The sequence below is a fragment of the Notamacropus eugenii genome, chromosome 1 (genome assembly GCF_028372415.1).
Source record: "Notamacropus eugenii isolate mMacEug1 chromosome 1, mMacEug1.pri_v2, whole genome shotgun sequence".
Taxonomy (NCBI): domain Eukaryota; kingdom Metazoa; phylum Chordata; class Mammalia; order Diprotodontia; family Macropodidae; genus Notamacropus; species Notamacropus eugenii.
The window spans coordinates 254,438,341-254,510,429 of NC_092872.1; the positions used below are offsets into that span (position 1 = coordinate 254,438,341).

General features: G+C 39.2%; 1 protein-coding gene across 1 annotated transcript; it reads right to left on the bottom strand.

Annotated features, from left to right (window-relative positions):
* Positions 1-23,942: 23,942 nt before the first annotated feature.
* LOC140517389 (cytochrome P450 2C23-like) lies at positions 23,943-40,627 on the bottom strand. The gene is made up of 9 exons (XM_072628578.1): positions 40,414-40,627; positions 38,963-39,125; positions 38,503-38,652; positions 38,007-38,167; positions 33,522-33,698; positions 28,142-28,283; positions 26,763-26,950; positions 25,265-25,406; positions 23,943-24,779 (listed from the first exon to the last, which is right to left on the bottom strand). The coding sequence occupies exons 1-9, from the start codon at positions 40,588-40,590 to the stop codon at positions 24,619-24,621; spliced, it is 1,461 nt and encodes a 486-aa protein (XP_072484679.1). The 5' UTR covers positions 40,591-40,627; the 3' UTR covers positions 23,943-24,618.
* Positions 40,628-72,089: the final 31,462 nt, after the last annotated feature.

The following is a 72,089-nucleotide window of genomic DNA, read 5'->3' on the forward strand; positions in this document are numbered from 1 at the left end:
TTTAGGATACGGGTTCTGGTTATTTACATTCAGGTTTCAAAGCTAGGCTAAAGGCCAGTGTTGAGGGCCAAGGTGGAGTGCAGGTAAAGTCCAGGCTGGTGTTTCTCTGAAGCCTGTTCTACAATCTGTGCTCACAAACATCTGTTATGGCTCTCCATGACCTCTTACTTTGTTATATCCATGGTAACACAGAGAATGTGCAGAGTACCAGGATCTTGAGTGAAGAGACAGAAGTTCCTCAAGATAACTACCCTGGGAAACAGGGACTAGATTAGGAAGTGTAAGAAGTAAACTAAAAATGTTCTCATGGGAATAACCTTGCTTGCTTGTCTGTAAAAATCCATATAAACCCCTGCCCTCAGATTAATAAATAGGAGTTGTCCTTTACACTCCTTGCCTGACCCGTTGTCTTTCTTCTTCATCACCACTTCTCTGAACCACAAGGGGGTGCCAGCTGCCATCTGCAAGTGGCACCCAAATCAGGGACTTGCCAGAGATCTAGGTATGGACTTGTCCTTCACTGACGGGGGCCCCCTGGGAGAGAAGAGCACTGTGCTGCCAAACAGCATAAGATAGGGGAAAAGTCAAAGAGCCTCTGTGGAGGCATTTCACTTTATCCCAGCATTCACTCAGGCACAGTAGGATCTCAGCAGTTTCAAGCTTGTATGGGGAGATTTCTCTGTGTTACAGAACTGAAAGAAAGTGGTTTCTGTTCAGGTTCAGGAAAAGTTAGGGCTGCCACACAAATACACAAGTAAGTCAATAATGGGAGAGACTCATTTCAAAGACAAGGCATTTTATGCCAGGGTATTGAAACAACTTATGAGAGAGAAAGGATTACACTGCACAACTAAACAAATCACAGAACTTTTGGAGACAGTCCATGTATGCTCTCCATGGTTCCTGGAAGAAGGGGCAATAGATATCAACAGGTAGTTGGAGAACAGATGAACACATATTACCAAGAGGTAGAGGAGGACCAATTCCCTATTACAGCATTTTGCATGTACAATATAATAAAAGTATGTCTACAGGAGCCTTGGAAGCTAGGGGAGGTGAGGGTTTTTGAGTAGGTTGCTCAGATAGGGATGGACATGGAAAAGGAGGTGGAGAGGGAAGAGGAGGAATCCTGGCCAGAGGAAGCCTCATTATCCTTGGCACCCCCGGAATCTTTGTCCTCCACTGAGCCACTGCCATCATATACTCTTCCAAACAGAAGATCAGCATGTTCCCCACCCTAGGCGTGCCCTCTACCTATGCCACCACAGCCCCATAAACATCAGTTATCGCCCCAGAAAAGTCTTTGTAGAAACTAGACTGCAGGGAGAGGATATGACAGAATTCATGGGAAAATTCTATCCTGTTATAGACAATCCTAATCCAGAAAATCCTAATGATCCCCTGCAGGAATATCAACTCCTAGATTTGAGAGTATTAAAGGAATTGAAAAGAGCTGCTACTGAATATGGGTCTGACGGGGGTCGGTCCTAGGCGCCTGGGCGGATAGGGGCCTCCCCAGGAGTGGCAGCCCACCAATCCGAGGGAGACACGGCTCCCATAGAGGAGTTGTGAGCCCACGGGATTGGTCGGGTGGGCTGGATCCAATCGGGTGGTAGGCCTCGCCCTCGGGGCGGGTTAGGATGGCAGCCCGGAAGAACCTCCCTATATAAGACAATGCCCTGAACTGCTCGGGGGACTCCTCCATGCAATAAAGCTATGAACCTCCTGCGCATTGCCTGATTATTGCCTGCCGCCGTGTCCCCCGGGGTAGGTCCGGAGACGTCCGAAGCGGTGCCCACCGAAGGGAGATTCTCACTCGAAGGTCCCGGGGACATACCCGGGACAGCTGGCGCCCGAACAGGGACTGCAGCCCCCGCCGAGTGAGGTGAGTATAACCCTACCCAGTTAAGGGTAGAAGAGTCAGGCAACCTAGATAGTCGGGGCTATCTAGAGGAAACATGGGCTCTCAGATTTCCAAGGGAATGGAACCGGAGGATGCAGGGGTTCTCGCCTGCCAAGTGTACAAGATATGTAAGCAGGTGGGAATAAAAATACACATAAAGGATTGTAGACAGTGGGTGCAGAAAATTCTAACAGTCTCCCCGTGGTTGGCTCACACAGGCTTGGATCATGATAAGTGGAGGGTAGTAGGACAGCAGATGGCTTCCTACCAAAAAGAGGATCCTCAATTCCTGAGCTCCAGAGATTTTGTTATATATGCCACGGTTAGCTCTGCACTCCAGCCTTCACCTCCTCCTTTAGAACAAGCTATAAGTACACAGATTGGCCCCTCTCTATGCGGGTCCGAGGCGGGGGAGAAGGAGCCCCCTTGGGGGGAGGAGGGTGCGCTACCGCTCCCGCTCTACCCCTGGGAGGACATAAGACATTGTAGCGCTGCCCCCCCAAAAGAGACAGATAAGGAGCAATTAGCACCCTGGAATGCTCCTGTGTTTGTTATAAAGAAAAAATCTGGAAAAGTCAGGTTCCTTACAGATGTTAATGAAGCATTTGTAAGCACCTGGCAACAGCTATACCTAAGTAAAGAGCCAGTATGCATTCTTATCAATCTTACCTTGAAGGCGATCCTCGCTAAACAAAGAAGGGGAAAAGGTCGCCTAATACAATCAGAGCTAAGATCAAGAGGCCTAATACAATCAGAGCTAAGATCAAGAGGCCTAATACAATCAGAGCTAAGATCAAGAGGCCTAATACAATCAGAGCTAAGATCAAGAGGCCTAATACAATCAGAGCTTAATACAGCTGTCTCAAAAAGCGCACATACTACTTCAGCTATGAGACATTTTGTGACTTTTCCAAGACAACCCCGCAAGGAAAGTAATACCCAGGCTGGATATAAAGACACATGGGCCATGGTAAAGGATATGGCCTCAGGGAAATGGAAAGGTCCTTATAAGATACTAATATGGGGTCCAGGGTATGTTTGTGTCTCCATAGGAAAAGGTCATGCGTGGATTCCCATTAGAAGGATCCGTAAGTGGGAACCGATGTTGGAGAGCCCGGAGACCCCGGAGAAGGATCATACACCACCTGAGCCTGCTGCTGACAGCTTTAACCTTGCTGCCCAGAGAGGAAGCAGCCCTCATCACAACCGCAGACACTGCTGCTGACAGCTTCAATCTAGCTTTCTACCCAGTGGAAAGATCCCCTACTCCCCTCTACCCCCCTGCGTGCCTACACCCAATATGTTCATTGGTATGCAAGTTTGTTCCACAGGGCATGCAGTAATGGGACAGCAGTGGAACGACACCCAGCAGATCTACTTCATGGATGGAGCGCCAGGACCGTATTATGCAGCTCCAGTGCCCCACGTCCTGGAGAGAAATGGGAGCGTAGTCATCCAAAGCCATCTCTGGAAAATGGCAGCGGCCTTTGGAAACATCACCCACATGACAGACAATAGTGGGCCGCTGACGGACAATGACACCATCCGCTCCCAATGGTGGGACCTCATCATGAAGAAAGGATTTACCTGCCACGAGGGTCAGGTCTCTGGACATTGCAATCGTTTCTCCCTTGCAGTCCAGACCCTGAAAAGGACTGATATGTTTCTAATCTGTAGGGAAGGGAACATTACTCAGACAGGGGGCAAATACAATGTATCTTGCTCCAATGGGACCCTCTCTAACACCTTGACGCCCAATGATGTACATTCCAATACCACCTTTGTCATACTTCTATCCATTCCCCCAGTTACCTTTCTCCCTGTTGGGTCCGATGAGGCATTTGCCGACTCTGATTTCCTTAGGGCTGTGATGGTCAGGGAGAAGAGGGGCTTGGAAATATCCGCCATAGATATGGTAGGGTTAGTGGCTAGCCTTTTAGAGCAGGTGGAAATCTCTGCCATGCAGCGGCAGGTCCACATGATGGCTGCCGACCTGTCAGATTTCATGGCAACGTCCGCTCAGGCATGGGCACTGCAACAACAAATTAACAGGCGGGTAGCCCTAGAGCTCAGTGCGCTGACTGATGCTGTACAGGCGATCTCGACACTCCTCCGAGTAAACGCCATATTGGAGGGACTCCCATGTCACGTCGGGCTGGCACGGCCCCTGTGCATGACGGCGCTCAGACTGAACGCCAGCCAGGAGCTGGACGATGCGATCCGGCGATTGCAGGACCACAGAAATCTAGAGGTCTATATAGAGCACCTAGATGACATTGTAAGACAGATTAGGAATGTAACTGAGATATATAAGAGGGACTTGGAGAAACAACATGGGACATTTCCTGACTGGATTTCCAGATTAGATTTTACCACATTTCTGCATACCATTGGGGTTGCTGCTGGAATGGTTGTGATAGTAATACTCTTGTGTGTGCTGCTTCCCTGCCTTATTTCTTGCACCATAAAACTTTGGAAGAGGGTCCTAGAGCAGGTAAAGGCGGATGTCCTTATAATAAAACAAAAAGGGGGAGTTGACGGGGGTCGGTCCTAGGCGCCTGGGCGGATAGGGGCCTCCCCGGGAGTGGCAGCCCACCAATCCGAGGGAGACACGGCTCCCATAGAGGAGTTGTGAGCCCACGGGATTGGTCGGGTGGGCTGGATCCAATCGGGTGGTAGGCCTCGCCCTCGGGGCGGGTTAGGATGGCAGCCCGGAAGAACCTCCCTATATAAGACAATGCCCTGAACTGCTCGGGGGACTCCTCCATGCAATAAAGCTATGAACCTCCTGCGCATTGCCTGATTATTGCCTGCCGCCGTGTCCCCCGGGGTAGGTCCGGAGACGTCCGAAGCGGTGCCCACCGAAGGGAGATTCTCACTCAAAGGTCCCGGGGACAGACCCGGGACAGCGGTCAACATCCCGATCGTTCAGACACTCTTAGGTGCCTGAGGTAGGATTGTTATGCCACCTTCCTATTGGAAGAATCTAGCAAAAATGTGTTTGGAACCAGGAGAGTTCATATTATGGCAATCTGAGTTTAATTTTCAATGAAGAGACATAGCCAGGAGAAATGAGCAGAGGCATCAATGGTACCTATGAGCAACTTTCAGGTACTGGGCAATATAACCTTTTGAATAACCAATTAAATTATAATATACAAATATACTATCAGGCCATGCAGTGTGCTAGGAAGGCTTGGAATAGCATTCCAGGGAAGGAAGATAAGAGACAGTCATTCACAAAAATTACCCAAGGAAATCAAGAGGCTTTTTCTGACTATCTCACTAGACTCACGTTAGCTGTGGTGAGAGCTATAGGAGATGGTGCAGCAGCAAAGTTATTCATTCAAAGATTAACTCCAGAAAATTGTAATTCAGATTGTAAAAGAGCATTGTCAGGAATCAGCAAGGACACAACCATAGAAGAGATGATTAGGAAATGTAGCGGGGTAGGATCACAAACATACTACATGGACATACTAGCAGACAAATTCACAGGAATGGCCACAGGAAGTCAGGCACACAGGAAAAGAAAAATATGTTTTAACTGTGGGAAAACAGGACATTTTAAAACAGAGTGCCCTTCCAAACAGGCAGCGCAGACAACACACTCTTCATGATATATCACACCCTGGACTCCATGTCCTAAATGCCACACTGGGTTCCACTGGGCATCTTAGCGTTGCCAGTCGGGAAACTTCTCACACGGCCCAAAACCCCAGCCGCAATAACAATAGGGGCAATGACATTTTACCATTCCCGTCCTCAGAACCAGTATCAATTGTAGGATCCCAAGCAGAATCACTCACAATAGTTTAAGTTCCCCTCTATGCAGCTACTTCCACGGTACTTACATTGTCTATGAGTCATACTATTGTACCTCTTGCTTACATCCCTTTGATACCCACACACACATTAGCAATTACTGTGCCAACACCTTCTACATCATTCACAAATTTTAATATATTACCACGTCTTTTTTTCTGGGACAAACAATTTCAGGTCTTATTGTGTTCCTCATGTGTCCACACACACATAGAATAACCAAAGGAAATAGGCTAGCAACAGCTCTGTTAACAGAAACAGGGAACTTACAGATTTTAGACCTTCAGAAGCCTGAATTACTAAGAGAGAAAAAGAAAGAAAAAGCACACATATATTGGGCACCGCAAATTAAGGCTAAATGACCAGCTATAACACTGATAATACAAGGGCTGGAAATACCAGGCATTGTAGATACAAGAGCAGATAAAACAGTGATTAGCAAAATATACTGGCCTCCAGAATGGCCTGTCCAAACCAGTGATTCTACTATGCAGGGTATAGGCTCAGTATCTTACCCAGAAATGAGTGCTAAGTGGCTAAACTGAAGACATGAATCTAAAACAGGCAGAATTAAACCATACATCCTGGAATCACTTTCTATAAGTTTACGGGGAAGAGATGTGCTAGAACAAATGGGTGCAGTCACACAGACAAATTTTTACTAGGGGCCTCTATTGAAATGCAGTCAAAGAAAATTGCCATCTGGCTTTCCTGGTTGCTGGGACCACCCACATGGGTTGAACAGTAGCCCCTCACTCAGGAGAAATTGATGGCCTTAAAAGAGAGAGTCAAATATCAGCTCAAGAAAGGACACATAGAACCCTTTAACAGCCCTTGGAATTGCCCAATTTTCACAATAAAAAAGAAATCAGGAAAATGAGGAATGTTAACTGATCTCAGGCAGATAAATTTAAGAATGGAGACTATGGGAAGCCTGCAACCAGGTCTTCCTTCACCTACCATGATCCCCCATGAATGGCCATTATGGATTATAGATCTCAAGGACTGTTTCTGTACTATACCTCTTCATCCTTCAGATTGCAAATATTTTTCCTTTTCAGTCCCCTCAATAAATTTACAAGAACCATATCAGAGGTATCAATGGAAGGTTTTGCCATAGGGAATGAAAAACAGTCCAACAATGTGTCAAGAGTTTGTGGTAAAAGCACTGGAATCAATTAGAAGTAAATATCCCAGGGTTTGTATTATACATTATATGGATGACATACTTTGTGCTCATCTAGATAAGGAAGTACTAAGAGAAATACTGGATAGGACAGAAAGGAATCTTAATGGGTAGGGATTGAAGGTCACACCTGCAAAAGTGCAGAAAAGGTCACCTTATTCATACTAGGGCCAGAAGCAATAAGGCCACAGAAGTTAGAGATTAGAAGAGATTCCTTAAAAACACTAAATGACTTTCAAAAACTGTTAGGAGACATAAATTGACTCAGGCCCTCCTTAAGGATTGTAACCCATGAGCTAATGCCCTTGTTTAACATATTAAAAGGGGATCCAGATCTTAGGTAGCCTCGACAGCTGATCCCTCTGGCTGAAAAACAATTACAAAGAATTGAACAAGCAATTAAAGACAATTACCCATGTTGATGGGACTCAAAGACAGGATATGAAATAACAATATTAGATACACCATTAGGAGTCATACACCAGAAAAAAGCAATTTTAGAATGGGCTTTTTTACCTGCCCAACCAAAAAGGTCTATCACATCTTACCCACAATTAGTAGCTCAAATGATAAGAAAAGCTTTAAGAAGAGGCATTCAATTAACAAGACAAGTTCCTCATGTAATACACATACCATATACCAGAGAGCAAATTGAGGAACTGCTTACTCATGACATGGAATGACAGATAATATTAACTATATGTCAGACCACATGACAATAATATCAAACATGACCTGTTTCAGTTTTCACAATCTTATCAATGGATAATTCAGACACAAGTAAAGAGGGAACATATCTTAGGAGCAACAACTATATTTACTGACACCACAAAAAACCATACAGCAGCTTACTACATACCTCCTTTTACACAAAGACTTATTTCCACACCTTTTGAGTCTACACAGAAAAATGAGCTTTTTGCCATAATTACAGCCATTCAAGAAATAACAGGTCCTTTAAACATTATCTCAGCTAGTAAATATGCAGTATATACAACTATTCACATTGAAACAGTTCAAATAAAAAATCAAGATAATGAAGTACAACAATTATTTTTGACTTTACAAAACACAATTAGGACACATCAGGAAAAAATTTTCATAATGCATGTTCCTTCTTATACACAGTTACCTGGCCCTATAGCAGAAGGAAACAAACAAACTGACATTCTCCTTACACTTACTTTTCTAGAAGCATAACACTCTCATGATCATTTTCATCAAACAGCAAACATGCTTAGAAGACAATTTCATGTAACTAGGGAGCAAGCTAGAACCATAGTGAAATCATGTCCAATGTATATTCCATTTTTACCAGCTCCACAAAACACAGCAGTTAATCCTCGGGGATGTTCACCTTTAGAAATTTGGCAAATGGATGTTACTTTTATTCTGGAATTGGGCAAGAGTAAATACCTACATGTTACTATAAACACCTATTCCAGTTACAGTATTGCCACCCCTCTTACTGGAGAATCTACAAAACTTGCTATTGATCATTTATACAGGTGCTTTTCTATATTGGGCATTCCATAAATTATTAAGAAAGATAATGGTCCTGCATATACCAGTTGAGCCTTCAGTGTATTTTGTCATTCTTACAGAATACATCATAAGACTGTAATTCGATATAACTCCACTGGTCAAGTTATTATACAACATCGCAACTGCGACATTAAGACTCTCCTGCAAAAACAAAAGAAAGGGGGAGAAGATGGGAACAGGATAAGATGAAGGACTGATATGGCTTTATACACTATGAATTTTTTGACACCAGACCGTGAAGGACTCACACTGGCCCAAAAGCAATTTCAACAAAAGAAAACATACTTTATAGACCTCAGAGTCATAAAAGTTCACTGAAAGGACCCAAAAACAGGGTTGTGGTTTGGGCCATCTGATTTACTAACCTGGGGGCAAGGTTACACTTGTGTTTCTCCAGGAAATGGCCAGGAGGCAGTCTGGATCCCGGAAAGGAACATCCCACCTACACCATTCATGGGAGAAACAAATGAGGAAGCTGCACATTCTGAAAGAAATTCTGTTTTTCCAGAGTTATAGTTCAAGAAATCAAAAATGAAAATGGCACAAGACAAAAATAAATTGTCCCAGAGTCTGAAAAAAAAATATGAAGAAGGAATGGAAGAAGGTTGTGTGAATGTGTATGTGTGGGGTGTGTATGTAAAAGCTCTTCCAGGGAAGGAAGGGACTGTTTTGTATTGCCTTTTGTATTTTCAGCACTTAGCGCAGACCCTGGCATATAGTAGGTGCTTAATAAACATTTATTGACTAATTTACCAAGTGTACAGAGGGGAGTGAAATGTGAAAAAAATGGAAATGTAGGAAGGGGCTAGGTAGTGATGGACCTTAAAAGTCAGAGCATTTTATATTTGATCCTGAGGATGTAAGGGGTCTGCAACCCTCAGGTTATCAGGGTCTTGATGCCCTCGGGAGAAATCTCTTGAAAACAACATGTCCTTGCACTACTCATGTGATGGACCACGCTTGTGCGATAATCAACCTTCACAATTGTCTTGAGCAAGAAAAACAGTCAAGCACATAAGCTCAGCACACAATGTTTACAAACTTCATGCATGTATGGAAGTAGAATGCCTATATATACTCTGAGCTAGCTGAGAATAAAAGGAATGCATACCATCTTTTCTCCTGCCTCATTCATTCATGCGTGGAAGAAAGATCTCATGCAGTCATGAGATCTTTGGGAACTTAACATTTTGGCACCCAACGTGGAAGTTTTATATGTGAAGTTTTAAAGGGGCTTTAATCAAACCCCACTAGAAGAACAACATGGGTATGAAGTTTTCGAAAAGTATAAAAGTTTTGGAAATTATTGGAAAGTTGTTGGTAACATTCTCTCCCTCTTTTTACCTTCTGACCCTGGCCAAGTTGTGAAGATGAAGAGAAAGACAAGAAGAAATCAGGGAAATTTTTCCCTGCATATCAGAAAGGCAGATTGACTAGCATTTTAAGTATCTCATGCCTCTCCTAAAAGAGAAAAGTTTTTGTATAATGGGATACAACTAAAAGGTAGTTATTCTGGTCATATTTTAAGGGAAACTTGTCACTCCTAAGTGGATGTTTAAAACAGGTCAGAATTTGTTGTATTAATTGACATTGAGGCAAATTGGGAAAATGCATAAATCTGAAAATGAAAAAAAAGACACCTTAGAGATAAAGCTTTGAACTCCCAAGTGGAAAGGACAAGACTAGGCGCCACTGGACTTTGTTTCAGAGTCTCTCTCACTTCTACTTCCAGTTTCACAACTTTTTCTTCCAAAAACATTAAGGAGTGGACAAGGACATGAAATTTTCTTGAGTAAAAGTTAGAACCATTAAGATTTTTATTTTACCCTGTAATCCAGAAATGATGTTAGAGAAAGCAATTTGTGATCTGAATTTTGTTGAAACTGAAAGATCTTAGAAAAATCATGTAAAGCCAGTTATGTTATTTAAAATTTTATCAGTCCTACTAACCTTATCTTGTAATGTTTTGTAATTGCCATTTAGAAAACCAGGTATTTTCACCTTTGCCTGTTAAAGAAGTTACAGCTAAAACAATTTGGCTATCATTTATAAAAGTTGTAAGTAAGAACATTAACTAAATTTTTGGAGTTACTGCTTTAATGCTAAAACCTAACATTGTCAATGGCTCATCATGTGTGGAAAGAAAGAAACTGAGTAAAAATTTTATTTAGACTGATTCTGCCCATTCACAACAGTCCTGTATGTTTTGGGGTTGACAGGCATGGGATCCATGCCAATTCCTTTCATTTTGTAAAACTGCCAAGGCCCCTTTCATGTGGACAAGGTCATCAGTCCTAAGAAAGAAATTTATTTGGCTTATATAATTCATAAAAAATGAATGGGACTTGCTTAAAAATTGTAATAGATAGAAAGGATTTTTAGCAATTGACTTTTATATCAGGATAAGTTTTAAATTTGAGAAGAAATGATGTTATATGGAATCCCTTCTGTATGTGAGTCCTGGTAAATCTTTATTACTTCTTGCAATTCCATGGGAATACAAATAACTGTATTTGGCTTTAAGTTGTGATTAATGAAATTTGCTGTTTAAGGTAAAAGCATTTGGGATCATAAATATTTTTGTTTAAGTTTGAATTTGGGTATTGTTTGCTTGCATTGAATCAGTGTCTGAGAGAATTACCACAAGTTATTCAGAGGGAATGTGATCCTTCACTGTTAACAGGTGGTTTGTACCTGGATAGGAAATACCGAGGGGACAGTTCTGGACTCAATTTAGGATGAGATCCTCCTGGTCAGTTTCCCCATTGTGTTCTTTTAAAAAGAAATGTTTCCCACCTGATTATTCCTGAGTCTGGCTATAAAACAGATACTGCCTGATTAGAAAATTTCACTCCTATCTGAACTCTAACAGAGTCATAGATGTTTTATCCTGTCATATTTGCTATATCACATGTCCCTACTTTTTTTTTCTATAACAAATTTCTATAATCAATAACAAGTGATCAACAAAATACGTGAGCCCTTTTGTGTAATCTTACTGGGAAAACTAATATTACTTTTATCTGAAATTAGAACATGTTCATAAATTTGTGTAAACTACTTAAGTCTTACCTTAAGATGCTCTCATTGTTTAAAAGGATTTTAAAAGCATTAGTGTTTTTCTGTAATCAGTCTCTTACTGTTACCTATGTGAGATTACATTGCATATTTTTGACTAAAGTATTTTGTAATATCTAGGAATTCTGTAATAATTAAGAACTTGGTTTGTTCTAATACTTTGGGAATTCATGTTACTTAAGGACATTTTTATACCAACTAAGTTTTAATGAACTTTAATTTTAAAAGACTTATTTTTCCTTCAAAGTAAAAAGAGAACTATCATTTTAAAAGGTTTCAACTAATTTTCTTTATAAAATTTTAGTGACTCTCTTAACATCAGGATAAATTTTCAACTGTTTTAAAAGAAAAAGAAATATTTTTAGACGAAATGCTTTTCAAAGAAAAGGAGGGTAAAGTCTACTAAATTTTCATTTTCAAGATAATGTATAGCTAAATTAATATGTAATGATGTATAAAGCAGAAAATATCTTGCTGTTTTAAAATGAATTTGTGGTCATTCCATGGCCTAAGCAAAAGTTAAAATTAGTGTTTGAACTTGTTGATAACTTAATTTCTAAAAGTTTTTCTTCCAGAATGAATATTATCCAGAATAAGATAAACAAGCTTGTGAAACACTGATGGAAATCTATTTACTTGTGAGATTCAAGTTAGAAATCTCTTTTGTTTATGACAATACAGCTATGCTGTATTTCACTAGCTATGCTAGTGAAAATTAATAATTTGTGAGTTATCTTTTTTATAATAGAAATATAAAGGAAAGTGAAGCAGTCTGAATAATGGGTTCAAGAGATTTGGAAAGATAAATAAAGGTTTGGTTGAAAATATGGAAAGGAGATAAGAAGGTTGGGGACAAATGGGAGTCATTGAAGCCCCTGCAATCCCCAGATAGCTGCTCTGGGTACTTTTGGACCAGTCTCAGAGTAAGTATGTAGAGAAAGTGTGGGGAAGTATTTTCAGAAAACAGAAAAATGATGTAACTACCGTGTTTAACCCTTCTGGTCATTTTTTGGCCTTTGTTTGCTTAATCTCCTTGCCAGATTTGTCTCCTTCAAGTTTAGAATCTTCCACTTTAAAGATGACCATTCTTGCTTTATATGATCCACTGTCCATGACCCATTACCTCTGGACCTGATGTGACACTAGCTACAGACCTCTCCAATGTTGGGACCCTGTGAGGCAAGGACAGCTCTACATCCACTCTCAGCAGGAAGCAATTGCAGAAACCGAGACCTTTATCCCTTACCCCAAAAGATTTGGGTTTCATCTATTTAAAAAGGAGGGAATGATGGGGTGTTTGGGTGCATATACTTGGGCCCTAATGCTAAAATCACATTTAAAAATCATATTTCTCTCTAGCCTCAAAATACTATCTCAGGCAGTTTCTTCCTCAAGGACACAGCCTGCCCTAGCAACAACTGTTATCTCCCTTCCTCCTGTAGTAGTCAGCTGTACCTAAAGAACTCAACTGCCAGCTATGTATTAAACTATGTACTGGGTCATGGTGACATTTACTATTCACTGATCAATTATGTGTATCCTAGATTCAGACATATCTATACTCTCAATATTTTGAATGTCACCCCATTACTGTAACCATCATACATGGACATCATTGGCCGAACTTCATTGACTGTGATACTAATGAGGGACAGACGTTGAATATTTCAGGTTATATATTACAATCCTGGCACAATATTACTATGAACAATAGGAATGATTCTGAGATGCAGGGATTTCCAACACAACACTGGACAACAATCAATGGAAAAACAACGCCAGGGGCATGGAAGATTTTTGCAACAATTGGAGGATCCATGTCCTACATTGAAAAGAACAGGACAAATGGGGTGTTAGCTAACCACATTTATACAGTTCAAGTATGTTTGGGAGGACAATATGTGTTTATGTGGGGATGCAAGGAAAATGTTACTATTGTAAAAAGTGTTAACGGTACGTTATAAGGAAGTAAGAAGGACATTTATAATATTACCTGCTTCAGTTGCAAGGTTTCAGAATGTATAGATTATAAAGCCTCTGGTGTAGTGTTCATTATAACATGACCAAAATATGTACTTATGCCAGTAAAAACTAAGGGTTGGTATAGATTCAGAGCAGATCATATTTTCTGGGAATAAGAGCAGAAGATAGAGATTGGGGTGGGACCAAGGGTTTAAAGATGTATTAGTTGTGTAACCTTAGGAATATCTTTGCTGATCTCATTGATTATGTCCTCATTATCATTGACTATGTCAGTATCCACAGTACAGTATGAAAAGGTACAAGCTAACTTCATGGAAGAGTTGGCACAAAAACGTGCCTTTAGGGTTCCAGGAACAAAGAAAAATTGATTTGGACTTTTATACAGCAATAAAGGAATTAAAAGCTGCTATTGTAGCAGTTGGTGATGAGGTGGATAGATTGGAATTTTGTCAGTGAATGGTATGTGATTATCGCTGGACCTTCCTATCTGTGTCTAACAACCTGCATAATGAGTCAGATTATGATTGGTAAAGGATCAAAAACCATTTGAATGGGGTTATTGATAATCAGAATTTGACCATGGAAATTGAGGATTTACATAAGCTTGCCCAAACTATGTATGAAGCAGCAGATCAAGATTTAACTCCTGATATAACTGCACAAAATATTATAAATTTCTTCAAACATTTATCCATTCCATCTATTTTCAGTAATATAGCTCATGCTGGAATTGCTTTTGTTATGTGCCTATTTGTTCTTTTATATATCCTACCACTTATTGTTAAGCTTGCATGCTTGGTCTTAAAAGGTATGATTAAGAGGCTAGATTTTAACACACAAGTTCTCTGGAAAGCTCATCATGAAAACAAAAAGGGGGAATTGTAAGGAGTCTGGAACTCTCAGGTTATCAGGGTCATGATGCCCTCAGGAGAAATCTCTTGAGATGACATGTCTTTGCATGACTTACATGATGAACTACCCTTGTGCAATAATCAACCTTTACAATTATCTTGAGCAAGAAAAACAGTCAAGCACATAAGCTCAGCACAAAATGTTTACAAACTTCTTGCATGTATGGAAGTAGAATGCCTATATATACTCTGAGCTAGCTGAGAATAAATGGAGTGCATACCATCTTTGCTCCCGCCTCATTCATTTGTGCCTGGAAGAAAGATCTCAGGCAGGCATGAGGGTAATAGGAAATGACTGGGATTTCTTATAAACATGATCAGACTTATGATTTAGAAAATCCATTTAGCAGCTGGGTTGAGCAACATGGATTGAAGTGGGAAGAAATGTAAGTCAGGGAGACCTATCAGAAGGCTATTGTGTAATGTCAGACATAAGCTATTTAGGCCTAAACCAGAATGGTAGCTGTGTGAGTGGAGAGGGGGAGATGTATATAATAGATGTCATGAAGGTAGAAACAATGTGACTCAGCAAAAGATTGGCTACTGGGGATAAGTAGGAGAGAGAAGTACAGGATGACACTGAGATGGCAAGCCTGGGTAATTAGATGGATAGTGGTGCCCTCCACATCAGTAGGGAATGGAGAAAGATACTCCACAAACTTTCCTTTCTTCTGACCTACCCTATTAATGTTTTGTTTTGTTTTGGACATGTTGAGTTTGAGATGTCTGTGGAACATCAAGGTTGAAATATGTCCAACAGGTAGTTGGTATTGTGAAATTGTCCACCAACAAGTCCACAGACACCCTGAAATCTATCCCTAGACCTTCATTGGTCATTGGATCTCAGGTTAAGAACCCCTAGTATAGAGAGAATAGAAGAGGGCATGGAACAGAGTTTAGGGGGCACCAGTGGCTGATAAAGATGACCTGGATGAAGATCCAGAAAAGAAAACTGAAAAGGAGTTAGGAAGGTAGAGGAGACAGGAGGCAACGTAATATAGTGAACACAGATGGACTCAAAGTCATGAGGGACCAGGATTGATGTCCTGTCTATGTGACCCTAGGCAATTCACTTATCCTCATAGCACCCCAAGCAACATGGTCAAAAACTGTAAGATACAGACCAGATGTCAATGTTTAGGAACATTTTAATAGCTTTTTTATTACTTTCCACACTTTTTAAAAGAGCTAACATTTCATTCTAATCTTTTATCATGTGACTTTGAATATTTAGATCATGGATCCTTTGGAACACGTAGTGTCTGAGGTAACATTCTGGACTGTTTGTGTGAGTGAAAGGAGGCATATTGCTATTCATTTTTCTTAGCAATTTGCTATCTGATTATGATAGCAGCTTTTCAAAAGGGGTGTGGGAGTTTGGGAATTAAACATTAGGCAAGTTCGATTTTGAAAAAGCATTTCCAGGAGGCAGAGCCAAGATGGCGGAATGAGAGCAACTACTTACCTAAGCTCTTAGACAAACTCCTTCAGATACCTCTAAAAAGAGAAGTTGGCCAAATTTTGGAGGTGCAGAATCTAATAGGAGACAGACTGTGGCAGATTCACAGTCCAGGACAGACTGGAAGATTGACAGGAAGGATCTGTTCCACAGGGCTGGAGGAGCATACAACACAGCACAAACGTGCTCAACAGGGATGAGCAGAAAAGGCCTGGGGTGGTCTGGGGCAAAGGCATCATGGGGGAATCTCAATCAAAACATCCCAGGATGTTCCAGTGGAACGGAGCAAGTGAGAGCTGCAGAGCCCCAGGTATCTGCAGCAGCTGCTCCTGAGAATATCAGCCCACAGATTAAACGTCTGTAAGTCACCTACTTGAACTTTCAGGAGCCAAAATGGTGGAGTGATCAGTAAATGCTCTCTTCCCCTCTCCTTGTTGACTTTGAAAGAACCATAAAATATTTCCCCAGAAAAATCCTGGAAGAGTGAGATCAGCAGAAGGGGCAAAAAGTCTAGTGGAATGTGAGGTTAGGAAAATCACTAAGGAATATTTCTTTTGTTGTGGTGGAGGACTGGAGCTGTCCCAGACAGCCCCACTTCAGCAAACTAGGAGGAGATCCCGAGCTCCAGGGGGGTGGAGCCTCACAACCACCAACACCAGGACCCCAGGTGTGTGTCAGCATTCCAGGGGAAACAGGAAGACACTAGGGCAGCTGGGATCACCAACCTCTGAAACTGCCTTTGCTCTAGCTCACCTGAGAACATCTCCCAAGACCAGACCACCCTCTCCCACACTTAACAAGCTAACTCCAGGGCTAATCTGGGGACACACAAAAAGAAAGAATTCACCTGGTCTCTGCTTTGTCACACCAGCCAGCTCAACATCAGGTTCTTTAGCCTCTAGCTGAAAGAAGCTGAGGCCACAATACACAAGGCGTCATCGTCATGAGTAAAAAGCGAAGCAGGAAGGAAAAAACCATAGAATCTTTCCATGGGGACAAGGACTAAAACTCGGATACCAAAGAGGTCAGTATTGAGACTGTAGTCCCATCTGAAACTTCAGAAGGAGTTATGAACTGGTCACATGCACAAACATCTCTCCTGGAACAGCTGAAGAAGGAAATAGAACAAAAACTGGCCAATGATTTCAAAAGTATGAAAAAAAGAATTTACTGATGAGAAAATCTCTTTAAAAAGGAAAACTGAACAAATGGAAAAGGAAACACAAAACTTAACCGGGAAAATTGGACAAATGGAAAAAGAAGTACAAAAACTAAATGGAGAAAATAAGTCCTTAAAGGGAACAATTGGACTGAAGGAAAGGAAGATGCAAAAGTTAACTGAAGAAAACAATTTGAAAAAAATTAGAATTGGGCAAGTAGAACCTAATGAGTCTATGAGACATCAAGAATCAGTTAAACAAAATCTAAAGAATTAAAAGATAGAAGAAAATGTAAAATATCTCATTGGAAAAACAACTGACCTGGAAAATAGATCCAGGAGAGAAAATTTAAGAATTATTGGTCTACCAGAAAGGCATGATGAAAAAAAAGAGCCTGGACAATATCTATCAAGAAATCATCAAGAAAAACTGCCCAAAAGTCCTAGATTCAGAGGGCAAAATAGTCATCCAAAGAATGCACCATTCACCTCCCAAAAGGGATCCCAAACTAAAAGGACCAAGGAATATTGCTGCCAAATCCCACAGCTATCAAGTGAAGGAGAAAATACTACAGACATCTGAAAAGAAACCATTCAAATATCGAGGAGCTACAGTCAGGATACAGTACCTTGCAGCTTCTACGTTAAAAGATGGAAGGAATTCGAATATGATATTCCATAAGGTAAAAGAGTTAGGATTACAACCAAGGATCAATTACCCAGAAAAGTTCAGCATAACATTTCAGGCAAGGAGATAAACACTCAATGAAATAAGGGATTTCCAGACTTTCCTGATGAAAAGGCAAGAACTAAACAGAAAATTCCATCTTCAAATGCAGGTCTCAAGAGAGGCATAAAAAGGTAAACAGGGGAAAAGAAAAATGTGTTACTCAATATGGGCAAACTCCTCACCTCCCTATAAGGGAAGATGATACTTTTTAATCTTGAGAATTGTCTATCTATTATGAAATATAAAGAGGATGTACATAGATAGAGGGAGTAGGTATAAAGTAAGTGGGGTGATGATAAAAATGTGATGTAAGGATGCAAAAGGATTGTAACAGGAGGTGTGAAAAGGAAGGAAAAGAAAATGGTAAACCATATCACAGGAAGAAGTACAATATTATATTAGAGTAGAGGGAAAGAGGGGAGGGAGATGAGCATTGTTTGAGAGGTACTCTCAACTGATTTGGTTCAAGGAGGGAAAAACAAACTTAATTGAGTATATAAATCTAACTAGCTCTATAGGCAGTAGGAGAGGAAGGGGGAAACAAAGGGGAGGGGAGGCTAAAAGGGAGGGAAGAAGTAGTACGGTAAAAGGGAATAAAAGGGAGGGAGCTGAAAGAAGGAAGGGAAGATTGAGGGAGAAGGTGGTCAAAAATTAAATCTCTATTGTGGAGGGGAAGGGAGAACTAAAAGCACAAATGGTGGGAAAGAGGATGGAGGGAATGACAGAGATAGTAATCATAACTGTGAATGTGAATGGGATGAACTCTCCCATAAAACAGAAATGAATAGAAGAATGTATTAAAAAACATAATCCAACAAAATGTTGGTTACAAGGAACACATTTGAAACAGGGGGATGCATACAAGGTAAAGGTAAAAGGTTGGAGCAGAATATATTGTGCTTCAGCTGATGTAAAAAAAGCAAGGTTAGTAGTCCTAATCAGACAAAGCAAAAGCAGAAATAGATCTAATCAAAATAGATAAGGAAAGAAACTATATCCTGCTAAAAGGCACCATAGACAATGAAGCAATATCATTACAAACATATATGTTCCAAGTGGTACAGCACTGAAATTCTTAGAGAAGAAGTTAAAGGAGTTACAGGAAGAAACAGACAACAAAACTATACTAGTGGGGGACTTCCACCTACTCCTCTCTGAACTTGTTAAATCTAACCTTAAAATAAACAAGAAAGAAGTTAAGGGGGTGAATAAACCTCTGGATAAGGTAGATATGATAGATCTCTGGAGAAAATTGAATGAGAATGAAAAGGAATATGTCTTTTTCTCAGGGGAACATGACAAATATGCAAAAATTGACCATGTACTAGGGCATAAAAATGTCACAATCTAGTGCAGAAAGGCAAGATAGTCAATGCACCCTTCTCAGACCATAAAGCAATAAAAATTATATGTAACAAAAGGCCATGGAAAGATAGACCAAAAATTAATTGGAAACTAAATAATCTAATCCTCAAGAAGGAGTGAGTTAAGCAATAAATCACAAAAACAATCAACAACTTCATTCAAGAGAATGACAATAATGAGACAATTCACCAAATCTTATGGGATACTGCGAAAGCAGTTCTTTAGGGAAGTTTTATATCTTTGAATGCCTACATGAATAAAATAGAGAAAGAGGAGAGCAATGAATTGGGCATGCAGCTGAAAAAGCTTTAAAAAGAACAAATTGAAAATCCCCAAGCAAATATCAAATTAGAAATATGGAAAACCAAAGAAGACATTTATAAAATTGAAAATTATTGAACTAATAAATAAAACTAAGAGTTGTTTTTATGAACAAACAAATAAAATTGATAGACCTTTGGTTAATTTGATTAAAATGAAGAAAGAAGAAAACCAAATTACCAGTATCAAAAATGAAAGGAGTGAACTCACCTCCAATGAGGAGGAAATTAAAACAATAATTAGAAATTATTTTGCCCAACTTTATGCCCATAAATTGGACAATCTAAATGAGATGGATGATTATCTTAAAAAATATAAATTGCCCAGATCAACAGAAGAGGAAGTTGAATACTTAAATAATCCTGTCTCAGAAAAAGAATTTGAACAAGACATCAATGTACTCCCTATGAAAAAATTCCAGGGCCAGATGGATTTACAAGTGAATTCTATCAAACATTTAAAGAACAATTAATTCCAATACTACATAGACTATTTGGGAAAATTGGAGAAGAAGGAGTCCTCCCAAATTCTTTTTATGATACAAATATAGTTTTGATACCTAAACCAGGAAGAACCAAAACAGAGAAAGAAAATTATAGACCAATTTCTCTAATGAATATAGATGCAAAAATTTTAAATAAAATTTTAGCAAAAAGAATACAGCAACTTATCAAGAAAATAATACATTATGATCAGGTAGAATTTATTCCAGGAACTCAGGGCTGGTTGAATATTAGGAAAACTATTAGCATTATTGATTGTATCAACAACAAAGCTAACAGAAACCACAGGAATATCTCAATAGATGCAGAAAAAGCTTTTGACAAAATATAACACCCATTCCCATTAAAAACATTGGAGAGCATAGGAATAAATGGAACTGTCCTTAAAACAATAAACAATATCTACCTAAAGCCTTCAGCTAGCACTATATGCAATGGAGATAAGCTACATGCATTTCCAGTAAGATCAGCGGTGAAACATGAATGTCCTTTATCACTACTATTACTCAATATGGTACTACAAATGTTAGCGGTAGCAATAAGAGAAGAAAAGGAAATTCAAGGAATTAGAATAGGCAAAGAAGAACCTAAGTTATCATGCTTTGCAGATGATATGATATTATACTTAGAGAATCCCAGAGATTCAAGTAAAAAACTACTTGAAATAATAAACAACTTTGGCAAAGTTGCAGGTTACAAAATCTTCCGCATTTCTATATATTACTAACAAAGCAAGCAATAGAAAGAGAAGTCCCATTTAAAGCTAGGGGAGACACTACAAAATATTTGGGAGTCTACCTGCCAAAACAAATCCAGGGACTATATGAACACAATTACAAAATGTTTTTCTCACAAATAAAGTCAGATCTAAGTAAGTGGAAAAACATTAGTTGCTCATGGGTAGGTCAAGTCAATATAATAAAAATGACAATTCTACCTAAATTAATTTCCTTATTTAGTGACATATCAATCATACTATCAGATAATTATTTCCTAAAGCTGGAAAAAATAATATCAAAATTCATCTGGAAGAACAAAAGGACCAGAATATCAAGGGAAGTAATGAAAAGAAATGCAAGGGAAGATGGCCTAGCTCTACCAGATCTCAAATTGTATTATAAAGTAGAAATTATCAAAACTACTTGGTATTGGCTAAGAAATAGAAGGGGAGACCAGTGGAATAGGCTACCTAGCTCAAGACACAGTAGTCAATGAATACAACAATCTACTGTTTGATAAACCCAAGAACCCCAGCTTCTGGGATAAGAACTCATTGTTAGATAAAAAATTGCTGGGAAAACTGGATAACAGTGTGGCGGAAATTGGGCATAGACCAAAGCCTGAATAAAGTCCAAATGGGTACATGTTCTAGGTATAAAGATTGATACTATAAACAAATTAGTGGAACAAAGAATAGTGTATTTATCAGATTTATAGAGAAGGGAAGAATTTTTGACTAAAAAGTGAAAGCATTATGAAGTTCAAAATGGATAATTTTGATTACATTAAACTGGAAAGTTTTGCACAACTAAACCCAATGTAACCAAGATTAGGAGGGAAGTAGAAAACTGAGAAAGAATTTTTGCAACTAATGTCTGTGATAAAGGCCTCATTTCTAAAATATATAGAGAATTGAGTCAAATGTACAAGAGTACAAGTCATTCCCCAATTGATAAATGATCAAAGGGTTTAAACAGGCAGTTTTCAGAGGAAAAAATTAAAGATATCTATAGTCTTGTGAAAAAATACTCTAAATCACTATTGATTAGAGAGATGCAGATCAAAACAACTCTGAGATACCACATCACACCTATCAAATTGGCTAACATGACAAAACAGGAAGACGATAAATGTTGGAGATGATGTGGGACAGTTGGAACACTAATTCATTGTTTGTGGAGCTCTGAGCTGATCCAACCATTCTGGAAAGCAATTTGGAAGTATGCCCAAAGGGCTACAAAAATGTGCATACCCTTTTACTCAGCAATATTGCTTCTAAGATTGTATCCCCAAGAGATCATAAAAATGAGAGAGTCTCACATATACAAAAATATTTATAGCCCTTTTGGTGGCCAAAATCTGGAAATCAAGGGGATGCCCATCAATTGAGGAATGGCTGAATAAACTGTGGTACATGAATGTAATGGAATACTATTGTGCTATAAGAAATGATGAACAGAAAGACTTCAGAGAGATCTGGAAAGAGTTATATGATCTAATGCTGAGCAAAAGGAGCAGAACCAGGAGATCTTTGTACGCAGCAACAATCACAGTGAGGATTTTTTCTGGTAGACTTAGAACTTCTTTGCAATGCAAGGACTTAAAAAATTCTCAATGGTCTTTTAAGGCAAAATGCCTTCCACATCCAGAGAAAGAACTATGGAATTCAATCACAGAATGTAGCAGATCATTTTCTTTTGTATTACGTTTTGGTTTGTTATATGATTTCTCCCATTCATTTTAATTCTTCTATGCAATATGATTATGGTGAAAATGTATTTAATAGGAATGTATGTGTAGAACCTATATAAAATTGTATGCCAACTCGGGGAGGGAAGAAGGAAGGAGGGGGGGAAATCTAAGTTATGTGGCAGTGATTGTAGAACTCTGAAAATAAATAAAAGAAAAAGAAGCAGCATTTCCAAACAGTCACTTGTCTCTTCCTGGACATCACATGGGGATGGTCACAGTTACAGAGAGAGATTGCTTCTTAGGAGTATTGGGAGAGAAGACCTCAGAATGACTGGAAAGTGATAACAGTCTTTCTGTTGAAACTTACTGGCTATAGTATCTTAAATGAGATAGAGCAGATAGAGTCACAAATAGGGCAAATGAGCTGTAGCCAACGTGAGCCAGGGAGGGCTTTGTCCCTTGGCTCCAATATTGAAAGGGTGAGGAAAACATTTATATTCTCTCAGCTAATGGAAGCAATGAAACTTAGAGTCTCATCCACAAAAATAAATGGCTAACTGGGTAATGAGCAGGTGGCATCTTCCTCTCTCTCCCCTGAAAAAAATGATTCCATTCCATTAGAGTTCCTTTCTGGGTTGGTCTTCATCTCTTACCTGTGTAGTGGTTTCCTTTGCAATTTCTCAGATTCTTTGTCCCCTCAATACAGTGCAATCTCCTGATCAATTCAAAATGCCTTTGAAGTCACTTGGTGCTTCTGTCCCTTATGTGAGAATTGTTAATTATGGGTCTAACTATTTCTATGATTCAACTGGCACAGAAAAAGGATTATTGGTCATGGCTACTGCTTACACTCAACCCCCCACCGTTACTGGCCATAAAGTCCATAGAGCAGAGTCTCCTCCAAGTGATCTTGGCCACAATGTGGTCAGACAGGGAGGAGGGAGAAAACTAGAAGGGAGGTACAGTGTCAAGAAAATCCAGGAAGGGGAAACTCTGGACCAGAAAGAGAAGGTGATCAGTAACATCAGAGGTTTCAGAGAATTCAAACGATGAAGACTGAGAAAAACCAACAGAATTTTGCGGTTAAAGGACACTTTAATTTCAGAGAGATGTTTCTTTTGTGTAATGAAAGTGGAAGCCAGACTATGGGAGAGAGGAGGAATTAAGAAGGAGGCAAGGAAGTAGAGGCCAATGGATAGGTCATTTGTCTAGGAGACTGACCCTGAAAGGGAGGACAGAGAGAGACAGAGACACAGAAACACAGAGAGGTAATATAGTCAACATAATGAGAGTTGAAAAGGACATATAGAAGGATTCCCAGGTGACTTTCCTGCTGGCCATGCTTGACTCAGCCCCCTTGTTCTCTAAGATGAAAAGCCAGTAATGCAGGACTAAGATATCCTGTACCTCCCAGGAGTCACAGGAAATCCTCCTACTCCACTAAGCCAGAAAGGCTGTTGTTCACTCAGAAAATATTCAAAAAAGGCAGATTGTGTAATTTTCAAGGTGCAAAGACGTTAAGTAACACAGACAATAATGACCAGCCTGGAAACCTCTGGGAATTTGATGCGGGTTTTTTACTTTTTTATTTTAAGAATGAGGGAGATGTGCACATGATTGCAAGTAGTAGAAACAGGTGAAATGGAGAGATGAAAAACTGGGAAAAGACAGGGCAGGATGGGAGGCACAAGTTATCAAAGGAGAAAGGAGGAACTGCAATTAAGGGATTGGTTACAGCTCCTCTGCGCCCAAAGTCGGGGCTCCTTCAGTATTACCATGCTGCTTCTGAAACCATGAATCTTGAATGTGTGGAAGTGCACATCAGAAATGAATAGCAATATAGACATGTTTATTATGCCCCAAATTCACAAACAAGAGCTATATAATAAAAAATAAAATTATCCTTGCAATATTTGAAAATTAGAAACTAATATGAATTTCGGAGGAAGATGTTTTAGAGCTCTTTCTGCACATTAAAACTAGAATTGAAGGGCTTAATTAGAGGATGGTTGGAGACATCAGTGAGAGGGTTGCATATGAACTTCTACAATGCAGCCCCTGTTACAAAATGACATGCAAGAAACTCTGCTAGCCTGGTTATCTCTGGAAATTAAGATTCATTTTAATCATTAAGTGGGAATTTTTCCCTCAAGGAAATTCCAGTCAAAAAAAGGAGAGTGTTGAATCCAAAAGATGAAAATAGCTAGCATATTTACTAAATCGACTTTGTCTTATTCCTTAACGAGGAATAAAACACAGTCGCTGATTTTCTGATTTATTCTTGAAGTTAATTTCATTCGGATCTCCAACTGGTTTGAGGGTGAAGTTCTGTAGAATGGTGGTAAAGAACAGAAACAACTCCATCCTCGCCAGGCCCTCTCCTAGACAAGAACGTTTTCCTGGAAAGAAACAAAATTTTGCTTAGAAATTTTCATGGAATATCACTGTATCAATCAAAGTGAAACAGACTCATTGGATCAGGACAATAATGGGGAAGAAGTAAAAGAGAAGGATGTACATGGGATGAAATGGTGAGAACTATTATTGTGACTTATATTCCAGTCATTAATGATCACTACATGCAAGAAAGAATTCCTTCATACCATTCTCATGGTGAGCACTTCAGCAGTGTATCTTGCAATGGAGTCAGACTTCCATAAAATAAGGGGGCAGTTGAGCAAGCCAAGAGGCTCAGCTAATCTGTTGGAAGCTCTGAGAAGAAGTAAGGCCATGGGAATACTAGAAAAGACATTAGGTCACATGTCACAGTGGGACAATGTGTCTTTAAAAGAACTACCAGGAGGAGGCTCAGCCAGAGGAGGTTGGGAGGGGGAACAGGATTCTTCTCATATGAGAAGTAGTGATGGGAATGGTTCCTTTTTACCAATGGAAAAAGGCATGAAGTGGTCACTTTTCTTGAATTTCCCATTCTGATCCAGGAAGTGCTGGGGATCAAACTTATCAGGATTGGAAAACTCCTTGCTGTCATTCAAGACTGGGGAGAGCAGGGGGAAGATTGTTGTGCCCTAGAAGGAAGAAATTCCAGGGAAAAGTCATTTATTATCATGAATATCCTTGGTATCCCAGTCCCAAGGATCTTCAGTGACTCCTATTGACTGTAGTACAAAATACACACTATTTTGTATATGGAATAGACTGAGATGTTTAACCATTGAGAATCTGTGTAGATTCCAGTCTAGCTTTCCAGGTTTATGTTCCCATTATTGTCCCCATCATGTCCTCCTTAGGGTTCCAGCTAAACTGGTCCAACTACTGTTTCCCATCCACAAGGCTCCCTCTCTGGTTTTCATGCCTTTATGATGGCCATGTCTGACGGCTCGAAGGCACTCTTGCTCATTTCAGCCTTTTAGAATTCCTAGCTTTCTTCAAGAATTGGCTTGGGTACACTCTCCTACAGGAAGCCCTGGCTAAGGCCCTGAACTCTATGTGCTCACACTCTCCTCAGTTCCTTGGTCTACACTTCATGTCTATACTTGTTGCCTGTATGACTCTGGGGAAGACATGGGAATTGTCAGTGACCCAGGCAATACTTAAAGCCTCTAGGGGCTTTCTCCTCAGGGAGTTTCTTCAGCAGGAAGCTATTCAGCTAATCAAATCACAGCTTGGATGTGAAAAAAAGAAATAATATTTTGGGTAGACTTTGAGAAGCCAAAGACTTCAGTGGTCAAAAATCCTTCTATTCTTGCCTTTTGGCAACAGTGCTTGGACCAGAAATTTTCACACAGTAGGTTTTTGTTGTAGTCTTGATGGTTTGAACTGAACAGTGCAACCAATGGGGTGTATTAACTGTGGGAATGCTCTCTTCTTTCTCTGAGGGAGAATAATTCTGCTGAACCATTCCTAGGAAACTTCAATCTAATTCAATTTAATTCAATCAATGTTTACTTAGTAACCTCCAGGAAAGCAGTATTTTGAAGTCTAAAGACAAAGGTTCAAGTCTCACCCCCAACATTTTTAAATGACCTTGGTCAAGTCATGACACGTGAGACTCAGTGTCTCCATCTGCAGAGTGGGACAGAAAACGGTATCTCAAGAATCTACTTTACTGTCTACTAAAAGGTAATACATAAACAAAATTTTCTAACGAGCAGTCTCACTTTGTTATTTTCCCTGCCCATTTTTCTTACAAATTATTGTTATAGTGAATGAAAAGCAGGGAAAACCAAGTATACACATTCCTCTCCCTCATTCAGAACCACATCCAATTTAGTTATATGTAACAAAAGATTGCCTTAAGGAGAACTTCCTGTGATATCATGACAATGGGATGCGACTTTCTCACATCTAAAATGAGATCACTGGACCAGATGACATTTAAGATCTCTTCCAACACTAGATTACATGGCACCATGTCTGCTGACCTTTGGGAGGACATATTGTTGGAAATGGATGTCCCGGGTCACTGCATGGGGCACGTTGAGAGGAACGAGGTCAATGAATCTTTGCATTTCATGTACCACAGCATCCATATAGGGCATATCATGTCTATCCATTATGGAAGGAACTCGATTACGTCCAATCACACGATCAATTTCCTCATGAACTTTTGCTGCAGGGACAAAAACGGGAATAAGAACTGAGCCTCTGAGTGTACTGGGAATGCTCAATAGAGCCTTGTAGAGTATCTTCCTCATGATAAGACCTAGGATGATTCTTAGATGGGCTTAATGTCCTCCTTCTACTCAGTCAAGAGGGCAAAGGCTTTTGCACCAGCAATAGGATGATTTTCTGTGCTTTGGCGGATAGGCATCAGGAAGAAATGCATTTATATTCCTCTTTTGACACTATTTATGTAAATTCAGGCAAGTCACTTAACCTATCTGGGCTTCTTTTTCTCATCTGAAAATGGGGATCATAAATTATCTGTCTTCTAAGGTTCCTGACACCTCTGAATCTTCTATCCTATGGTTTGCAAAATGGAAACAATAATGTTCCCTTACATATAGGGCATCAAATGAAAATATAGGTCAAATGATTTGAAAACCTTCCACCTTTTCTATAGATACCACCCACTATTGTCAAGGAGAGCAGATGTCTTAATTTGAATTTGACAGTGCCGGTGATGGTATTATCATGTTGATTGAAACCATTCACCAGGTATGTATCTGAGCTCCTGTCTCAATATCTGAAGTTGCAGAGGCATAGAATCTCAGCATTAGAAATGACCCATTTTCACCTAAGGCCATACATAGTTGAAAGGGAATCCTGGTTCTAATGGAATGAATAAATAGTCATCAAGCTTTTGCTTGAGAAACTCCAGTAAGTGAGAATTCATGACCAACTAGACACCTGGATGGGCTTTGGGAGAACTTTAATAGTTGGCAAGTCTTTCCTTACATGAAGTCTCCATTTGTCAGTTTGCAATGTCTATCCTTGGTTCCTAGTTCTTCCTCTTTGGATCCAGGAGAGGCAGCTCTGGGAGAATGTAAACCATCTCAGGAAAGGGAGGTTCATTTGAGTTTTTGCATCCTAATCATAGAACTTAGGGTACACAATATGAGCTTTATACATGTTTGCTAAAATAAATTGAATTCCCCATGACAGATCTTCACATATATAAATAACTATAAGGTCCCCTTCATGTCCTATTTTCTTAAGTATACTACTGTCTGACCTACTGCTGATCCATGTAGGAGTCATACAAATCAAAAAAATTGAGAAAGTGGGGCCAGCTCCTGAACAAGGTGCAGGGCTGGGAAAGTAAGCCTGGTCTATAAGCATTACAGTTCTTCTACCTCACCTTGGACTTCAGGATGTTTAATAATGAGCAGCAGGCCATATCTTAGAGTGCGGCTGGTTGTCTCAGTTCCTGCCCCAAATAAGTTAAATCCAGTCACTATTAGATTCTCTAAGTCAAATTCAGACTGGGGATTATCTTTTTCCTAAAGGAGAGGTACAAAATAATTGAAGTAATGAGAGACAGCAGGGATTGCCAGTAGTAACTATATGAACTGCATAAAGTTTGCCCTAGGAGCCCTCCCGCACCTTCATTTACCTACTGTAAAAGACAAGAACCTTCCCAATGCCCTCACTCCCCAACCATAGGCTTGCCCTTCCCAGGTAACCTTCTTTCCTTCAAACAAAATGGCACAGTGAGTGGAGACTTTGAATCAGAAAGACATAGATTTTTATTTAGCCTCAGCTAAAAGGTACTTATATATCCATGGAAAGTCACTTAATTCCTCTGGGCACCAGTTTCCTCATATGTAATAAGAAAGAGCTGAATCCCTTTCAGGTCTCTACCTATCAGTGATATGCTTGGTATGGAGAGGACCTGATCACGTGATTCGCTTAAAACTTTAATGACCTGGTAAGTGACACCATACTGACATTTTCATCACAAAACAGGACAGCAAATTGGTAAACCAATAACAACAAGAAAATACTTCACGTGAGCAGAATGGTGAAGTGAGAGCAATTTTTTGCGGTGGAGAATGCAGAATTTCAAAATTTGTAGGGCAAATGAAATTCATCCAGCCAACCTTTGACTGATCAGAAATCTTCCTTAAGTAGTCATCTGGCCTCTCCTTGAAGATTTTCACAGATGGGGAACTTACTACTTAATCAAGAATTCCTTGCCAATCTTGGCACCTTGCTCCCCTCATGTGGAAATGAAATGTGTCTGTAATTTCAAACCATTGTTATGTCTCTTGGGTGTATGGAAGGAAAAGCATCCTAATCCATTTGTGTGACAGCCCTTAAATTAAGTGTCTGTTGAGCTCCCTTTCAACTCACAAATTCTGCGAAATTCTGTGAAATATACAAGCTCATAGGATTTAGAAGTTGGAAGAACTTGGAGATCACTCATTTTATAGAAAAAGAAATTGTGCTCTTGAGAGGGGAAACTTTTTTTCAATTCCACAGAAGAAAAAATGGAAAATAGTGGATGGTGGATCCATATTACCTGGAATAAAATGAAGCTGTCTATGGTTTTAGAAGAAAAAAGTTTGGGTAGAAGTACATTTTCTGCTCAAATCAACTGGCAGTGAAACTCATTGACAAGAAAATGAGCAAATAATCTAGGACAGGATATGAAACAAATAATATAGACTATATAATTAAGAGCCTATATTCTAACATCTCTGATAAACAAGAAAATAATGAAATATGTATTATAGGACTCTCAGAAATAAAGGAACAACACCCTGAAGGCATCTAGGTGGCACAAATGGATGGAGTACTGGACTTGGAGTCAGGAAGACCTGAGCTCAAATTCGACTTCAAACCTTTTTAGCTTTATGAGCCTGAGCAAGTCATTTCACTTCTGTCTGCCTCCATCTCATCATCTCTAAAATGGGCATAATAATAGCATCTATCTCCTGACATTGTTGTGACAAACAAGTGAAATAATATTTGTAAAATGATTTGAAATTTTTGAAGCATGATATAAATGTTATAGCTGTGACTACTAAAGTGTTTCACAAAGAGAAAAGAATTAAAAAAGAAATAAGGATGAAGAGTGGGTTGAAATAATAGATTCCAAAAATTAAACATGAATAGGCAATTTGGAACATATGATGGACAATGTGTCAAAAGCCATATAGATCCTTTTAAGGTAAAACTAGCTGATTTGGTACCAGAAAATAGAGAACATTTAACACAAAAGGTAGAGACAAGAAGATTGGAAAACATTTACTCTCTACAAATCAAAATGATCTGGAAGATAGGATATAAAATAATTTAAGTATTTTGTATACCTTACAAATATATATCATAGAAATTTATATATCATAGAAATATAGAATTAATTTTAAATCCTGAATATAATACTTCAATAATGAAAATGCATAATTGTTAAAAATTGAGGAATATATATATATGTGTATATATTAAGAGAATTCAGAGGCTATCCAACAGAAAAAAGCATCAAGTTTAACACATCAAGAACTGTAGTGATTAAACTTTAGATTTTCAGTACAAGTATTTGGGTAATGAAAAGAAAGCCCTTCACCTAGCAAGGAAAATAAATTTTAATAGGGCAAGAACACTCCTTCTCTCTGAGAAATCAAGGAAGAGATTGGAAAACAACAATATTAAAATAAAAGGAGATTGGGCTATGGAACAAATAATTCATCCTGCAAATATGAGCTTAATCATACATGCAATAAGATTGACTTATAGCCATCAACATTGTAAAACTGAACAATTTTGGAAGATTAATCAATTCATATCAATTCAATTGTCAATTGTGAGTACACATTGCCAATATAAAGAATGCTAACTGCCTTCTAAGAGAGAGTTTATGGAATAGTATGCAGAATGAGACACATACTTGTCAACATGGACAATATAGAAATTTATTTTTTGTAATTGTGCTTATGTGATAACAAAAGCTTTGTTTATCTTTTCTTCACTGGGTGGGAGGAAATAAATATTTGGTAAAAGAAGATGGACATATAGGAAAAAAAAGGTTGGATATCAGGCATTTCCTAATACCAATCTCAAAATGAGTCAAGTAGATAACTTGGAAAAATTCAAACCAGAAAAGCAGAAGGTAAATAAATCAACGAGAAAAGATTAAGCAGTGTATTCAATCCCCTTATGCCTTTATGTCAATTCAATATTATTTTTTAAAAGTATTCCATTGATTCACAGCCACTGAAATAATGGCATGTAATGGCAATATTTTAAGGAAGGGGATTAAAATAGTCTTGGTATCAACTTGGAAGAAAGTTTCTAGTAAATATTTCAATCATCTATGTTTAGTTCTATGCTCTTTAATTTTTATCAGTATATGAAATCACTCAATCAGCAAATAGTTAAGAAATATTTATATGTGCCAGGCAGAAGGCTAGGTAGCTGGGATATGAACAAAGGAATAAAATAAGACAATCTTTACCCTCTAGGAGTTTACATTTTACTGAAGGAATACAACACACTTAAAGAGAAGTACACAGGGGATATGTACAAAATAAACTCACAGAGAACTTTGGGTGGGATACTAACATCAGGACAAATAATGGACAGCTGTTTGAAGGAGGTAGGAGCTACATGTAGAAGAATATTAAGACTTCTAAGAGTTGAGAAAAGTGAGTGAGAGTACTCCAGACATAAGGGCCAGACTGTGCAAAGGCAAAGAGACAAAAGGCAAGATATTATGTACAGAAAACAGCACCGAGGCTGGTTTGGCTGGAGTAAAGAGGGGTGGAAGGCCGGGAAGAGGATGTGAGGGAAAAAATGTTTAACTAGCCTAGAAAAGGAGGCTCAGCCCAGATTGTGAAGGGTTTTAAAAGCCAAATAGATGAATTTATGATAGTTCTTAGGAGCCCTGAAGTCTCCTGATCATGCGAATGACTCAGTGAGTCTTGCACATTATATATGTTATCTTTGCAGATTGAGGAAGAATGAATTGAGAGTCTGGATAAGAAAGAATTGTCATTGTCCTGATGAGAGATGATGTTGAACTGAACTAAGGTGGTTGTGGTGCAAATAGAGGATGGACCAAAGAATTAAGGATTACTGTCATGACAGGGTTGGGGGAGGAGGGGAAGAAGACATTTCCTTTCTACTCTTTGTTCCTACACCCTCCTCCCCCATTGATCAGAGTAATTTGGGCAGTTCAGATCCAATGGGGAAGAGGATTGCCTGTTCATCACTCCCAAAATAATTGTTCCTTGTACAGGAAATTTAATCTATTGGGTTACATTGTGAAGGAATGAAGGAAATCAGCATTTATCAAGCATCTATATGCTATGTACTACCCTGTGCTGAGTACTTTACAAATATTATCTCATTTGATCTTTTCAGTGTCCCTAGAAGGTAGATGCAAACATCATCTCCATTTTGCAGTTGAAGAATAAAGGTAGACAGATGTTACATGACTTTCCCAGAGTTGTACTGCTATAAAGAGTCTAAGTCCAGATCTGAATAAAAGACTTTCTGATTTCAGACTCAGTTCCATACCTACCACAACCTAACTTCCTCCAATCTCTCTGAGTGGAACTATGCAGGACTGGAAGACAGTTAAGGATTAGCTGGAACGTGGGACGGGTGTCTTGATGGCAACTCTGAGGAAATTTTCATTGTCAGGGAACAGTATGGGATACTAGAAGCGCTTTCTTTGTTTGCTGAATTGGGTTGTGGGTTTCTGGGAGGCTTTTGAATCTTTTTCATCTTTCTGTGGAGCAAAATAAAGTTGCCCTCTTCCTGGTATTAATTAATTTTGAGTGCTTTTATGGAAGCTAGTTATAGCTAGCATTTATAATAATAGCTGGCAATTTATATAAGACATTAAGGTTTGTTGGCTGTTGTTATTCAGTGATTTCGGTCACACTTGATCCTTCCTGAATCCATTGTTTTTTCTTGGCAAAGATACTGGGGGAGTTGGCCTTTCCTTCTACAGGAAATCAGATGTTAAGTGACTTGACTGTGGTCACATGGGTAGGAAGTGTCTGAGGCTGTTTGAACTCAGGTCCTCCTGACACCAGGCCTGACATTCAATTCAGTGAGATATTTGTTTTCTCTGCTTTAAAGTTAACAGCAAGCTTTACAAACATATCATTTTATCTTCACAATCAGCCTGAAAGATAAATGTTTTTATTCCCATTTTATAGATGAGGAACCTGAGGCAAACAGTGTTCATATGATGTGTTCTGGGTTACACAGTTGGAAATGTCTGAAGTAGGCTTTGAACTCAAGTTTTTCTCATTCCACGCCATGCTCTGCACCCCAGTTCTCCTGTTTAGAGCTTACTTTGTATGTATTAGTTTGAATATTATATCCCCCATTACACTGTAAATTCCTTGACAACAGGGACTCTCTGTTGTATCTTTAGTACTTAGTAAAGTACATGGCATGTAGTAGGCACTTAGGAAGTGTTTATTAATTGATTCCTATTATCATTCTCTAATGCAATATCCTCCTCCAAACAGTAAAGCCCAGATCAGCAGTTCATCACCCAGGAAAGCAGGACTCTTTCAATCTCATTTCCCTTACAGAGCTCAGAGAAGGGACAGGGTCAGATCAAAGTCTAGTTATTAAAAAGTAAATGGCACCCTCTCAGGACATGAATACCTTAAGACTCTCTGAGATCCTTTCCTGTGCTTTGAAGAGTGACCTGTAAGAATTCTTGGAATATCAGCCCTGCTCAATAAACAAGGTACTTCCCCCATGCATCCTACCTGCTGCATTTTGACCAGGTAGCAGTCAATGTAGTCTTGAGGGTTGTTAGGGTCCAGTACTTCTTGATGCTCCTTCACTCTTTCCAAAATGAAACTTTTTATATCCTTAACATTTCTAGATAAACTTCTGTGCTTTCCTGGGAGGTACACTCTGAAGGCTGGTAAAATATTGTAGAGCTACACACCCCCCAAACACAAACAAACACATGTGAATTTACTGTTATAGAGATCCTGATAAATACATATCTGATAAATTATTAAGTTTTGCTCAAAGGCATTGCATTTCTTTGTAACATTAGTTAAATTGTTTTATTAACGAAAGCTGTTTTTTCTCTCTAATCTTCAATATACATTGGAGAAACAAAACAAAAGGCTTGAAAAACATGGACATATTCAAGCAACACAAATCCCCACCTTGGCAATAGCCAGAAATGTGTGTCCCGATTTCCATCTTGAGTTCATCCCCTCTCTCTCAGGAGGGCAGCATGTTTCATTGTGATTCCTATGGAATCATGATGGGTCCTTACATTGATCAGAGAGCTTGAGCCTTGCATGGTGTTTGTCTTTCCATTGTTTTTGTTGTTGGTGTTATTGTACAAATTGGCTCTGCTCACTTTATTTGGCATCCATTCATAGTCTTCCCATGTATGAAGCTGTCCCTTTCATTATTTCTCAAAACATAGTAGAATTCAATTACATTCACACACCATAATTGGTTCAACTTTCTCCCAATTGATAAGCAGCCCCTTAGTTTCCAGTACTTTGTAGCTCCCATAAAAAAATCATTTCTTTTTTGCATATTACTTTCAATATTGTGTATTTTCTTTTTTATTGGGGGGGGAACTGGCCAAATAATGATATTATTGGTTCAAAGGATATACATGATATTCTCATTGGGACCAATAGATCCAAATTGATTTCTGAATGGCCTGGTCAATTCACAGCTACCCCAACAGTTTGTCAATAAGCTGCTTTTCCCATAGTCCTTCCAGTATATGATATGTATCTTTGTTTGAATATATTTTGAGACATTTGGAAGGAAAAATCAAGACTTGGCCACTTTTTTAAGTAAGTCATTTGGGGCCAATTTTTTGACAATCTTTAAATGCAGTAAAATGGCAAAAAAAAATTTAAGGCACCCATTCAGGAATTCTTGGTATTGATTATGGAAGAGGGGGGATTTCTAGTAGTCATCAGCAGACAAAACATCTTATCTTAATTGGACTGAGAAAGTTTCAGAGTTAGGCACAACAGAACTAGGGAAGTCAGAAGCCATTGGCCACCCTGAGGTTCAGAAAGCAGCAATCTCATTTCTCTGACTGAAATAGGCATGAAACAGAAAAAGAAAGCTATTATTATTTAGCTCAGTTATCATTTCCACAAAGGGAGCTTTGTAGCTGCTGTATTCAAACAGTTGCTATATGCAAGTTGGGAGATCAATTCCCAATTATTTCATGTGTTCTAGAGGTTTTTAATGGAATTTCTCTTTCTGACATTTAATGTTCACTGTTCTAGTAGCACACAGAAATACTGATGACACTGTTAAAGTTCTAACAGAAAGATCAGTTTGGAGTTTCTTCTACTACAGTCTTCCTATTGTGCCTAATCCCAATATGAACGTGATGATGTATTGTCAAAACATATGGAAATTCTTACCAACGTAAAAAGGCTTAAAGGAGAAGATAGGTCATGTCCTTAGCATTTTGTCGTGTTTCACGGCCAGTGAGTCACAAAGTATGCTATGAGCTTTCTTACTATGCATTCAGTTAAATGAGTCCATACTAATCAATTACTAATCAATTGAAATCAATTCAGTGAATAGTTATAAAGTACTTAATCAATGTAGAGCAAAATATTGGGTGTTCAGAGAGATACAAAGCTTTTAAAAGATACAATCCTTGCCCTTATGGAGTTCATATACTAGAAAGAGAATAAGATAAATATATATTGATAGTTCTTAAATCAATAATACATGATTGGTGAGTTGGAAAGAGGCATATAAAATTCTGTGGGAGACCCTGAAGCAAAGATCATTGCTGAGTGAGGGGAACAAGGTAGGCTTCATGAAGTAGGTGGCATTCAAATTTTACATGAGTTGGTAGAAATTCAGTAGATAAAAATGGGACCTGAAGGACACTCAAGGAACAGGGAACAGGGAAACCCAAGCCACAATGTCAAAGATCAGGATTTAATGAGAGACAGAGAATAGTCCAGTGTAGTTTAGTCATAAATTAAGTGAAGAGGAGTAGTAGATGGATCAAGCTGGAGAGTAAAGATGATGCCAGATTTGAAGGGTCTAGAATGCCACATAAACAGGTTACTGTTTTCTACTTCTGGAAAGCCTAGATTGTTTCTCTCTGTATCCCCAAACAAAGGTGTTTCCATTCTCTTGGTGGCATTGATGGTTGTCAGACAAAAAGGGATGCAGTAGTGAGTGAAGAACAGGTTAGTTTCTGGTTCCTATTAAATTGAAGGTGGAAACTTATGCCATCATTTCATGAATTTATCATCACTCACTCTCCTCACAAAGAGGGAGGAAGCTTGGGCTGACCATGGTGCTGAAATTCACAATATCACCCAAAGGACTTAGAGATGGTAAAGATTCATGTTTTTGTTAAATTGGTTCATGTCTGTTTTGTAAAGATGAAATCATCTGTTCTTCAGAAAAAAGAAAGATTAAATACAAAGATGATTGGATTTGGACTCAGAAGAATTTGGTCAGTATTCACGCCCTATGACATACATGGTGACCTCAGATAAATCGTATTACTTCTCAGAACCTCAGTTTCCTCCTCTCTGCAGTAATGATAATGACAATAATACCAATGATAGCTAGTATTTTTATATCACTGTATAAGTGCTTGTTGAGGGCCAGTGTGGAATGCGCTTGACAAGATCAGAATAGACCTTCAGGGAAACTGTTCTTTGAGACTGTACTCATTATCATCTGGAATGGCTCTCCATGACCCCCGGATGTTGCTGTCTCCATGAGACAAATGAGAGAACTACAGAAAACAAGGGTAAAATAGGTGCCCTCTAGGCTAACAGTCTTTAAGACAATAAGACTGATCAAATCAATAGGATAGGAGCAGAATGTCACGTAGACTTGCAGTTTCTGTCTATATATACCCTTACCCCCAGATCAATAAACAAAATTGGTCTTTCTACTCCTGCCTGCCCATGTATCTTTCTTCTTCACCACATCACCAAGCTGTGTGGGGATGTAGGCCATCCATTACAAGTGTTCAAAGTGTTATATATATATTAGCTCATTTGAGTCACACAACAACTGTGGTAAATAGATGCTTGTATTATTTATATTGTTATGCACAAGAAAAAGGAGGATGAGAGAAGTGAAGTAATATTTTAAAGGTCATACAACTGTTAAGTGTCTGAGGTAGGTTTTAGATTCATTCTTCCTCACTTCAGGTCTAGCCTTCTATTCATTAAATTCCTCCCTTTCCCTAAATTGTGTGCTTTTGTGATCTCTCAAAGAAGCAGTCAAAGGAAGAGTCTTTCTGGACAGGTAGGAGTAGTGAACTGCTCTGAACAGATCCCAAGAGTTTCTTAAGTCCTCTCAAATCTAAGTCTAAATTCGCAATTATCTCAGAACTAATTTGGCCAGTGCTGTGTTACTCACAGAGGGGACCAGAAATCAAAATATTATGTCCCTCTTTGGAGTTAAGGGAAATCCACGTATCTTGGAAAAGGCTACTTTTAAAAAAAAAAGAACATAAAGTGACACCAAGGCATTCAATCAACTCAATTCATATTAAGTTGATAAAATCCATTCAGCATTTATGCAGTACTCTATATGAACCAAGTCCTGTGCTAGATTGCCATGATATAGACAGCAATGAAGCAGTCCTCTTTCACAAAAATTGTACATTCTACAAGAGAAGGGTTTACCTAGAGTATGTATCCCACACAGTACGTAGAACATAGATAAAAGAAAAAAAAATTTGTTTTCAGTTGATGAGGATCCTTAGCTCTGCCTTCAGTGAATGAAGGCTTTGATCCTATATGTCCATCCACTGCAGAGGCTAGAACACAGCACTCCCAGAATCAGTGTAGTCTATTGGCCTAAGTGACTTGCTCACTTAGCTTTGATCAGCTGTCCTCCCTAATTCCTCCAGAATGACCTGGACCTATCTTTACTGATAACTATGTTAGTTAGTCACATCTATGAACACTATCCTACATGGAATATCACTAGCAGACCCTTATCCCTATAAATGAAACATGTGTATGACCTAGAAGTAGGTCATACAAATTCATAGGCCAGCTGGGGACAGACTACATACCTAAATCTTGAGAGCCAAATGTATTGCACGATGTTGTGATCCTTGAGTGCATGATAGGTGAATGTGTGTGTGTGTGCTCATTTTTGCTGGGGAACTTGCTAAGAGATGAGAGCCTATGGTACACTGATCATGTTGCTGAGACTCAGCAAATAACCATAGAATAAGAAAACTCCAGCCTTACCTGTGTCCATGGTGAGTTAATCAGTTGAAAGTTTTCATTTAACAACTTTAGGAGATAAAGAAATTTTTCATCATTGTACTTGAATCGATCACGGAAGAGGATAGAGCAGATCACATTGCATGGAGCACAGCCAAGAATGAAGGTGGGATCAGTGGATTGACCTAATGCAGAGAAAAGTTACTAAAGGAGGAAAAAATAGCTTTAAGTGAAATGCTTCCAATCTCATAGGACTGGACATCTCTTCTTCCCATACCTGGATATGATGTTTAATTACTATTTTCCTGGACAATTTCCTGTAGCTGTTATAAGGAAATTAGATACGCTTATAATACCTGAGGTATGAGAAGAGAGAAGAGACTTCTCTGTTCCAGGAGAGGGAGTCAGTGATTGTCTGGTCAGTACACCAAGTCAGAGACTTTTAGAATGACTTCCGAAGCAAGAAGCATGTGGCACACTTGGATGTCACAAGCCCAGGAGGAAAAAAATGAAAACCAACCATTTGTTTTCTTGAGCTCCTCCACCAGGCATTGGGCTTCTTCTTGAACTCTCTCTTCAATGCTTCTCTTCCCCATCCCAAAGTTCCTTAGGGTCATCAGGGAAAATCTGCGCAGTTGTTTCCACCTCTCTCCATAACTTGCAATAACTCCTAGACAAAGGAGAAGAACAGGATGTTGGTCGTTCTAACACTGGAGCTGGTGGAGGACACAGTCTGCATGGTGGACATAAGACTTTGGGCTTAATTCATTGAACAAGATTAATTTTATTCAATTCAAACCACAATGCAATGCAGCCTGGTAAGTATCAGATATTTACCACATGAAGGTCTTCTCCTAGGTGCTGAAAACAGAACAATAAAAATGAAACCAGTACTTACACTCTGTGGTGGGGTGGGATAGGAGTAGATTTTTACTGGATAAGGTCTGCCATACCCTTTGCTTGAATACACTTAAATTTACCTTTTCCTTTGATTATATCATCAATCATTGGAAGAACTGGTCTGTCTACAAATGCATCTCCTTGATCAATTAGAGCTTCCTTCATAATATTATATCCATACAGCACCACAACACGCCGGGTTCCAAGATAAAGAGTATAGATGGGTCCATATTTTTTAGCCAGCTTGAAAAGAATGCCAAGAAACAGGAAGAGGCTCAGTGTGAAACTACAGAAAGTTGCAATTTACCCCCACAACTACCTCATAAGTCCTGGGCACTATCAAATGGTTCAGTCCTCCCTCATTCAAAACAAAGTCAAGTGCAAGTTATGTCATTATTTCTTTGATGGCATGGTCTTCTTTGACAACGAAGGATGAACACATATGCACATCAGAAAAGATAAGACTTTTATCAGTGGAACTGAAATTGGATTGCTGCATTACCATCAGTTTTGTTACTTTGTCTTAAAAAGCACAAGCCATTTCCAACTGACATGCAGTTGAAATTTCATACTCTATATTATCTCCATAGTACTAATCACATAGCAGGTACTTAAGAAATGATATTTTTATTCATTCTTTCAATGACCTCCAAGTTCAATTCCTTGCTGCTAGCATTCCTCCTTTTCAGCAAATAATTCACATAACTAACAACTTGATATTCCTTTGGCACAGTTATGACCATGTCATTCCCCTACTGAAAAGTCTGCAGGGGATTCCTACTGCCTCCACAACTTGGTACTTAAATGCCTGCATAGCTGACTCTAACCTAATTTCCAGATTATTGCTGTATTACCTATTATCCCAAACTTTACATTCTTGCATGAGTCCCCTACTGGCTATGTAGTCTCCCAATGTCTGGACTTTGCCCAAACTGCCTCCCATGCCAGGAATTCATTTCTGCCCTCTCTTCCAGAATCTGTTATTTCTTTCAAGGTCCGTCTCATGGCTTCTCTTCTACAGAAACTTTTTTTGGTCTCCTAATTATTAGTTCTATCCTTTAACTACCTTTTATTTATCTATAAATAAGTTGTATCCCTCTAGTAGAACATAAGCTCCTGGAGGACAGGAACTACTTTCTTTCAAGAAGAAATGGTTTCATTCACCATATGTTTCTCTCCTGATTCTGGCACAGTGCCTGGCACATAATGGTAATAAAGAAGCTCTCATTAATTGAATGATTTATTTTTACCTTTGTATACCCAGGGCATAATATGATGCATTACAAAAGGCAAATATTTGGTTCTACTGTTGAATTTCTGCTTCTACCACCAAAGTTATGGCAAAATGACGAATGCATGCCTGACATCATTGCTAATGGAGATTTCACTCATAAAGCTAACGACTCATGGCATCCATGACCTAGGACTCTAAATAATCATGAGTCCTGATTCAATTACTCATTTGAAACTTTTGTGTCTCCCCCTACAACCCAAGCAGTTAAGATCCAAACCCCAAATCCAGCCTGCTTACCTGTGATAATGACGTAGCCATGTTCTTCAAATCCAATTGCAGGATGTTGCCAATAAAGGGAAAAGGAATAGGACCTGGTGGGAGCTTCCCCCTTTTGAGTCCTTGGATCCATAAAGACAAGATCAGGAAAAGAACAGAAACCAGGAGGGCAGTTGTGCTGAGTCCCAAAGGATCCATTGCCCTGACAGATGGTCCTATAACTCCCAGACGTAACAGATCACTGTATTTTTATAGTCATTGCCAGATAACAAGGGGTGGGAATGCCAAAGCAATAAACTGATAGTCTTTCTGAGTAAACAAGATAAGTTTTCCATTAACTAAGCTAAACTGTGCCTAACTGACTTCTTAAACATGTTTGTTCTTTCTCCACCATGAAAAATAATTTTCTTGAGAGAGAAGATGGCAATGAAATAGGCATTTACATATCCTGCATTCTTTCTGTCCTCTTTACATAGTGGACCACTTAACCAAGGGGCACTCCCCACTATTTATTACTTTTTACTTTTTGCTTCAACCTTTGGTGTCCCCAACATTTTTACATTCTTGAATGTCTTCTAAGCTTTAGTCTTCCTGACCCTGATCTTTCGGGTTGCCACCTTTTCTTATATCAGTCCTTAATGATACTCACCATCTAATCGTTCTTTGTACATGTCCTCATCTGCTAATGAACCCATCTCTCCACAAATCTCCATGAATTACCTGCCCCCAACCTAGTTTAGAGAGCAACCACAGATCTCAGATTGAGACTGTAGCCAAAGGTAGTTTGTTTTTTCTGGTCTTCCCCCTTGGATTGATGTGGGACATATTCCACTGTTCATACTGACCTCTGTTTTCATGTCAGGTGCAAGGTTCTGAGTATCACATCAGAATGTATTCCTTCTCCCATGTTTGACTTGCCCACAGGTCTTTAAAGTTTCAAAAATAACCTAATATACCATTAATAGTCAGCACATGGAGAGCACTTCACAATGAACTGTACATATAGGGGTAGGTCTCAGTGAGTCACCATTCACTTATTGCCCTCTCTCCCATTCACAGAAAGTACATCACCTGCAAAGTTTGTCTAAAGGAGCTAGTCCACCAAAGCTTCTTGCTCTGTTGTAACAAAGTTGATTCTGAGAGTTTCAGAAAGAAGATAAAAAGATAAAGAAATTCTTGACCAAGGGTGTACTAGAGCCAGCTCAGGCCATCACAAGAGGGCTGGTTGTTGAATTCTGAGTATAATCATTTACTCCTTGGACATCTGACAAATACCACAAATTAGGCCTTGATTTATTGTTTTACTTCTAGATTTCAAGAAGTGATGAAGAAAATGTTGATGTGGAGATTCAACTTAAAAGTGTGCCAGGTATAATTTTTGGGAAGAAGCCAGCTGTTACACATTTACCAGCCAACCCCTGCACCCTGCCCCTGGGGAGGATTCTTAGGAGTACTTATAGGAGAGCTCTCTATCCTTCAAAAGTATGACTGACTTACCTTTTGCATTGTTAGGGGGAGTTCCTTCTTTGATACAACCACAGAACCCTTGCTATATGCAATAATAGTAATAATATTTATGTAACACTTCCATTTTATGTGATACAGTCCCAGGCACTGTGCTAAAAGCTTTATAAATATTATTTCATTTAATGCTCACAATAATATGAGTAAGTAGATGCTATTAACATCCCCATTTTACATATGAGGAAATCGAGCCAAATGGTTAAATGACTAGAGAATAATAGCAGAAATACCATCCTGGCTCTACCCCTGTTAACATTCTGACCTTGGTCAAGTCACTTTCTATCCCTAGACTTCTGTTTCCTTCCCTGGCTACTGAGACTATTAGAAGAGAAGATCTAGCTCTTAAATACTGAACTCTTGTGATCCTGTGATTCCAAGCACCCCCACCAATCAAATCTTCCCTACCTAGTTTAAAGATTAGGAAACTTGAGCACAGAGATATGAAGGGGTTTCACAAGGCCACACACTCAGTGAGTGAAAGGCAGAGCTGGGATGCTGCCTGAACTTTGGACTCTCAAACTGAGATGATCTTCTTTCTTTGTTTATAGAAGATATGAAGCCTGGTGAACTCATGAACTCTTTGAACTTAGCATGAACTTCTAAGCAGTTTTATGTTTCTTTTTTTTCAACTTCTACTGTTTTTATAAATTTACTGTTAGTTTTCATCATTCACTTCCATAAGATTTTGAGTTCCAAATTTTCTTTCTCTCCCTTCCTCCTCCTTCCCAAAGACAGCATGCAATCTGATATAGACTATTCATATGCATTCATATTATACATATTTTCACATTAGTCATGTTACAGAGAAGAATTAGAACCAATGAGAGGTAGAAAGAAGGAACAAAAAAGAGAGACAGAGAGCAAATAGTATGCTCAGATCTGCATTCAAATTCCCTAGCTCTTTTTCTGGATATGTATAGCATTTTCCATCATGTGTCTTTTGAAATTGTCATAGATCCTTGCATTGTTAAAAAGAGCTAAGTCTATCAAACTTAGTCATCACACAGTTTTGCTGTTTCTGTGTATAATGTTCTCCTGGTTCTGCTCATTTCACTCAGCATCAGTTCATGAAAGTCTTTCCAGGTTTTTCTGAAGTCTGCCTTCTCATCATTTCTTATGGAATGTATTCCATTACATTCATACACCACAACTTGTTCAGCCATTCCCTCATTGATGGGTGTCCCCTCAATTTCCAATTCTTGGCCAGCACAAAAATAACTGTCATAAATATTTTTGTAAATGTGGGTCCTTTTCCCTTTTTATGGTCTCTGGAATACGGACTTAGAAGTGGCATTACTGGATCAAAGAGTATGCATAGTTTTATAGCCCTTTGGGCATAGTTCCAAATTGCTCTCCAGAGTCATTGGATCAGTTCACAACTCCATCAACAACGCATTAATGTTCAAATTTTCCCACATCTCCAACATTTTCATTTTTCTGTTTTGTCATGTTAGCCAATTTGATATTTGTGTTAGGTAGTACCTCAAAGTTGTTTTGAGTTACATTTCTCTCATCAATAGTGATTTAGAGCCTTCTTTTCATCTGACTAGGTGTAAGTATTAGCAAGGTGGGATTTTTTTATTTTTTTTCTAGAGTCCAATTTCCTAGGCTCAGGCTACATTGTAAATATTCAAAGAATTAATCTCTTATGAACCAACTGACATTTTTCCAGTTATTTAGATCTGACCTTATTTGTGTGGAGTGCTTTGTAATGGTGTTCATATAGTTCCCAGGTCAGGTTTACATTCTTCAAAATATATCTGTTTACCTAATCCAACACTACTATTCTTTAATTCCTGATCATTGGTTTCACACAGATAGAAGATGAATATTGCAAGGATAAGAAAGAGTGGTGTGGATTCTGGAGGGAGTTCACTTTGAATCAACTTTCTTTGATTATTATTAACATTTCCATCAGGAAGATACATACTCATGAATGGTTTTCAGCACTGTCTTGGAATGGAGCCAGAAGGATTCTATTTGAGCGGTGAAATCTTCCAGGTATTCCCATTTCAGGATAAAATGGTACTGGGTTCATCAAACCTCCAAACCTTGCACCGCATTCTGGACAAAATGGAATTCTATTTCATTCCAGTTTCTATGTTGACATTCAGTTTGGGGGTAATAATGAGAACTACATCACTATCAGATCTGTGTAGAGCTTTTAAAGTCATACACAGTGATAATTATACAACTTCGTAGTATAAAGGGCAATTTAGGTGCACTCCTTTGACTTCACAAGTTTCCTGTCAGGCCAGCAGTGCATACAGTGAGGTGGCTTGGTAGCCTGGGAAAGGACCTAGACTTGAAATCAGAGGATCTCGTTTCAGATTCAAGCTTGGCTGATGACTCTCTATGTGAGTCTAGTCACTTCCCCTAACTAGGGTTTCAGTTTATCGTCTGTCAAATGAAGCCATTGACCTCAGTGACTTCCAAGTTCCCATTCAACTCTAGATTTATGATCCTATGACTCTCTTTAGCACTTTAGAGTTTCCCAAGCTCTTTGTAGATACTGTGTCCTTTAATTGTCATGAGTGGGGCAAGTATTACTCACCTGATTTTTCAAATACAATAACCTAGGTCCTGAGTGATTCCATGATGTACACAAATACGTTTGAGTAGGGAGTGGCAGAACAGGATTTGAACTCATATCTTGTAACTCCATATAAAGGTTCTTCTACCACAAAACCTTCCTATGATCATGCCAAGTATGTACTATGTCATTCTTAAAAATTAGATGTGTGATTTCATGAAGGCATGAGCTTCTGTTGATAAATGTTGTCTCCTAATGCGCATTGTCACTTTCTCTGAAACATTCTGCCAGATTTTATTGGTCATATAAAGAAATACTGATAATTTATGTGGGTTTAATCTTATATCCTCCAACTTTGCTAAAGTTATTATTTCAAACAAGTTTTTTAGTTGAAGCTTTAAAGTTCTCTGAATATTATCTGAAAAGAGTGTTAGTTATGTTTCTTCATTGCCTATTCTACTTTCTTCAATTTCTTATTCTTCTGTTATTGTTATACCTAGTATTTGCAGTGCTATATTGAATAATAGTGCTGATAATGGACATCTTGACTTCACCTATTGTCTTATTGGGAAGGTTTCTAGCTTATTCCCATTATACCTCATGCTTGCTGATGGCTTTAGATAGATACTGTTCCTCTTTTTAAGGAATGGTCCCATTATTCCTATGCTTTCTAGTGTTTTTAGTTGGAATGGGTGCTGTGTTTTGTCAAAAGTTTTTCAGCATCTATTGAGATTATTATATGATTTATGTTGGTTTTCTTATTGATATGGTCAATTATATTGATAGTTTTCATAATTTTGAACCAATCCTGCATTCCTGGTAGAACTTCTACTTGGTCATAATGTAAAATCCTTGTGCTATATTGCTGTTATTGCTTTGTGAGTATTTTGCTCAAAATTTTTGTGTCAATATTCATTAGGGAAATTGGTCTATTATTTTCTTTCTCTATCTCAGCTCTTCCTGGTTTAGGAATCAACACCATATTTGTGCCATAAAAGGAGTTGGGTAGGACTCCTTCTTTGCTATTTTTTCAAATAGTTTATATAGTATTGGAATTAATTTTTCTTTTAATGTTTAATAGAATTAACTCACAAATCCACCTGATCCTGAGAATTTTTCCTAGGGAGTTCATTAATGGCTTGTTCAATTTCTTTTTCTAAGATGGGCTTATTAGGCATTCTATTTCCTGATCTGTTAGTCTAGGTAATTTATATTTTTTATAAATATTCATCCATTTTGCCCAGATTGCTAGACTTATTAGCATATATTGGACAAAATATTTCCTAATGATTGCTCTAACTTCTTCTTTATTATTCATGATTTCACCCTTTCATTTTTGATACTAGATGTTTGGTTTTCTTCTTTTTTTAATCAAATTAACCAATGCTCATTTATTTGCTTTTTCTTCATAAAACCAGTTTCTGAATTTATTATTAACTCAATAGGTTTCTTTACTTTCAGTCTTATTAATCTTACCTTTGATTTCCAGGATTTCCAAATGGGTATTCAATTAGGGATTTTTAATTTGTTCTTTTTCTTGTTTTCTTTTTTTTTAGTTCATGCCCTATTCATTGATTTATTCTTTTTCTATTTAGTAGATTTAAGAATCTAGAGAAATAAATTTTCCCTAAGTACTGCTTTGGCCACATCCCCTAAATTCTGGTATGTGGTCTCAATACTGTCATTATCTGTAATGAAATTATTGATTGCTTCTTTGATTTGCTCTTTGACCCACTTATTCTTTAGGATTCAATTATACAGTTTTCAATTAATTTTTAATTTATATTTCCACTGCCCATTATCAAATGTAATTTTATTGCATTATGATCTGAAAAGACCTCATTTACTATTTTTGCCTTTTTATATATGATTTTGAGGTTTTTTATGCTCTATCACATGGTCATTTTTGTGTAGGTGTGCTGCTGAGAAAAGGGTATGTTCCTTTGTGTTCCCATTCAGTTTTCTCTAAAGGTCTGTGATATCTACTCTTCTAATATTCTATTTACCTCCTTTGTTACCTTCCTGTTCATTTTTGGTTGGATTTATTGAGTTCTGAGAGGGTACAGTTGAGGTCTCCCAGTAGCATAGTTTTGCTGTCTATTTCTTCCTGCAACTCACTTAACTTCTCCTTTAAGAATCTAAATGATATAACACTTGGTGCATGTGTTTAGTATTGATAATGTTTCATTGTCTATGGCAACTTTCACCAAGATGTCATTTCCTTCCTTATGTCTTTTAATTAAATTTATTTTTGCTTTTACTCTGTCTGAGATCAGGATTGCTACCTCTCCTTTTTTTTTTTAACTTGAGCTAAAGCATAATAGATTCTGCTATAGCCCCTTACCTTTATTCCATGTTATTCTCTTTGCTTCAAGTATGTTTCTTATAAAAAAAACATGATAGGATTCTAATTTTTGTCCACTTTGCTATCCATTCCCATTTCATGGGAGAGTTCATCCCATTCACATCCACAGTTATGATTAGTGTGTATTTCCCTCCATCATATTCTTCCCCCTGTTTGACTTCTCTCACCAGTTTGCTTCTGTCCACCACTTCACCTGATCTCCCCTCCTTTCTGTCAGTCCCCACCCTCCCTTACTTGACCTCTTCCCCTCCTACTTTGCTGCCAGGTATAAGAGATTTCTATATTCAACAGACTGTGTGTATATTAAAGAGAGAATCTTTAAATGTTTAATAGAATTCACTCATGAATCCATTTGACCCTGGGAATTTTTTGAGCCAATCTCTCTTTGAGCCAATACTGATGAGTAAGGTTCAAACAATGCTCTTTTCCCACCTTCCCATTTTCCTCTCCACTGTCCCCTGGTCCTTGTCACCTCTTCATGTGAAATAGTTTACCCCATTCCTCCTCTCCCTTCCCTCTACACCCATGGCACTCGTCTTTGTCATCCCTTAAAGTTTTTATGTCATTCCCTCTAATTAACTTTATACCTGTGCCCTCTCCCTATGTATATTCCTTCCAGGTGTACTATTAATGATACAAGTTTCAAGAAACATAAACATCTTCCCCTGTAAGAAAGCAAATAGTCTAGTTCCCTTGAATCCTTTATGCTTTCTTTTTGCTTTTACCTCCTTATGTATCTCTTGGATCTTGAATGTGGAGGTCAAATTTTTGGTTTAATTCTGGTCTTTTCCTTATGAAATCCTGAAATCCCTGTTCTGTTGAATGAGCATTTTTTTTCCTTCCTTAATTTTGCTAGGTAATTGATTCTTGGGTGTAGCCCTAGCTTCTTTGCCTTCTGGAATATCTTGTTCCATGACCTCTGATCCTTTAATGTTGCAACTACCAAGTCCTGTGCAATCCTGGTTGTGTCTTCTCAATATTTAAAGTATTTCTTTTTGTCCACTTGTAATATTTTTTCCTTGACCTGAGAGTTTGGAAATTTGACTATAATGTTTGTTGGAGGTTTTATTTTGGAATCTCTTTCCTTAGGTGATCAGAGGATTCTTTCAATGCTTATTTGTCCTCTCATTGCAGGACATCAGGGCAGTTTTCCTTGATAATTTCTTGAAAGATGATGTCTAGGTCCTCCTTTTGATCATGGCTTTTAGGTAGTCCAATGATTCTGATATTGTCTCTTCTGAATCTGTTTTCCAATTCATTTGTTTTTCCCAGGGGATGCTTTACATTTTCTTCCATTTTTTTGTTCTTTTGTTTTTGTTTGATTGATTATTGTTGTCTCATAGTATCATTACCTTCTACTTTCCCAATTCTAAATTCTAAGGTATTGCTTTCTTCAAATCAACTTTTGTACTTTTTTTCCATTTAGCCAACTACACTTTTGAAGGAGTTTTTCTCTTCAGTGGATTTTGTATCTCCTTTTCCATTTGTCTACTTCTACTCTTTAAGCAATTGTTTTCTTTTTCTAAACTGTTCACTCCTTTCATAATTCTCTGGCATCATTCTCAGCTCTTTTCCCCATTTTTCTTCTACCCCTCTTATATGATTTCTAATCACTTTGAGCTCTTCTTTAAGTTATCTCTGGGCTTGAGAAGGTTTCCCATTTTCCTTTAGGGTTTTGCCCACAGCTCTTTTGACATTGTTGTCCCCCTCTGAGTTTGTGTCTTGATCTTCCCTATTACCATAATAACTTTCTATGGTCAGGTTCTTCTTGTTTTTTGCTCTCTTTTCTGAAAGAGATTCCAAAATAAAACCTCCAACAAACACTATAAGGGGGAGATTTTTTTCTTTCTTTTCAATTTGATCTCTGCTTCCAGGGTGAAAGGGTCTCTGGATGAGGCTTCTTGTGTCAGTGGCTGCTGGTCCTGGCTGTTTACCTGGTGCTATACTCATGTTACCCTAAGATTCATGGGGGACCTTCATGTCTGGTGCTGTGTTGAGGGTATTGGCTGGAGATGTCTGGTGTTGTTAGAAGCTGTAGAGGTCTGGCAGCTTAACTGGTGCCAAGCTAGGGTCCTGGAAGTTGTATCTGATATATATGGAGGGCCAGTAGGGATTTTCTACATTTATTCCCAGGGATACACTGAAACCTATGGAGATTTGTCCACCTGAGGGTGTCTATTTTTCCTGAGCTATGCTGAAGCACATGTCGGTCTGGCCTACTTTCTGTGTACTGGAGGATGACTGTTTGCCTGGGGCTCCACTGATGCAAGTGAAGGTATGGCAACTGGAAGATTTCTGTTTGCCAGGAATCAGACTGAAGCATGGGGAGTCCAGTTGTTTGAAGATGCCACCCCCACTTCCCAGACTGGGAGGTACGTGAAAGCACATGGAGGTCCAGCCACTGGAAGATGCCTCTTTGTCTAGGACTATGCTGTAGCACATGATAGCTCTCCAAGTTGAACTCTGCTGGTTCCCCTTGTTGAGCTGAGGCACTTGCCTGCTCCACCATATTGTGGCTCAGCATCTCTTCCCATTTTGCTGATGTGGGGCTTTCTGAGTCTCTTTCTATCCTGGAATGAGTTTCCCTTTGTATCAGTGACACATAGTTTTCATGATGACTCTCCAAGTCTCCTGGGATAAAAAAAACAACAACAACAACACACCCTTGTTTCTGCTGGCTCCCTTGTTTGAGGATTTGTTCTGGGGTGCTATTTTATGGTTATTTGAAAGTGAATATGGGGGCAGAGCCAAGATGGCGAAGTAGAAAGACGCACATACACACAGCTCCGAACCCACAAACCACAGAATGGCTAGAGGGGACCAACCCAGGGCGAATTCTGCACCCAGAGACCACGGAATATTGGAGCAAGGGAGATTTCTGTTCCAGAGAGACCTCCAAAACTCTCACGGGGGGTCCTTCGCGCCGTGGACTGGGCGCTGGGACGGGGAGCAGAGGGCAGCCCTGCCGCGGCAGCGACACTGTGAGGAAAAGATCCGAGCGGGCTACGGGGACGGGATCTCCAGCGGTGGCACAAGCCCCCCCACCAACAGGTGACTGTCGGGGGTAGGTGAGAGAGTGTCTTTGGCGGGTCGAGAGGGGAGTGGGGTGCCCCCATGGCTCGGGCCCCCCCAGGAGATAGAAGCTGAGAGGCGGCTGCAGACAGGGGCTCCCCAAATGGGCGGGAGCCTGGATCTATTGTGGAAGGTCTGTGCATAAACCCCCAGAGGGAACTGAGCCAGAGAGGCGGCCCTGCTCCTGACCTGACCACCTGAACTTAATTCTCACTCTGAATAGCAGCCCTGCCCCCGCCAAAAATCCTAAGGTGGGAAGCAGCATTTGAATCCCAGTTCCCAAACGCTGGCTGGGAGGACCAGGAGGCGAGGTGGGTGTGAGGAGAATATTCAAAGGTCAAGCCACTGGCTGGGGAGAATGCCAAGAAAAGGGAAAAGAAATAAAACTATTGAAGGGTACTTTCTCGGAGAAAAGACACTTCCTCCTTTCCTTTCTGATGGGGAGGAACAATGCTTGCCATCAGGCAAAGACACAGAAATCAAGGATTCTGTGTCCCAGCCCACCCAATGGGCTCAAGCCATGGAAGAGCTCAAGAGGAATTTTTAAAATCAAGTTAGAGAGGTGGAGGAAAGACTGGGAAGAGAAATGAGAGGGATGAGGGAGAAGCATGAAAAGCAGATCAGCTCCCTGCTAAAGGAGAACCAAAAAAATCTTGAAGAAATTGGCACCTTGAGAACTAGCCTAACTCAGTTGGCAAGGGAGGTGCAAGGGGCCAATGAGGAGAAGAATGCTTTCAAAAGCAGAATTAACCAAATGTAAAAGGAGATTCAAAAGCTCACTGAAGAAAATAGATCTTTCAAAACTGGAATGGTACAGATGGACGCTAAGGACTTTATGAGAAAGACAGATATCACAGAACATAGCGTGCAGATTCCAAAAATGGAAGATAATGTGAAATATCTTATTGGAAAAACAACTGACGTGGAAAATAGAATCAGGAGAGACAAAAAGAGCCTAGACATCATCTTCTATGAAATTATCAAGGAAAACTGCCCTGAGATTCTAGAACCAGAGGGCAAAATAAATATTTTTTTTTTTTTTAGGTACAAAATGTTCCTTGCTTCTTTTTTTTTTTTATTTTGTAATGTTTAACAATCACTGCCATACAATTGTGATTTTATCCCCCCCACCTACCCCCCACTCCCCCCCTCCCTCCCCACGACTGCATACAATTCTGTATAGATTCTACATATACTTTCCTATTGAGTATATTTTCACTATAGTCATGCTATGTAGTCAGACTAAGATAAATGAAAGAAATCGTATAACAAATCAGAACATGATACACAAACACATACCCATACACAAACATGATCTGCTACAATATGTGAGTGACTTCCATATTTCTCTCTCTGAGTGTGGCAGGCATTTTGCCTTGAGATCCTCCATTGGGATTTTTTTTTTTTTTTGGTAAGAAGTTCTTGTGTTATTACAAAAATCTAAGTCTACCAGAAAAAACTCTCACACACTGTGGTTGTTGCTGTGCATAAAGTTCTCCTGGTTCTGCTCCTTTCACTCAGCATCAGGTCATATAAGTCCTTCCAGGCCTCTCTGAAGTCTTCTTGTTCATCATTTCTTATGGCACAATAGTACTCCATTACATTCATATACCATAATTTATTCAGCCATTCCCCAATTGATGGACATCCCCTTGACTTCCAGTTTTTGGCAACTACATAGAGTGCTGCTATAAATATTTTTGTACATGTGGGACCCTTTCCCATTTTTATGATCTCTTGGGGATATAGTCCTAGTAGCGATATTGCTGGGTCAAAGGGTATGCACATTTTTGTAGCCCTTTGGGCATAGTTCCAAATTGCTCTCCAGAATGGTTGGATGCGGTCACAGCTACACCAACAATGAATTAGTGTTCCAACTTTCCCACATCCTCTCCAGCATTTATCATTTTCTTGTTCTGTCATGTTTGCCAATCTTATAGGTGTGATGTGGTACCTCAGAGTTGTTTTGATTTGCATCTCTCTAACCAATAGTGATTTAGAGCATTTTTTCATATGATTATAGATAGCTTTAATTTCTTCCTCTGAAAATTGCCTGTTCATATCCTTTGACCATTTATCAATTGGGGAATGACTTGTGTGATTATACATTTGGATCAGTTCTCTATATATTCTAGAAATGAGGCCTTTATCCCCGAGCTTAGCTGTAAAAATTCTTTCCCAATTTACTACATCCCTCCGGATTTTGGTTGCATTGGGTTTGGTTGTGCAAAAACTTCTCAGTTTAATGTAATCAAAGTTATCCATTTTGCATTTCATAATGCATTCTATCTCTCCTTTAGTAAAGAATTCTTCCCTTCTCCATAGATCTGATAAATACACTATTCCTTGCTTCTCCAGTTTATTCATGGTATCGATCTTTATACCTAAATCATGTACCCATTTGGACTTTATTCTTGTGTACGGTGTCAGGTATGCGTCTATGCCTAATTTCCGCCACACTGTTATCCAGTTTTCCCAGCAATTTTTGTCAAACAATGAGTTCTTATCCCAGAAGCTGGGGTCCTTGGGTTTATCAAACAGAAGGTTGCTATATTCCTTGCCTACTGCATCTTGAGTGCCAAGTCTATTCCACTTGTCTACCTCTCTGTTTCTTAGCCAATACCAAGTGGTTTTGATAATTGCTGCTTTATAGTACAGTTTGAGGTCTGGTAGCGCTAGGCCACCTTCCCAAGCATTTCTTTTCATTAGTCCCTTTGATATTCTGGACCTTTTGTTTTTCCAAATGAATTTTGATATTATTTTGTCCAGCTCTAGAAAGTAATTGTCTGATAGTTTAATTGGTATGGCACTAAATAAGTATATTAATTTGGGTAGAATTGTCATTTTTATTATATTAGCCCGGCCTACCCATGAGCAACTAATGTTTTTCCACTTACTTAAATCTGACTTTATTTGTGCAAAAAGTGTCTTGTAATTGTGTTCATATAATCCCTGGGTTTGTTTTGGCAGGTAGACTCCTAAGTATTTTATACTGTCTACCCTAACTTTAAATGGGATTTCTCTTTCTATCTCTTGCTGTTGGACTTTGTTGCTAATATATAGGAATGCAGAAGATTTGTGTGGGTTTATTTTGTACCCTGCAACTTTGCCAAAGTTGTTTATTAATTCTAGTAATTTTTTACTTGAATCTCTGGGATTCTCTAGGTAAATCATTATATCATCTGCAAAGAGTGATAACTTAGTTTCTTCTTTGGCTATTTTAATTCCTTGGATATCTTTATCTTGTCTAATTGCTACAGCTAACATTTCTAGTACCATATTAAATAATAGTGGTGATAATGGACAACCTTGTTTCACCCCTGATCTTATTGGGAATGCATCTAGCTTATCCTCATTGCATATAATGCTTGCTGAAGGTTTTAGATAGATACTGCTTATTATTTTATGGAAAGTTCCCTTTATTCCTACGTTCTCCAATGTTTTTAGTAGGAATGGATGTTGTATTTTGTCAAAAGCTTTTTCTGCATCTATTGAGATAATCATGTGGTTTTTGTTAGCTTTGTTGTTGATGTGATCGATAATGCTAATAGTTTTCCTAATATTGAACCAGCCCTGTAGTCCTGGTATGAATCCTACCTGATCATAATGTATTAATCTCGTGATAAGATGCTGTATTCGTTTTGCTAGAATCTTATTTAAAATTTTTGCATCTATATTCATTAGGGAAATTGGTCTATAATTTTCTTTCTCTGTTTTGTCTCTTCCTGGTTTGGGTATCAAAACCATATTTGTATCATAGAAAGAATTTGGGAGGACTCCTTCTTCCCCAATTTTCAAGAATAGTGTATGTAGTATTGGAATTAACTGTTCTTTAAATGTTTGATAGAATTCACTTGTGAATCCATCTGGCCCTGGAGATTTTTTCCTAGGGAGTTCATTGATGGCTTGTTCAATTTCTTTTTCTGAGATGGGGTTGTTTAAGTATTCAACTTCCTCTTCTGTTAATCTGGGCAATTTGTATTTTTTAAAATATTCATCCATCTCATTTAGATTATCGAATTTGTGGGCATAAAGTTGGGCAAAGTAGTTTCTAATTATTGTTTTAATTTCCTCCTCATTGGAGGTGTGTTCACCCCTTTCATTTTTAATATTAGTAATTTGGTTTTCTTCTTTCTTTTTTTTAATCAGATTGACCAAATGTTTATCAATTTTATTAGTTTTTTCATAAAACCAACTATTGGTTTTATTTATTAATTCAATAGTTTTCTTAATTTCAATTTTATTAATCTCTCCTTTGGTTTTCAGTATTTCTAATTTGGTATTTACTTGGGGATTTTCAATTTGTTCTTTTTCTAGCTTTTTCAACTGCAAGCCTAAGTCATTGATCTCCTCTTTCTCTATTTTATTTATGTAAGCATTCAGAGATATAAAACTTCCCCTAATAACTGCTTTTGCAGTATCCCATAAGTTTTGGTATGTTGTCTCACTATTGTCATTCTCTCGAATGAAATTGTTGACTGTTTCTATGATTTCTTCTTTAACCCAACCCTTCTTTAGAATTAGATTATTTAGTTTCCAATTGATTTTTGGTTTCTCTTTCCATGGCCTTTTATTACATGTAATTTTTAATGCATTATGATCTGAAAAGGATGCATTGATTATCTCTACCTTTCTGCACTGGATTTTGAGATTTTTATGTCCTAGTACATGGTCAATTTTTGTAAATGTTCCATGTACCGCTGAGAAAAAAGTATATTCCTTTCTATTCCCATTTAATTTTCTCCAAAGATCTATCATATCTACCTTATCCAGAGTTTTATTTACCTCCTTAACCTCTTCCTTGTTTATTTTGAGGTTGGATTTATCGAGTTCAGAGAGGGGGAGGTTGAGGTCCCCCACTAGTATAGTTTTGCTATCAATTTCTTCCTTCAACTCCCCCAACCTCTCCTCTAAGAATCTGGATGCTATACCACTTGGAGCATACATGTTTAGTAATGATATTGCTTCATTGTCTATGGTGCCTTTTAGCAGGATATAGTTTCCATCCTTATCCCTTTTGATTAGATCTATTTCTGCTTTTGCTTTGTCTGAGATTAGGATTGCTACTCCTGCCTTTCTTACATGAGCTGAAGCACAATATATTCTGCTCCATCCTTTGACCTTTATCCTATGTGTATCCCCCCGTTTCAAATGTGTTTCTTGTAAGCAGCATATTGTTGGATTATGGCTTTTAATCCATTCTGCTATCCGTCTCCGTTTTATGGGAGAGTTCATTCCATTCACATTCACAGTTATGATTACAATCTGTGTATTTCCCTCCAACCTCTTTCCCACCATTTGTGCTTTAAGCTCTCCCGTCTCCCTTCCCCTCCTCAATAGTATTCACTTTTCTCCCCCTCCTCCTGCAGCCTTCCCCTCCTTCTTTTGACCCCCCTCCCTTTTAGTTCCCTTTACTCTTATTGCTTCTTTCCTCCCTTTTAGCCACCCTCCCCTCTCTTCCCCCTTCCCCTCCTACTACCTATAGAGCTAGTTAGGCTTATCTACTTAAGATTATTGTTCCCTCCTTTGAACAAATCAGATGAGAGTACCTCTCAAACAATGCTCATCTCCCTCCCCTCCTTCCCTCTACTATAGTTTTGTACTTCTTCCTGTGATAAAATTTGCCATTTTCTGCTTCCCCCTTTCCACACCTCCTATTACATTCCTTTCTCATACTTAAATCTTATTTTTGACATGACATCATTTACTTTATGCCCGTTCCCTCTACATATATCCCTTTTATCATAATAGCTGCACAGTTCTCAAGATTAACAGGTATCATCTTCCCTTATAGGGAGGTAAACAGTTTGCCCTAATTGAGTAGCAAGTTTTTGTTTTTGTTTTTTCCCCTCTGTTTACCTTTTTATGATTCTCTGGAGACCTGCATTTGAAGATCAAATTGTCTATTGAGTTCTGGTGTTTTGGTCAGGAAGCTCTGGAAATCCCTTATTTCGTTGAATGACTTTCTCCTTGCCTGAAATGTTATGCTGAACTTTGCTGGGTAGTTGATCCTTGGTTGAAGTCCCAACTCCTTTGCCTTACGGAATATTGGGTTCCAATTCTTTTGATCTTTTAATGTAGAAGCTGCAAGGTCCTGTGTGATCCTGACTGTGTGTCCTTGATATTTGAATTGTTTCTTTCTGGCTGCTTGTAGTATTTTCTCCTTCACTTGATAGCTCTGGAATTTGGCAACTATATTTCTTGGGGTTTTGAGTTTGGGATCCCTTTCGGGAGGGGAACGGTGGATTCTTTCGATGACTATTTTGCCCTCTGAGTCTAGTACTTCTGGACGGTTTTCCTTGATGATTTCCTGGAAGATATTGTCCAGACTCTTTTCTTCATCATGGGTTTCTGGCAGGCCAATAATTCTTAGATTTTCTCTCCTGGATCTATTTTCCAGGTCAGTTGTTTTTCCAATTAAGTATTTTACATTTTCTTCTATCTTTTCATTCTTTAGATTTTGTTTGACTGATTCTTGTTGCCTCATTGAGTCATTAGTTTCTACTTGCCCAATTCTAATCTTCATCGTAGTGTTTTCTTCAGTTAGCTTTTCCATCTCCTTTTCCATCTGACCAATTTTTCCCTTTAAGGAGCTATTTTCTCCATTTAATTTTTGTACTTCTTTTTCCAATCGACCAATTTTCCCAGTTAGGTTTTGGGTTTCCTTTTCCATCTGATCAATTTTCTCAATTAGGTTTTGGGTTTCCTTTTCCATTTGATTAGCTCTTCCTTTTAGGGAATTATTCTCTCCAGTTAATTTTTGAACTTCCTTTTCCATTTCTTCAATTTTCTTTTTCAGGGTGATGTTCTCATCAGTGAATTCTTTTTTTATAGTTTTAAAATCATTGGCCAGTTTTTCTTTTATATCCTTCTTCAGACATTCCAGGTAATCTAGTTGTGCTTGCGAGAAATTCATAGTCCCATCTGAGGTTTCAGATGGAAGTACAGTCTCAGCTCTAACCTCTTTGGTGTTTGTGTTTTGGTCCTTATCCCCATAGAAAGATTCTATGGTTTTTTCACTTTTCGTCTGCTTTTTCCGATTCATGATGTTGGCTGAGTGTTGTAGCTTTTGGTTCTTTCAGTCAGAAGGTACAGATCTTTAAGTTGAGCTGATGTGTGTCTGGGTTAAAAGCAGGCTTTTGTTTTTTGTTTCCCCGATCAACCCTGGGGTTAGCTTGTTAGGTGTGTGGGAGGTGTGGTCTGGTCTCAGGCTATCTCCTCAGCTGACTTGAGGCAAAGTCAGGGTCAGGGGATGGTAATCCCAGCTTCCCTATTGTCTTCCCTTTTCCCCTGGAGGGCTGGGGCACGCCTAGAAGCTAACGCATGTTCCCGCCCCTCCTGGGGCTCATCTCCCGGCTCTGAGGCTTGCCTGGGTCTCAGTGCGAATTTTCTCTGCCCTGGGTCGTCTGTCCCTCCAGATCGCTTCCACCACAGTAGGAAGAATCCCCCTTTGCCACTTTTCCAGCCTCTGGTGTTATGAGACCACCTGCCCCCTTCTGCTGTTCCCGCTGATCCAGGATTAATCTGGGGAAGAATTTTATGGTTCCCTCAGGGTCATCAGGGGGGAGGAGAGAGCACTTACTGATCACTCTGCCATCCCATTTCCTGGAAGTTCAAGTAGTGACCCACCGAAGTCCGTCTTCAGGCTGAAGATTTCAAGGGCTGCTGCGCTGATGTCTGGCACTCAGCGGCTCTCACCGGCTCGGCCTGGCTTATCTCCTGCTCTGCTGGTCTCGCCCGCCACTCTCGGGCTCCTCTAGTCCCCTCCGCCCTGCCGCGCTGACCGTGCTGCGCTGTGTGCCGGGGTCTTACCCCCGCGGAACAGATCCCTCCCGTGGACCCTCCGGTCCAGCCTGGGCTCCAAATCCGTCAAAGTCCGTCACCCACTGGATTTTACACCTCCAAAGTCTGATCAGACTCTCCCCCCAGAGATATCCAGAGGAGTTTTTCCAGGAGCTTAGGTGAGTCGTTGCTTTCACTCCGCCATCTTGGCTCCGCCCCCCGGCAAAATAAATATTCAAGGAATCCGCAGAACACCGCCTGAAAGAGATCCAAAAAGAGAAACTCCTAGGAGCATTGTGGCCAAATTACAGAATTCCCAGGTGAAAGAGAAAATATTGCAAGCAGCTAGAAAGAAACAATTCAAGTATTGTGGAAATACAATCAGGATAACACAAGATCTAGCAGCTTCTACATTAAGGGATCGAAGGGTGTGGAATAGGATATTCCAGAAGTCAAAGGAACTAGGACTAAAACCAAGAATCACCTACCCAGCAAAACTGAGTATAATACTTCAGGAGAAAAAATGGTCTTTCAATGAAATAGAGGATTTTCAAATTTTCCTGATGAAAAGACCAGAGCTAGAAAGAAAATTTGACTTTCTAACACAAGAATGAAGAGAACCATGAAAAGGTGAACAGCAAAGAGAAGTCATAAGGGACTTACTAAAGTTGAACTGTTTACATTCCTACATGGAAAGACAATATTTGTAACTCTTGAAACATTTCAGTATCTGGGTACTGGGTGGGAGTACACACACACACACATGCACACATGCACACATACATAGAGACAGAGTGCACAGAGTGAATTGAAGAGGATGGGATCATATCTAAAAAAAAAAAAAGAAATCAAGCAGTGAGAGAGAAATATTGGGAGGAGAAAGGGAGAAGTTATATGGGGCAAATTATCTCTCATAAAAGAGGCAAGCAAAAGACTTATTAGTGGTGGGATAAAGAGGGGAGGCAAGAGAAAAACATGAGGTCTACTCTCATCACATTCCACTAAAGGAAAGAATATAATGCACACTCATTTTGATAGGAAAACCTATCTCATAATACAGGAGAGTGGGGGACAGGGGCACAAGCAGGGTGGGGGGGAGGATGGAGGGGAGGGCATGGGGAGGAGAATGCAATCCGAGGTCGACACTCATGGGGAGGGAAAGGGCCATAAGAAAATAGAAGTAATGGGGGACAGGATAGGATGGAGGGAAATATAGTTAGTCCTATACAACACAACTAGTATGGAAATCATTTGCAAACTAAACAGATTTGGCCTATATTGAATTGCTTGTCTTCCAAGGGGAAGGGGTGGAGAGGGAGGGAGCTAAAGAAGTTGGAACTCAAAGTGTTAGGACCAAATATAATGTTCTTACCACTGGGTAACAATAAATACAGATTAAGGGGTCAAGAAAGCTATCTGGCCCTACAGGACAAAAGAAAAGACGGAGACATGGACAGGGAGAGAGGATAGAGGAGAGAGCAGATTGGTCACAGGGGCAACTAGAATGCTTGGGTTTGGGGGGGGAGGGGAGAAAAGGGGAGAAAATTTGTAACCCAAAATTTTGTGAAAATAAACGTTAAAAGGTAAAAAAAAAAAAAAAAAAGACATGAAAGTGAATATGGGAGAACTACAATGATTTACTGCTTACTCTGCCATCTTGGCTCCCAGAAGTCCCTGGAAGTCCCATTTCAGAATATTCTTCTTGAGAGAGAAGATGGCACCAAACTAACTAAAGGCAGGCCTGCCTTCTTTCTATTCTCTTTGAGTAGTTTCCCACTTATCTTAGGAGCTCTCTCCACTATCTATCAATTTCTTCTTCTTACTTGAAGGTGGTCCCTCCAATATTTTTACATCCTTGAATGTCTTCTGAGTTTCAGTCTTCATGTCTCTGATTGTTCAGGTTAGTGACTTTTTTTGTATCGGTCCTTGAAAATATCCTCTGACCATTCCTTTCATGTGCCCTCATTTTCTTTTTTTTAATTTATTTATTTATTTAAATTTTAATATTCATTTTCACAAAATTTTGGGTTCCAAATTTTCTCCCCATTTCTCCCCTCCTCTCACCCCAAAATGTCAAGCATTCTAATTGCCCCTATCACCAATCTGCGCTCTTTTCTAACATCCCTCCCTTCCCTTATCCCCATCTTCTCTTTTGTCCTGTAGGGCAAGATAACTTTCTATACCCCATTACCTGTATTTCTTATTGCCTAGTTGCAAGAACAATACTCAAACAGTTGTTCCTAAAATTTTGACTTCCAACTTCTCTTCATCCCTCCCTCCCCACCCATTCCCTTTGGGAAGGCAAGCAATTCAAAATACGCCATATCTGTGTAGTTTTCCAAATGACTTCCATAATAGTTGTGTTGTGTAAGATTAACTATCCTGCCCCCATTGCCTCCATCCTCTCCTACCCCCTATTTCTTCTGTTCTCTCTTTTGATCCTGTCCCTCCCCAAGACTGTTGATTTCAAATTGCTCCCTCCTCCCACTGGCCTCCCTTCCATCATCCCCTCCATCCTGCTTATCCCCTTCTCCACCACTTTCCTGTATTGTAAGATAGGTTTTCATACCAAAATGAGTGTGCATTTTATTCCTTCCTTTAGTCTAATTGATGAGAGTAAGCTTCATGTTTTTTCTCTCACCTCTCCTCTTTTTGCCTCCACTGAAAAGTCTTTTGTTTGCCTCTTTTATGAGAGATAATTTGCCCCATTCCACTTCTCCCTTTCCCTTACAACATATTTCTCTCTCACCCCTTAATTTCATTTTTTAAAGATATGACCCCATCCTATTCAATTCACTCTGTACTCTGTGTGTGTGTATATGTGTGTGTGTAATTTCACCAGCTACTCAGATACTGAAAAGAGTTTCAAGAGTTACAAATATTGTCTTTTCATGTAGAAATGTAAACAGTTCAATTTTATTAAATCCTTTATGACTTCTCTTTCCTGTTTACCTTTCCATGTTTCTCTTCATTCTTGTGTTTGAAAGTCAAATTTTCTTTTCAGCTCTGGTCTTTTCATCAAGAATGTTTGAAAGTCCTCTATTTCATTGAAAGACCATTTTTTCCTCTGAAGTATTATACTCAGTTTTGCTGGGTAGGTGATTCTTGGTTTTAGTCCTAGTTCCTTTGACTTCTGGAATATCCTATTCCACACCCTTCGATCCCTTAATGTAGAAGCTGCTAGATCTTGTGTTATCCTGATTGTATTTCCACAATACTTGAATTGTTTCTTTCTAGCTGCTTGCAATATTTTCTCCTTGACCAGGGACCTCTGGAATTTGGCCACAATGTTCCTAGGAGTTTCTTTTTTTGTATCTCTTTCAGGAGGTGATCAGTAGATTCTTTCACTACTAATTTTGCCCTCTGGTTCTAGAATATCAGGGCAGTTTTCCTTGATAATTTCATGAAAGATGATGTCTAGGCTCTGTTTTTGATCATGGCTTTCAGGTAATCCCATAATTTTTAAATTGTCTCTCCTGGATCTATTTTCCAAGTCAGTTGTTTTTCCAATGAGATATTTCACATTATCTTCCATTTTTTCATTCTTTTGGTTTTGTTTTGTGATTTCTTGGTTTCTCATAAAGTCATTAGCCTCCATCTGTTCCATTCTAATTTTTAAACAACTAGTTTCTTCAGTGAGCTTTTGAACCTCCTTTTCCATTTAGCTAATTCTGCTTTTTAAAGCATAATTCTCCTCATTGGCTTTTTGAACTTCTTTTGCTAATTGAGTTAGCCTATTTTTCAAGGAGTTATTTTCTTCAGCATTTTTTGGGGTCTCCTTTAGCAAGGTGTTGACTTGCTTTTCATGCTTTTCTTGCATCTCTCTCATTTCTCTTCCCAGTTTTTCCTCCACTTCTCTTACTTGATTTTCAAAATCCTTTTTGAGCTCTTCCATGGTCTGAGCCCATTGAATATTTATTTTGGATGTTTGGGATTTAGAAGCCTTTACTTTTATGTCTTTCCCTGATGGTAAGCATTGCTCTTCCTCATCAGAAAGAATGGGAGGAGATATCTGTTCACAAAGAAAGTAACCTTCTATGGTCTTATTTTTTTTCCCTTTTTTGGGCATTTTCCCCACCAGTTACTTGACTTTTGGGTCCTTTGTCAAGAGCAGGGGATACTCTGGGAGTCTTTAAAATTTCAGTTCCTCCAAGGTGGCACAATTAAGGGTGCACTGGTGTCGACACAGAGAGGGACTTTTGTGCCCAGAATCTTAGCAGAGTATCCTCTCTACAACCACCTGGCCTCCAGTTCCGCCAAGCTAGCACTGGCAGGGTGGGATTCAGTCAAGCTGTGGGAGCAGGGCCGCCATTCAGTGTGAGACAAAGACCAGCTGCCTCAGGGCATCTACACAGGGCTGAGGTAAGACTCAGCTCTTCAGTGCCCCCAGGGGCTTTTACGGTCCAACAATGGTGCTGTCTGTATGGGCTGCTATGCAGCCTCTGTGGCCACTGCCTGCTGCTGGAGCTATGGGAAAGCCCTTCTCCCTTCCTGGCCTGTTGTTTAAACCCTGTCACTGACCTTTGGCACCTGTGGGCCAAGGGATCTGAGGACTCGCTACTGCGACTGGACATTCCACCCCCGAGGTGTCCTCCTCCCAGAGTCTCATCGCGCTGCACTGCTTGGCCAAGGCTGGGCTGGGCTCCCCACTCTGCTCCACATCTGGTGCAACCAACGTTTCTTGTTGGCCTTTCAGGTCACCCTGGGCTGGAAATCTCCTCCACACTGTTGTTCTCCATTTCTGCTGCTCCAGAATTTTTTGAAAGTCCCTCTCTACAGGTATTTTATGGGCTGTGTGGGGAGACCCTGAATAGGTGTGTCTTTCTAGTCTGCCATCTTGACTCCACACCCCTTCATTTTCTAATGACATCTCAAGCAGGGTCTTAAACCCATCTCTCTCATAGACCTCCATGGATCACCTGCCACCATCTAACTTGGAGAACAACTACAGATCTCACATCTAGAAGCTGGTCGTAGGTACTTTCATCCTTTCTAGTTTTTCTCCTTGGATTGAAATAGAATATTTGCCTCTGTTCATACTGACCTTTGTTTTCATGTCAGCTACAAGACTCATTATCACATCAGAATGTATGTCTTGTGCCATGTTTGAGTTGCTCATAGATCTTTAAAGTTTCAAAGATAACCTAGTTGCTATCAATGGCCAGCATACAGAGAGCACTTCAAGAACTGTATTGACCTGGGTAGGGACTCAGCTAGTCACTATTCATTTATCACACTTTCTTCATCCACAGAAAGTCCATCAAAAATTTCATCTAAAGCTACTACTCCACCAGAGCTTCTCACTCTATTGGAACAAAGGATATTCTAAGAGTTTCAGATAGCAGATGAAAAGATAAAGAAATAAGGTTCTTGCCCAAGAATGTGCTATAGCCAACTCAGACTGTCAAAAAGGGGCTGGTTATTGAATTCTAAGTGAGACCATTTATACCTTGGACATCGGACAAATACCACAAATCAGGGTTTCATTTATTATTTTATTTCTGGACTTTAAAAGTGACAAAGAAAATGCTAATAGTGCAGATTCAACTTTAAGTATGACAGGTGTATTTTTTCTGGGAAACTGGCTGTTAACTATTACCAGTCCACCTCTGTACCCTGCCCCTGTGGAGGATTTTTAGGAGTACTTACAAGACAGCTGCTTACTCTGCAAAGGTATGACTGGATTTACTTTTCCATTGTGAGAGGAAGCTCCTTCATTGGTACAATTGGTATGCAATAATAACAATAATAATAATAAATATTTCTGTGACACTTTCTATGTCCCAAGTATTGTGCTAAAAGCTTTATAAGTATTATCTCATTTAATGCTCACCACAGTATGAGTAAGTTGATGCTATTATCATCCCCATTTTATAGATGAGGCAACTGGGCCAAATGATGGTTGAATGACTAGAAAATAATAGCAGAAATACCATCTTGGCTTTACCCCCTGTTAACATTCTGAACATGGTCAAGTCACTTCCTATCCCTAGACTTCTGTTTCCCTCCCTGGTTACTGAGACTATTGGAAGAGAAGATCTAGCTCTCAAATACTGAACTCTTGTGATCCTGTGATTCCACCCACCCCCACCAATCAAATCTTCCCTACCCAGTTTAAAGGTTAAGAAATTTGAGCACAGAGATATGAAGGGATTTACACAAGGCCATAAACTCAATGAGCATCTGGCAGAGCTGGGATCTTGCCTGAACTATGAACTCTCAAACTGTGATGAACTTCTTTCTTCAAAATAAGAAATGTGGAGTCTGGTGAGCACTCATGAACTCTTTGACCTTAGCATGAACTTCTGAGCAGGTCTACATATCTTCAAGACTTATCTCTTTACCTAATCAAGCACTGCTATTGTTGAATTCCTGCTAATTGGTTTCACATAGATGGAAGATGCATAGTGCAAGGACAAGAGGGATGTGAATTCTGGAGGGAACTCACTTTGAATTAGCCTTCTGATTGCTATTATCATTTCCATCAGGGAGACAGTTTTTAGCACTGCCATGGTATGGATCCAGAAAGATTCCATTTGGGTGGTGAAATCTTCCAGGTGTTCCCATTTGGGATAAAATAGCACTGTGTGCATCAAGCCTGCAGAGCATTCTGAACAAGATGGAATTCATTTCAATTTCTATGCTAAGGTTCATCTGGAGATAATAATGAGACAAACTACATCAATATCAGACCTTTACAGAACTTTTGAACTCATGCACAGCCATAATTACAGATATTGTACTGTAAAGTGCAATCTGGGTGCACCTTTGACTGCTTTGATCATCACAAGTTTCCTGTCAGACCAGCAGTGCACATAGGGAGTTGGCTTGATAACCCAGGAAGGGACCTAAACTTGAAGTCAGAGGATCTGGTTTCAAATGCAAGCTCTGCTGATGACGCCTTATGTGACCTTGGTTCAGTTGATGGGGTGCTTGGGTGCCTGTTCTTGCATCTCAATTCTACAATCACATTTATCTCTAAAATCACACTTCTCCCTAGCCTCAAAACATTGTTCTAGGCAGTTTCTCCACAGCCCAAGGACAGCTAGCCCCAGTAAAACTTTTATCTCTCTTCTTAATGCAATAGTCAGATGCACCTATAGAAGTTATTAATTTGAACCAGCTGTGTACTAGCTGAATGGACATGTACTGGATCATAATGACATTTACTCCTCACTGACCAATCATATGTACGTCTTACATATGTATATGTCATACATATAGTCCCCTCCTTTATCTTGTCTAACAAGACATTGATGAGAGCAGCCTGGGTATTACTTAGTCAGTCCTGATCATTAGTTGACTTAGTGATGTTTCAGGCCTAAAACCACACCTCCATGTAGCCCCTCTTCCACTATTTCCTAATGAACTTTGGGTAAAATAGCTTCTCAGTAATTACTAAAAGGGAATGTTCCTTTAAAAACTAACCACTCCCTAATCCCACCTTGGATCACCTAGTCAGCAGACTTGGCACATGTTTTACAATAGAATATCATATATAAACTTTAACTGTACCCTTCTAAGGTTACAGGTTGCCTAAGAATTCTTGCCTGCTAAAAAGTGTAATAAATCTTTACCCACTTTGACCTCAAGAATGCTTCAGTCTGCAAATTCTTTTCCAGATGGCCCATGCTGGGAACTCCAGTCTTGGGGTTCCTCTATCTTTCCAACTCTCATCACAGTCATTGCCCTAACTGGGGTTTCTGTTTATCATCTGTCACTTGAAGCCATTGGCCTCAGTGACTTCCAAGTTCCCATTCAGCTCTAGATCTATGATCCTATGACTCTCTTCAGCACTTTAAGGTTTCCTAAACTCTTTACAGGCATTGTTTCTTTTCATTCTCATGAGAATTCTGTGAGGTGAATGGGGCAAGCTTTGTTCACTTTTCAAATGCAAAAACATAGGCCCTGAGTGATTCAGTGATTTACACAAATATGTTCAAGCTGGGCTCTGGCAGAGCAGGATTTGAACACATACCTTTTAACTCCATATAAAGCTCCTACAGCAAAACCCTCCTATGAAAATGCCAAGCATATGCTATATTGTTCTTAAAAATTAAATATGCGATTCCATGAGGGCATTAATTCCTGTTTATAGATGTCTTCTCCTAATGCACTTTAGTACATTATCTGGAACAAGCTTGTAGAGAGCTTTCAGGACTGTAAGTGACATGTCCACAGTTACCCAGCCAGTAAGTGGAACCAAGACTTCCTGACCCCAGAGCCCACAGGTTATCTACTCATCCATGTAAGAATGAAATGTGGTTTTGAAAGTATAAAAGAAGAAAAGAGCAAGCAACTTAGGATAGCCTGCTGGATACCCTTCTGATCATGGACAATGCATCAGATCCTTGCCACTAAGAATTCTTAGTGGCAAGATAATGGGATGTGGCTGTTATTTATCTGGAGGAGAAAAGAACTGACCACCTTCAAGGTGTTTTCATATACACTGCACCCTACAAGCCAGAGATGGTGATGTGAGACATTTAAAGGAAAAGGGGGGAGGTAGAAACCTATGAGTGAGATCAGAAAAGGGAGAAGAGAAAATGGCAGGCAGGGTGGATGCATATTGCATCAATTATGGAGCACCAATGCTGAGCATAGTCTCTTTTTACCATCATGTTCTTATTTGTGAAGAAAGTATGAGAGGGGAAGAGAGGGAAAAGTATAAGAGAATGGGATGCAGGTAATTACACATGGTTAACATTGATAAATGTAAATGAACTCATACATACAACTGAAGAAGATAGCAAAATAGATTAAAAAGTAGAATACAACTACATCTTATTTCTAAGAACCATACCTGAAACACAAGGGATTTGTGCAGTTAAGGAACTACAACAAAACCTATTATTCCTCAACTAAATGAAAAAAGAAGTAGCAATCATGATTTTAGAAATAACAAGAGCAGAAATAGAACTAACTAAAATAGAGAAACTACATTTTGGTGAAAGACAACATGGATATTGAAATAAAATCAATAACATATATCCACTAAATTGCATAATATATACTTAAAGGAAAAGCTAAGTAAGTTTCAGGTAGAAATTCACGGTATTTTTTGCATTTTTGGAGTTATCTGAAATGAGATTTCCCTTTATATTTTTGCTTCTTGGATTTTTTTTTATTATTATATGAAGATGATGTTGATTTTTGAGGGTTTGTTTTGTTATCTGAAATTTTCCTGAAATTATCAACTGTACTAATTATAATCTTTGCTGATTCTTTGATTTTCTAAATATACCTTCATATAATAAGGAAAGAGTGATAGTTTCATTTTCTCTTTGCCCATCTTTATGCCTTTAATTTCCTCCACTTGTCTTATGGTTTCTAGCATTTGCAGAAGAATATCAAATAATATTGGGGAGAGTGGGCATCCTTGCTTCACTCCTTTATCTACTAGGAAAGGTTCTATCATATCTCCATTGCATATGATGATTGCTTTTGATTTTTGATAGATAAGCCACTCTCTTCAAACCCCGGGAAAGGACATCAGAGAGAACCTCAAGGCATCCATGTCCTTCAAAGATGCCACTGGCTCTCTAGTAAATGAGCTGTGTTTGCTCTGACCCTGCCCCTAACCTGAATTTTGTATGGGAAATGATGTTGGGAGAACTTTATGTTGCCAGGTGATAAACAGCTAGTCTGGGCTTTCCTGTTTGGAGGATAGTATTGTACTTGAAAATAGTAATAGGAATCACATATATCCCATGGCTAAGTTCTAGATTCATGTGGACCAGGTCTAATTTTGATGGAAAACTCTAAAGCAATGATTCTTAACCTGTATTCCATAAACCTGTCTTTTTTAATCTTTTGAGAACTTTTTCAACATAGCTACTTTCCTTTATCATTTTGTTTAGCTAATGAATTTAAATTCATCATTCTGAGAAAAGCTCCATAGACTTCACTAGACTCACAAAATTGCATGTGATACAAAACAGGTTTAACAGTCCTGCATTAGAGGAGTACTTAAAGCCAAATTTCCCTTGGCTTATATGCTCCCACTAAGAATTAACTCTGTGTAATATCTACATGTGTTCCTGAGTTTGAGGATATATGTTTGACATGGTTTCCAGCTAGGTTCCCAAAAGCAGCTAAGTGACACAGTGGATAGAGTCTTGAACTAGGAGTCAGGAAGATTTGAGTTCTAAGTTAAATTCAGACACTTCCTAGCTTTGTAACTCTGGGCAAGTCATAATACCTTTGCCTTTCTTAGTTTCTTCATCTATAAAATGGATGTGATAACATCTATCTCCCAGGGTATTGTGGGGATAAAATGATGTTTGTCAAGCATATTCAAGCTTACATAGCTATTAGCATAAATGCTAGCTATAGCCAGTTCCCATAAAAGTACTCAAGATAAGTGAATTACAGGTGCAGAACCTTTATTGTGCCCCACAGAAAAATGAAAATACAAAAGACTCAGAAACCCATAAACCAATTTGGAAAACATGGAACTTACAACATACCATATCCTCCACAGATAATGAAAATTTATTCAGCATTTCCATCAGGACAGTAGTCAAACACTCCAGTGAAACCTTAGCAGTCCTTCAGTACTACATAGTTCCACTCACACTCACATAGACAGCTAAATGGTAGTGTGTATGTTGCACTGGTGCTAAAGTTAGAAAGCCTGAAGTTCAAAATCCGTCTCTGACAATTACTGGCTGTGTGACCCTGAGCAAGTCATTAAACTTCTGTCTGCATTTGTTTCTTCAGTGAGATTTTGAACCTCCTTTTCCATTTGGCTAGTTCTGCTTTTTAAAGCATTCTTCTCTTCATTGGCTTTTTGGACCTCTTTTGACATGGGGGTTAGTCTATTTTTAAAGGTGTTATTTTCTTCAGCATTTTTTGAGTCTCCTTTAGCAAGCTCTTGACTTGCTTTTCATGATTTTCTTACATTGTTCTCATTTCTCTTCCCAATTTTTCCTCCACCTCTCTTACCTGATTTTCAAAATCCTTTTTGAGCTCCTCCATGGCCTGTGACCATTATATATTTTTTTGTTGGTTTTGAATACAGGTGCTTTGATTTTTATGTCTTCCTCTGTTGGTGTGCTTTGTTCTTCCTCATCCAAAAGGATGGAAGAAAATACCTGTTCATCAAGAAAGTAACCTCCTATTGTCTTATTTTTTTCCCTTTTCTGGGCATTTTCCCAACCAGTTGCTTTACTTTTGAGTCCTTTGTCAAGTAGAGGGTATATTTTAGGGACCTGTAAGTTCTGCAAGGTGACACCATCAAGGGAGAGGAGTTTACTCCTCTCCTGGCCTGCACTCTGGCCTGAAAGCAACCACAAGCTTTTCTTCCCAGGATCTATGAGTAGAATTCCCTCTCCAGAGCTTCCAGCAACTTCACCACATCAGAGCTCTTCCTCACCCCAGGACCTCCACTCAGGACTGAGATTCATATCAGCTGCTCAATTCCCCCAAGGGAATCTTTAGGCCAAGGGCTCCCAAAATGGATGCTGTTACCACAGCGACTGCCTGCCTCCCTGGAACCAGGGCTAGGGCTGGACCCTGTTCCTTTCTCACCCAGGTGAAAGAGCTTTCTCACTGACTTTTGAAGCTGTCTTTGACATTTGTGGGTTAAGAAATCTGGGAACTGCAGCTGCTGCCCATAATTCTGTACCCTGAAGCCTGCTCCAGTCCTGTCCTTGCCACATGGTCAAGCTGGGATGCGTTCTGCTGTGAGCCCAGTGTGACAGACCTTTCCCGTTGGCCTTCCAGGTAGCCTTGGGCTGTAAATCTCTTTCAATCCTTCATTTTGTGGGTTCTGCTGCTCTAGAATTTGTTTAGAGTCATTTATACAGGTATTTTATGGGTTATGAGGGGAGAGCTAGAACTGGTCTGTCCTTCAACTCTGCCATCCTGGCTCTGGACCCTGCATTTGTTTCTTCAGTTGAGAAATGAGAATAATAATAACACCTTTTAGAGTCAATGTGAAGATAAAATGAAGTCATATTTATGAAGTATTTACAGCAGGACCTGGAATATTATAGGTGATTAATAAATGTGCATTTCTTTCCTTCTTTCCTAGTTCAACCCAATGAATTAAACATCCCATAAAAGGAAGATGATTTGGGGAGAAAATCATTGTAATTCTCAGGGCTTGTCATATACTCTGCAGGTAAAGATCCCAAGGACTCAATATCTGAAATGATTTTCCTTAAACTCAAATTTAACCATGTCCCCTTCCTCTCAGTAAACTCCAAGGTAAACTGGATACGGTCTTATCCTATTGAGTTTAGGGTAAAATACAAGCCCTTCTGCTTGACTTTCAAAGTTGTTTGCAGCTCAGCCCCACCCTATCTTTACACACTAATTATACATCATTCCCCTTCCCATAGTCTGTACCATACACAGTTTGTTTTTCTCTGTCCCTCACATAAGACATTCTATCTCCATCTTCATGCCTTTGCATGGTATATTTCCCAGGCCATAAAAGCCTTCCATCTTTACCTCTGCCTTAATGAAATCCCTCTTGGGGGGGGAGACAAGATGGCAGAGTACAAAGACACACATATGCTGGCTCTCCTCACATAGCCCATAAAATACCTGTAGAGAGGGACTCCCAACAAATTCTGGAGAAGCAGAAGTGGAGAACAACAGAGTGGAAGAGATTTCTAGCCCAGGGTGACCTGAAAAGTCAGCGGGAAATGTCTGTTGCACTGGACGTGGAGGGGAGACCAACCCAGCCTTGGCTGCATGGCACAGTGCAGCTCTGGGAAGAAGATACCTCGGGGTGGAATCTCCAGTCGCAGTAGCAGCAGATCCTCAGTCACAGTAGCAGTGGTCCACAGATCTCTCAAACCACAGGTGCCAAAGGTCAGTGACAGGTTTTTTCAACTGGCCAGGAAGGGACAAGGGCCTTCCCATAGCTCACACCTTAGGCAGCAGCCACAGAGGCCATATCAGGCAGGCAGCAGCAGTTCCCACAGCAGCCCCTACAGCAGCCAGCATCCATTATTGGATCATAAAATCCCTGGGGGCACTGAGCAGTTCATTCTTATTTCAGCCCTGTGTAGAGACCCTGAGGGAACTGATCTTTATCTCACACTGGATGGCAGCCCTGCCCATGAAGTTTATCTGAAAATCAGCCCCCAGTGCTGGCTTGGCTGAACAGGTGGTCAGATGGCTGTGGAGAGGAAATTGCTAAGATCCTGGACACAAAAATCTCTCCCTACTCCCAGACCAGTGTACATGCTTGATTGTGCTACCTTAGAGGAACTGAGATTTTACAGATTCCCGGAGTATCCCCTACTCTTGACAAAGGACCCAAAAGTCAAGTAACTGGTGGGGAAAATGCCCAAAAAAGGGAAAAAAATAAGACAATAGAAGGTTACTTTCTTGGTGAACAGATACCTCCTCCCATCCTTTCTGATAAGGAAGAACAAGGCTTACCATCAGAGAAAGACATAAAAGTCAAGGCTTCTGTATTCCAAACATGCAAAATAAATATTCAATGGGCTTAAGCCATGGAGGAGCACAAAAAGGATTTTGAAAATCAAGTAAGAGAGGTGTAGGAAAACTGGGAAGAGAAATGAGAGAGATGAAAGAAAAGCATGAAAAGCAAGTCAACATCTTCCTAAAGGAGACCCCAAAAAATGCTGAAGAAAATAACTTCTTGAAAAATAGGCTAACTCAATTAGCAAAAGAAGTTCAAAAAGCCAATGAGGAGAATTATGCTTTAAAAAGCAGAATTAGCTAAATGGAAAAGGAGGTTCAAAAGCTCACTGAAGAAAACAGTTGTTTAAAAATTAGAATGGAACAGATGGAGGCTAATGACTTTATGAGAAACCAAGAAATCACAAAACAAAACCAAAAGAATGAAAAAATGGAAGGTAATGTGAAATATCTCATTGGAAAAACAACTGACCTGGAAAATAGATCCAGGAGAGACAATTTAAAAATTAGGGGACTACCTGAAAGCCATGATCAAAAAAAGAGCCTAGACATCATCTTTCATGAAATTATCAAGGAAAACTGCCCTGAGATTCTAGAACCAGGGGGCAAAATAAATATTGAAAGAATCCACTGATCACCTCCTGAAAGAGATACAAAAAAAGAAACTCCTAGGAACATTGTGGCCAAATTCCAGAGTTCCCAGGTCAAGGAGAAAATATTGCAAGCAGCTAGAAAGAAACAATTCAAGTACTGTGAAAATACAATCAGGATAACACAAGATCTAGCAGCTTCTACATTAAGGAATCAAAGGGCATGGAATATCATATTCCAGAAGTCAAAGGAACTAGGACTAAAACCAAGAATCACCTACCCAGCAAAACTGACTATAATACTTCAGGGGAAAAATGGTTTTTCAATGAAATCAAGGACTTTCAAACATTCTTGATGAAAAGACCAGAGCTGAAAAGAAAATTTGACTTTCAAACACAAGAATCAAGAAAGGCATGAAAGGGTAAA

Bases quoted from the DNA above. Each gene is read 5' to 3' on its own strand.
- LOC140517389 (XM_072628578.1), bottom strand. From the start codon at position 40,590: ATGGATCCTTTGGGACTCAGCACAACTGCCCTCCTGGTTTCTGTTCTT. The intron at 39,126-40,413 runs GTAAGCAGGCTG...ATTCTTTTCAAG, and splicing joins TGGCTACGTCATTATCACAG to CTGGCTAAAAAATATGGACC. The intron at 38,168-38,502 runs GTTGGTTTTCAT...TCTCTGCATTAG, and splicing joins GGAGCTCAAGAAAACAAATG to GTCAATCCACTGATCCCACC.